The 72,089-nt window shown below is 36.6% G+C and overlaps 3 protein-coding genes and 1 long non-coding RNA gene across 6 annotated transcripts; 3 read left to right on the forward strand and 1 right to left on the reverse strand.

The window, feature by feature from the left end:
- Window positions 1–4,540: 4,540 nt before the first annotated feature.
- On the forward strand, window positions 4,541–9,859 carry LOC145568677 (uncharacterized). 2 transcript variants are annotated; one of them, XR_014095888.1, is made up of 4 exons: window positions 4,541–4,688; window positions 7,529–7,642; window positions 7,725–8,350; window positions 9,279–9,859. It is a non-coding gene; the product is annotated as an uncharacterized LOC145568677 (long non-coding RNA). The 2 variants fall into 2 exon arrangements; XR_014095887.1 differs by having other exon boundaries at window positions 7,534–7,642.
- A 1,868-nt stretch (window positions 9,860–11,727) lies between these two features.
- Window positions 11,728–12,756, reverse strand: LOC145566392 (protein FAR1-RELATED SEQUENCE 1-like). The gene is made up of 3 exons (XM_081625826.1): window positions 12,489–12,756; window positions 12,146–12,224; window positions 11,728–12,043 (listed from the first exon to the last, which is right to left on the reverse strand). The coding sequence occupies exons 1-3, from the start codon at window positions 12,754–12,756 to the stop codon at window positions 11,728–11,730; spliced, it is 663 nt and encodes a 220-aa protein (XP_081481952.1).
- Window positions 12,757–13,485: 729 nt separating this feature from the next.
- Window positions 13,486–39,161, forward strand: LOC145568678 (uncharacterized). Of its 2 annotated transcripts, none has more exons than XR_014095889.1 (3): window positions 13,486–13,750; window positions 38,581–38,756; window positions 38,859–39,161. XR_014095889.1 is itself a non-coding variant. In XM_081628102.1 (3 exons), the coding sequence occupies exons 1-3, from the start codon at window positions 37,261–37,263 to the stop codon at window positions 39,066–39,068; spliced, it is 450 nt and encodes a 149-aa protein (XP_081484228.1). In that variant the 5' UTR covers window positions 36,910–37,260; the 3' UTR covers window positions 39,069–39,161. The 2 variants fall into 2 exon arrangements, 1 of the variants encoding a protein (XP_081484228.1); XM_081628102.1 differs by lacking the exon at window positions 13,486–13,750 and adding an exon at window positions 36,910–37,324.
- Window positions 39,162–46,249: 7,088 nt separating this feature from the next.
- LOC145566393 (uncharacterized) lies at window positions 46,250–47,775 on the forward strand. The gene is made up of 2 exons (XM_081625827.1): window positions 46,250–46,541; window positions 46,616–47,775. Exons 1-2 carry the CDS (start codon window positions 46,250–46,252, stop codon window positions 47,773–47,775), a joined length of 1,452 nt encoding a protein of 483 aa, XP_081481953.1.
- The last annotated feature ends 24,314 nt before the right edge of the window (window positions 47,776–72,089 follow it).

A 72,089-nucleotide genomic window follows, 5' to 3' on the forward strand; every position in this document is an offset into this window, starting at 1 on the left:
TATCATGTATATTATTATGATGCTTCCTATTTCTTTCCTAATATCATGTTAGTGTCATGTTAGGGCTAATTGATCTTTGATGTTTAGTGACATGCTAGGGTTTGTTATTAATCTTTTTAGTATCATGCCTAGGATCTTGCTAATATTATTATGCTTTGAGATTGAGAATATTATTATGATGATTGTTATTATGCTGCTTGATATTATATTTATTTATTGTTATTGCTTGATCACGCCCTCTCTTGCAGGTTTAAAGGGAATTTGTACTTGTAATCACGCTTAATAAGATAATTAAAAATCTTGTTTAGGTTAATATGATTATAATTCAAGTGATCGCCAATAATAGATTTGTTTGTGCATTAATATTCAACCAACATAAATTAAACAGGTTTAGGGTAAATCTAATGATTGTATGTTAGTTAGAAAGCGCACATGAATACGAGAAGAATAAAGTAGAGGCCTATTATTAGGGCAGGTTCAATCTCTTTTAGGTTGGATTTGTACCTTCATCCCCGGACTTCCAGTCATGGTTCCAGACCTATTGGAGTTAAAGATCTCCTGGATCGTTAAGGGGTGTAACCTTCACCCTGTGAACGGTTTACAAGTTCCTAAAACTTGTTGGCGACTCTTTTACTCTAGCTTCCTTCCCTTTGGACGCCACCATGCTTAAGTGTATGATCACAGTGGGGCTCAAGTGTGGGATGCTTGAAATATTCCCTACAACACCCAACCATGCCGGAAACGACCAATTTCAGCAATTTCAACCCGCAACAACCCACCGTTGTCGTTACCCTCTTCAGTCCTCATCGCCACACACAACTGTCAACCCAAACTGCCCAATAGCCTGACACCCACCAAGAAGCCATCATAGCACCTCTCTTTACCGTAATAGAGCAGTCTGCAAATTGATACCGCAGCACCAGTTAAGCCCCAATTCGATTAAAATTTATACTGGACACTACCGGCAAGGGGAAGGGGAGGCGAGTTGTTTCCGGCAAGTGGGTGGGTGTCAAATTGGGGGAAGGGAGAGGATATGAGTGGTAGGGTGGGTGTCAGCTTGGGGAATGAAAGAAGATAGGGCTGGCGGTGGTTGGATGGGGTGGGTCGACCGGCGTAATTGAGGGTGTCTAGGGTGGCAGCCGACGGTGGGGAATTAGGAAGGGGTTGCGGCTGGGGTGGGGAGGGGTGGCTGGTGGATGTCAGAGGGGGGGGGGGGGAGGGGTAGCTGCCAAGTGTCAGAGGGGGTGGGTAGGGGAGGATTTTTTTTTTTTAAAATAGATTTGCTATAAGTTTTTTATTTAATTTATTTTATTAAAAAATCTAACCTTTATTTAATGGAATTCTTATGGTAGTTAATTAGTACAAACCACAGGTGTACCGTAGATAAATAAAAGTAGATTAAGTGTATCATTGAGCAAAGTCAAAAGCACAAGTGTATCAATGATAATTACCCTATAATTAATTAAATCAATGTATCAAAATCCAAATTTTGGAAATGTAATGTTTACCACCCATAACATTATAACAATAATTAAATCAATGTATCAAAATCCCAATTGAAAAAGAATAAAATATAAATTTGTATGGAAAACGAATATATAACCAATTTTAACAATTGAGTGTGTATTACATGGGATCACATTAATAACTTCATTTTAAAATAGTTAGGGGATGAAGAGATTGGGCCGGCCCATGCACAAATAACAGACCAAGTAAATTTGACATGGTGGTGGATTAATTGAACATAACCCACACTAGCTATACTTAACTAAAGGACTCAAAGTCGAACCGAGCCAAGAAAAACTATCCGTTTCGAACTATAATTGATCCAATTTGATCCGAAAAAGATAAGATCCAAACCCGATCTATAACTGAACTTTCTATGCTTTATATTTGTCACATCTAAAATTTGCTACAAATATTTTGAAGTACTTGAACATTAAAACCTCTTTTTTCAACTCGATAAATAAATGATACATGAATCACTTGATATTCAGTCAATAATATGGTAAAAACTCAATTATAGCCGTAGTTTAAAAATAACCTTATTTGGATATGAATTGGGTCAACTTGATTAAAATCCAGCCAACAAAATGGAATTGAATCAAAATCGACTAATTAATGAATCAAAGGATCAACTATCTTAATCAAATCGAACTTCAATGAACCAAAATCATTCGAACTGAAATCAACCCAACCTAAATTCATCCGACCAGAATTAACCCGGGTAAACCCGTTTTGAACCTGAGCCGAATTTATCCGAACCAAACATGAACCGATCCTAGTTTTTTTTTTAAAAAAATTGTGCCTAACATATCCGATCCAAATAGACTCAAACCGAATAGACTCGACCCAAATTCCATCCGATTATCCGAATTGACACCTCTACACTTGACTACAGAATCCTTGTAGAATATCAGGGGATTAATAATAATAGGCATGAACAGTGCTACACTGCTACATGTTGCTTCCCTGTCCCCCCTTAATAATTCCTACAATAATTTAGGAAGAGTAATAGAGCTCTAATTACATGTCGAAGGCAACCTCTCTGTTGTAAAATAGGATAACCTTCAAGCAATCTATATCCAAATCGGTTTACTTTTTATTTTATTAAAAATCCCAACAAAAATATTTACAAGTTCAAAGTACAAATTGACCCTTAAATTAAAATTAACCTCAAATATAACAACCACAACGACAAACTCCTCTGTCCTCCTTCTTGGTTAGACAGCTTATCACTTATTAGTCATTTATTCGAACACCAATGGGTCTTACAATAACATCCTAATATCACCGAGAGGTTTGTCACACCACGGCCCGAAGGTTAGGTTATAAGATCAACCAGCTAGGGGGTGTAATAGAATTTTCCTAATGATTGTTGTAGGTAAGTTTATAGATAAGAGAAGCTTTCTCGAGAGGCGAGTTCAACAATGGATTCAATCTAGCTGGCAGATTAATGGGAAAATTAAAGTAGAAAAAGTGGGATTAGTGTTCATGTTACATTGCTCTAACATTAAAGATAGGGATAACTTAGTTGATCAAGAGTCTGCCTCATTGTAAGGAGCCTTATTTGTTATGACACCGCGGTTCCTTCAGGCATCTGTATAGGCATTCAAGTTCAAAAGGGCTTGTTTACGGGTGCGAGTTGAGGGCCTTCCACTAACAGCAGCCAGTCCAGAGTTTGTGAAGCCCATCCTTAATGAAATTAGAAAAGTGTTGTATTTTGATGAAGAATCATTAGCACCGGGATTAAAGAATTTTTAAGGGTTAAGATGCGTGTGCCTTTAGAGCTATCACTAATACCAGTTTTTAATTTCAAAGAAATTGAAGGAGAATTTATTTGGGTGTACCTTCGATATGAACATGTATTCGTCTAGTGCTCGGTTTGTGGAAGGATTGGGCATACAAAGGATGGATGTAGGGTAAGTGTCGGCAACATGCAACATCTCTAGGCGAAGAATGGGAAATATGGCCAAAAAATAAGAAAATGTGAAGTATGAAGACAGTCAAACATTTATGTTCTCAGATAAGATAATTGGGCTTAAACAATCATTAATACACAAAAATTCTTCTATTAACTTGGTCAATTACAAGAGATTGAGACCGGAGAGAGTGATTAGGCATAAAAAGAACTCGGAGCAGAGCAGTGACTCTAGTTCGAGTTCAGAAGCCTATCCTGATACTATTGACATCGACAAACGTCGAAGGAAGAGAGAGGTAAAGGAACCTGACTGTGTTAAAATAGAGGGGCATATTTGGGAAAACATTGAGGAGGAGGATTGTCGTAGAAAGCATCAAAAGGTCAGTGTTCCTTTGGTGAGTCGTAGAGGATTGAAAAATCTTACATTAATTTGTCCCTAGAACTTGTCATGGGAAGATGTAGCTGATGGTTGGGCATATGACCTAATGGAGAAAGGTAAGAGTGTTGAGCTTGGGGGTCAAAGCGACGTCGGAATAATGGAAAATTCATCACCTTCTTTATAACATAAAGGCTAATACTCCTTGTGTTTTGTTTAGTTCCTCAAACTAATGTCTTAGTAAAAAGTGATGTATAATACGTTGTTTCTTTAACGTTGCAGTTATTAACATGTAAAAACATGTAATTGTTATGGATGAATGTGGTATTTATTGTCGTTGAAGGGGAGTTTATTGCTAGCGGTTAATCACTTTAATTATATATCTCAGTTGAAAAATAATATTGTGAAAGTATTTTTATCATTTACTTTCTATAATCAAATTAGTAAAATTATATTAAACAAAAAATATTCGAACGTCTAGAGGGGACATATTCAGTAACCCAGCCCGTAAAAAGAGTAGATACCATATTCAAATCCAAAATGAGGGGACCTTTTCTATAGCCCAACCCATAAAGAGTAGATACCATGTTCAAATCCAAAATTAGAAGCTATTTACTAAATGGCCCAGCACACAATTATCGGAAATGGTTCTATTACATTCAGAATCGGATCCAAAAGCACCGACTGCAATATCCTTAAACAAATTGTGGAAACAAATCACTGTACTTCACTTGAACCCGAAATTGGAAATAGTAATTTCTCTCCCTTCGCACACCATAAAAATCCCATAAAATATCACAAATTCGATCGATCTTTTCTTCCAGAAATCCAACGGTTTGACGATACTTTTTGTATTTTATTATCCCTGATATCATCAATCGCAACAATCAGGTGTGTTATATGTCATTTGTGTTGTATATGAAAACCTAGATGTAAGAGATATACTGATTTTTTGTTTGACCTTGTTCGATTTCAGTTGTGACTGTTGTAGTTCTATTTCTTTATCTTGGTATACATGGATATGTGTTTAATTAGCATACTTGCAAAATCAATTTTACTTGTCATTCACGGTGTTCAATATCTGTAGTTGTGACGATATCATTTTCGTCGGTTCGGATCTGTACTTGGTTGTTAGCTTGAAATGTTCTTGTCGTTCTTATGGTGTATATTATTTAAATGTCGTTGATGTCCTAATTGGGGTACTATATGTAAATGGTGATTATTTCTATCCCTTCGCAATCCTCAAAAATTGCAAAAAAATATTAGATTTAAAACTTATGAATTTCATATATTCAACTCCACATTAGTATTAGAGATACAGTTTAAAATGATTTAATTTGCTGATTTGAGGTGATGTTGTTTATTATGATTGCCCTTTTTAATTTATCTATCCTTAGACTGCTCTATGTCGCAACTACGGATAAGGTAACAATGAATGATAGATTCTCAGAAGAGGAGCTCCTTCGAAGTTGATGTATATCTTGAGCAATAAGCTATAGAAGAAAGAGAATATCATTCTAAATGGGAGAGGTAAGATTGTGTGAGACAGAAAGGAGAGACATAAAACTCAAAAAGATAAACAAATTAAGCATAATCAACAATGGTTAGTGAACTAAGCAATCAATCAATCAATCAATCAATCAAAGCCTTAATCCCAAAAGTGGGGTCGGCTAACATGAACCAAATTTGATTATTCCGTGTAGTCATCAACATAAATCTTTCTCCTCCATCCCTTACGATCCAAAACTTCATCCTCACGTAAATCCATGCACTTCATATCCTTCCTCACTCCTTCCAACCAAGTCATCTTTGGTCTCCCTCTTCCTCGTTTAATCCCTCCATGGTCCCACTCTTCCACTCTTCGCACCGGTGCACCCTCGGGTCTCCGTCTTACATGTCCAAACCAACGCAGACGATTTTCCCTTAATTTATCTACAATGCCCGCCACACCTACTTTCTTGCGAATAACCTCATTTCTGATTCTATCTCTTAAAGTGTTTCCACACATCCACCTTAACATGCGCATTTCCGTAACCTCCATCTTTTTAATATGCTCTTTCTTAGAAGCCCAACATTCTGTACCATAGAGCAACACTGGTCTTATGGCAGTCCTGTAGAATTTTCCCTTCAACTTTAAGGGAATGCTGCGGTCGCATAGCACTCCCGTGGCCGCTCTCCATTTAAGCCACCCTGACTTAATCCTGTGGGTCACGTCTTGATCAATGTCACCATTCTTCTGGATGATCGACCCTAGGTACTTAAAACATTCACTCATGGTCAAATCCTTTCCATCCAAACTCACCACTTCATTGCTTGTCCCCCTCTGAGTGCCAAAACGACATACCAAATATTCAGTCTTACTCCGACTTAGCTTAAACCCTCTAGATTCCAACCTTTGCCTCCATTGCTCCAACTTGACATTAACCCCATCCTTAGTCTCATCCACCAAAACGATATCATCTGCGAACAGCATACACCATGGAACCTCATCTTGAATTGGTCTAGTTAATTCGTCTAGAACCGTTGCAAAAAGAAAAGGGCTTAATGCTTTAAAGACTCCACCAATTTCGAGTAGAAATATACATTGGAGAGTAGAGAACATGAGGAAATTAGTGAAAGGAGGCATGAGCTATGTAGGGATTTAAAATGACACCTTTTGGGATTATAATTGGAATTCATGTAACTGTAGTTATTATATAAAAGGACTTGGATTTGGGCCAAATAAGTGTCCAATTTCCTATAACACCAAAACTTGTTGTTAAGGCCAATTCTGTCATATCAAATGAATGTGGTGTTCCCAAACAGACCATTAGGTTATTCATATGGTTTTATACAAGTGGTTCTGGATATGAAGTGAACAGGTTATCAACCTGACTGAATTAGTATTTCTAGTGTTTTATCTGCACCTGCATACTAGTAGGTTTTGAATTTGAGACAGCAATTTCAAGATGATATTATCAGTAGGGAGTTTTAATTATGATTAATGGGGTGCAAGGTTGTTAGTTCTATTTTTGTTTAATTTATACAATTATATAACTCCTACGCCATGTATCTCACACACTTTACAATTCATTCCCTTCTGAAAAAGGTGTATAGTATATTAATTTGACTACGCTATGCATTTGACAGCATCACATACCAGCATCACAAGTGTAGTTACTTGTGAGGTGAAATGTTATTCTATCCCAACAGTAACTATGCTTGTGGATCAGAGATGGAGCCATAGTAGTAATGAGATGGGGTGTCAGGACATGTGAACATGATCATAGCAATCTGACCAGAAAGTCTTGTAAAACTTGTTTAAAAAAATATTGAGGTCTTGCGTTATTAAATGATAGAGAATTAAGGTCATTTTTATTGTTGGTGTGTATGAAGAATGGTGTTTGGCAAGATTAAACACCATTCTTCATACACACCAACACTAAAATGACTTGTGTACAAAACAAAGTCATTTTATTCCGTGGTGAACTTATGGAAGTGGGTCTAAGTTTGAGTGCCTTATGGGAGAAGGTGTATAAAACAAAGTCAAAAAATTAAAAAAAATGTTAATTTCCTTTATCTTTCCTAGTGAACTTAGTTTTGAGTATCTTATATTTGTATTTCTGGTGCCTAATGTTGAATGACAACTTGGTCGCTTACTTCTGTACAACATAATTCCTTTAGAAGACTTGTGTACAACTTAATTTCTGCTTTTAATCTGACCTGTTCTTCGCGTTATCCACTTCTATAAGAACAGGAGGCCTGTGTATGACATAGGGTCGAAGGTTGTGAATGCTCTAAGGCAAATGTGGCATATTAGAACACGATGTGCGTTCACACTCGAACGTAGGAGGAAACATTATCTGGTTAGCATTCTAAACTAGTACATTGTTTGAATTTCGAAGACATAGTAAGTGCAAGCTTAATAAGTACGTGTGCTTATAACAGCCTATATAAAAGCGAATGGCTAAGGAGATGAAAGATCTTCTACAGAAGAAAGGCGGTGATGGCTTACTCCGCCTTCACCGAGCCACAGAAGATAAGGTCTATATAGTTCAAATGCATGAAGTGAGAATGAATGATGGGGTTGAAACACGCCTCAGCAAAGGGTGGAGTGAGTTTGTGAGGTCAAATAGCCTTGAAATTGGTGACTATATTCAGATTGATATGGAGGATTGGCAAGAGTGGTTATTTAGGGTTAGAATATGGCGGAATGACCACGAAGTAACAATAGTTGACCCGCATGTGATCATTGAGAATGACGGGACGATAAGTGATGTTGAAAGTACGAAATTCATCCCAATGGAAGCCCTTGGAGACGATTTCCCAGAGTTCAAAGCAACATTCACAAAACCCTACATCAGAGTTGGTTGGATGGAAAGTGTTTTATACAAAACATGTAATTTACGTGAATTAAGGATTTAGTTCATTGTCACTGAATGTTTTTGTTTTATTGCAGTATGTGCCAGTAGCATTTGCACGACTTCACTTCACCGAGCTTGATGCAACAACAACAGTTGAAGTTTGCACGAATAAAGTATGGACGGCTAAAATGCACATCTCATATGACAAAGGTGTGAAAATTATTTCGTGCGTTATTAAGGATGGAACTGACAAAATGATTCAGGGCGAAGGAATTCAACTAGGAGAAACAATTTTCGTTGCCTTGCTATGGAAAAAACCCCCAGAATTTAACTTAATTATTTTCCTAAGTATATATGATTGTTTTACATGCGTAGTAATTTTGTTAACAACCATGTAATTGTGTAAATCTCCACAGTTATGTGTAACAGTTGTGTTAGCTTGTGAAGCAAATAGTAAATGTTAGCTAGTAAGTTTAACACATCTAATAAAGAAATTACACAATCAAAATAAAAGTAAGTAGATTGTCAACACAACAAAAAACACACAACAAAATACTTTGTAGATTGTCCCGCTAGTAAATAAAAGTAAAAAACTAAAAATAAAAGTAGACTTAAACAACTTAACTATTACACTTAAAGTAGACTTAGTTGATGATTGTTGTTTTGCTAATCAATTCTTGCTGCCTTTGAAGGAGGAACTACTATTTTACCACTAGTTTGCTTACATTTACTCTACATTAACAGTAGGTATTATGAATAACTGTTAAACTAGCAAAAAATACAGGGCATAAGGATGGATAAGTAATTAAATGATACATTGAGTGGTCTTTCCATCTGTATTTGATAAAGGGACCAATTTAGTAATCAGTTTCACCTTTGGTACCACCTGCAAACTCAATAATGGAAAAAACGTTAGTGGGTTTCAAATATGGAAGGCATTAATTTAAAGGTAAACAATTGACCACTACCTTCATCTATTTAATGGGCTTTTTAAGATTGTTGTCGATCTTCATTGTCCCAACCATTCCTTTTTTGGTTTTGTTGCCTTTTACGATGTTTTTACCCTATCCAACCCTTATTTTTGCCGGTCGTTTTTTGTTGACATTGGTTACTTTGGTGTCACCTCCTTTGTTTGTAGGTTTTTTGGTGGTGCCTTTTGTTGACGCCTTTTCCGCTGATGATGAATTTTTCTTGCTCACCTTGGCATTGTCCTCTCCATTGTCCTTTCCACTGTCCCTGCTGACTACCGACATAATCCTTCTCCTCACCACCGGTTTCTTAAAACCCATTTCAGCTAATGTCTTGTGTCTTGAACCCTTCGGCCGGCCTCAAGGTTTCTTTGTTACCACTGGATCTTGTATGATTTTGTCAAATTCTGGAGGACAAGAATATGAGAGGTGCATATCAAATTCATTCACTTGATCGACTCCATTTTGTGTCTACTGAACTGTGGATATAGTATTTGCATCGTCAAGCACAGTTGCATCGTCTGGAAAAGATAGGATAGTACATTCATCTGCCTTTATTATCTTGCAATTTTCCACCTCAGCCCGTAAACTCGACAAAGCTTTACTTACCAAATCAACAGCTTCATCATTCACTATAGCAGCTTCATCACACAGTGTTTCAAACTCATTCATCAACCTACTGTATCTTTTCACAACATCACTCTTATTAAGGTCATGGTAAGAAACACGTACTTTAGTATGTTTTCTTAGGATATCCTTGCGCCACCGATTGACAACATATTTTTCTGGTATGTCAACCACAAAATTCTGATCAAGTATGCTCATCATATGCTTCCACATAATACCATGAGTAACAAAGCTCCTACAGTTACATGATACCTCGTTGGTTTCCATGTTAAAGGTTGCTGAATAATACCTCCTTCGACCAGTAAAAAATTCCTCACTTTGGCCTTCAGGCACAACCCAAACACGGTCTTCAACTGCATACTAAATTGTATTTTCATCCAACATCTTCTCCACGCTACAATAACAATACATCATTCGTGTAATACTCCATAGTTAAGCGTGCTTGGCTAGGAGTAGTCTTGGGAAAACTGTCCTCACAGACCAACACGAGTCCTTCCGGCGCATTTTGTCCTCACTCATGCGCACCCAGGGAAAACTTCCCAAGAGGTCACCCATCCCAAGACTAATCCCAACCGAGCATGCTTAACTATGGAAAATCTTAGCATATGGGCTCCCTAAAAGGAAGATGCACCTTGTTGATATGAGTAGTATATTAAATTCCTTTAAAGCAATCATGAGGGGTATTACATACACCCCCACTTGAGAAAGGTAACGCCCTCGTTGCGCCTAGAAGCCTGAGGACTCCAGTATTATGCCTAATGGCAACTGGGTAGCCAAAGTGTTACATCTAGTCTGGCTACGGCCATATGGCCCCAGAATTCTCCCCCGCTATACGACTGACATAGGATTAATTATCCACGATCGGCACGCGGTCGTAGGGTTGGTCTAATACCATTTGTAACACCCCGGCCCCAAACAAATTAGGGAGGGTCCTATTGTCACGAAATGTGCATCAAGGGCCAACAAATGTCCCCACAAACCAACACAAGTCCTTCTGGCGCATTTTGTTCTCACTCATGCGCACCTCGAGAAAACTTCCCAAGAGGTCACCCATCCCAAGACTACTCCCAACCGAGCACGTTTAACTATAGAGTATCTTAGCATATGAACTCCCTTAAAGGAAGATGAATCTTGTTGGTATGAGTAGTATATTAAACTTCTTTAAAGCAATGAAGAGGGGTATTACATAATACCCCTCATGATTGGTTTAAAGGAATTTGATATACTACTCATATCAACAAGGTGCATCTTCCTTTTAGGGAGCCCATATGCTAAGATTTTCCATAGTTAAGCGTGCTCGGCTAGGAGTAGTCTTGGGATGGGTGACCTCCTAAGAAGTTTTCTCGGGGTGCGCATACGTGAAGACAAAATGCGCCGGAAGGACTCGTGTCAGTCAGTGAGGATAATTGTTAGCCCTTGATGCGCATTTCGTGACAATAGGCCCCTCCCTAATTTGTTTGGGGTTGAGGTGTTACAAATGGTATTAGAGCAACCATGCGACCGCGTGCTGATCGTGAATAATTAATCCTATGTCAGTCGCCTAGCGGGGGAGAATTCTGGAGCTATTTGGCCATATCCAAACTGGATGTAACACTTTGGCTACCCAGTTTCCATTAGGCGTAATACTAGAGTCCCTAGCTTTCCAGGCACAACGAGGGCGTTGCCATTCTCAAGTAGGGGTGTATGTAATACCCTTCATGATTGCTTTAAAGGAGTATGATATACTACTTATATCATCAAGGTGCATCTTCCTTTTAGGGAGCCTATATGCTAAAATACTCCATAGTTAAGCGTGCTTGGATGGGAGTAGTCTTGGGATGGGTGACCTCTTGGGAAGTTTTCCCGAGGTGCGCATGAGTTAAGACAAAATGCGCCAGAAGGACTCGTGTTGGTCTGTGAGGACAGTTGTTGGCCCTCGATGCGCTTTTCGTTACAATAGGCCCATCCCTAATTTGTTTGGGGTCGGGGTGTTACAATTCGAGTACACTCTGTTTATACCTCTTGAAACTTGGTGTCGGTGTACAGTCTTTGAAAAAACTTTTCAACTGGGAAGCCAGTAACTTGTCTCCGAACATATTTACCGTAATTTGCGTCAGCAACAGTCTTATCACGAGTAGTCTTCATTCCTGCCCAGAAATAATCTCTCACATACACGAGGACCCACATTTGTCGCTTATACAACCCTTTCAACCAATCATTGGTTTCCAAATTAAAATCAATAAGTAGGTCATTCCACCTCCTCTCAAACTCCTCTTCATTCAAACTTATATACACGACTACCTTCAGCACTCCCTTAAAGTCTTTGTAACTGTACATAAAACCACTTGAAAGTAGTAAGTAAGTCAGAGTACACGTAACTATAGAAACTGTATAAAAGAATAATATATAGTTGAGAATGCTTACCCTTCACATTTCCCAAGAATAATAATTGTACATACGCGTTAAAGGCATGACATCCTCTATGGGCTTCCTCATAGCCGCAACCTGGTCTGCGAGAATAGTAGCGGGGGCTCAGTTATTCATACATGACAACCTTTCCTTAAATATCCATGCAAATGTGTCAGAATTTTCATGAAAAACAAATGCATAACCTAACAATATAGATTGGCCATGGTGGTTTACACCCACGAAATTCACAAATGGCAATTCATAATCATTTGTTAAATGTGTAGCATCAAAACATACAACATCGCAAAATTATTCATAAGCCGCACGACTACGCTCATCTACCCATAGTACATCTTTCAACCTACCCTGTTGGTCTAATCTTTGCGCATGATAAAAATGCTGGTTACCCTCTTGCATTTGTTTAAAACACGACATCATGGCTGCAGCATCGCCCCCGGCTATTTTCATCTTCCTAGCCTTGTAAACCACATGCGCCAAGTCTTTTACACTATATTCCAAGTCATCTTCCCCTTCAATTTTACTGGCCAAGCATCCATGAATTTGTGAGACATGTACACCTTTATCAAAAAATTTCATCAACTTCCTTCGAACAGTAGTTGTAAATTTCTTCATTTGATACTCTTTAACTATTTTGCGTCTCCAAGATTTGGGGTGTGATTCGAATGTTCCAACTCCACTGTCCTAATCACCCACTCCCCCTCACGATTCATGCGAGCATAAATCTTTGCCTTACACTCACATTTTTTTGACTTCCGCTTATGATTGCTCAGCTCGTCAGCACACACTATACCACCAACTACCCCGCCAGTACTAGGCCCACCTATAGCCTTAGACCTCTTCTTTGCTTCCCTCATTGCCCTCATGTCCGGTCTTCCCCAACATTCACACCACCAAGTAGTTGCAATCCAATCCCTTCCCTCCCCTTTAGAATACACACCTTGTGCCCTAGTGACACCAAACCCCTTTTGCTCGGCATATGTTTTGTAATAAGTCACAACCTCTTGCCAACTCTTAAAAACCATCCCAACCTCTTGCCAACATAAGATAGTAAAGTCACGTGATTACTAACAGCACCTGTCTCTGTTCTCTCGATTGTTTCAGTTGGGGTTAGATATTGTGCACAGTTTTGGTTATCAGACCCCTTTGGTGTGTTTAAACCATCACCGTCTTGGACCACCTCATCAATAAACATTCCAGAGGAGTCAGTGTCATGGTCACCTCCATACCCACCTTCAAAATCGTTATCCATAATCATGACCTCCCGTATATCATAACCAAACCTTACGTTGAACTCAATCAAAACTGCATCACATGTGTCACATTATTAAACCATCACGTGACATAGAAGAAATTTTTTTTACATAAGCAGCTATAACGAAGGAATTGAAAGCTGAAAAAAATTAAAAACATTAACATATTAACAGCACTCTTATCTCTATTCGACAAATTCTACGTCACGGAAATCGCCACACAGGCGGCGGCTACCGCCGCACCTACCAGCCATCACTCCACCGGCAGCTGCACCTACCATCCACCACCATCGCCCAAGAAAAACAGCATAGCCGTGCTCTACTCCAACAACCTTCTTGCCCTTCGACTCTTCTAGGTAAATTAATTGATTTTGGAGTTTTTAATTTCATATTATACACTAATAGTTCACATGCTAGGTTGATTTAGTGCGTAACTGAGTTGTTTATTTTATTAAATCTACTCAATTTAATGTATTTGTTCTTTGAAATTGTTGATTTGTTATTAAATTTATCAAATTGAGGAGTTAAGGTTTATGATTTTTTTAAGAATTGATAATTCCGAATTGCTGCTTATTTTTGCATTGAAATTGTTATTATAAATGTACAATGGCCTAGTAAGATTAATTATTTCATATTTAATCTATGAAATTAGGGGCTTTAAGAACTTAATGATTTTTTTTTATATATATTATATTATATATATATATATATATATATATATATATATATATATATATATATATATATATTTTTTTTTTTTTTTTTTTTTCTTTTTGTTGTTGTTGTTGTTTTTCTGTGGAATTGATTACTTTGGAATATTGCATTACTGATTATGTTTAGAGTGATTTTAGAAGTAGTCAATTGGATATAGTGATTAGTGCTTTTGAATAGTTGCCTTCAATTTGTATATGCTTAGTGCTAAGCTCACTATTAGTGTTAAAGCTACACTTTATTATCAATGTTATGGTGACACTTGGAGCCTTGTTGAAATCCCATAGGACATTGATTTATTGTACGCCTTTGAAAGAGCTAGATTTGGGAAAAAATAGAGAAAATGTAGAGTTCAAGAACGTGGAATACAAAGCTTTATTAGTAGACTTTCAACATGGGAATCTAAGGAATTGGGGATTTAATGGAAAAAAAACATAGGTTTAACAGCAATTGCCACGTAGGATGGATGCCTCCTACAATTGGTTACAATTGGCAAAGGACCAATATGAGAAGAGGTGTGGGAAAGTTACCAATTTTACTTTTAAATATATGTTGTAAGTCAAAATAAGATAGTAAGATTTACAGTTTTTAGTACAAATTAAGATAATTTGGGAAATACCTAAACATGGTTGGTTTTCTATAAAATGTGGGGTGATTTTAAGATATGGTACAACGGAATTCAATCGATTGTGTTCACATATAACCAGTTATTTTGTTTGTTTTATTATGGTATGTAAGGGTGTCATTTAATCGCATTTTCAATTATGCGTTTAGTCAACAATCACTTAATTTCATGCATTGCTAGTCAAACATTAATGTAAAATTTACGGCGGTTATTTCACCAAATGGCTCTGAGTTATTTTTTTATTCACCATATACCCATGAAAATTTTTAAATTCACCATATACACTTGAGTTACACAAAAATATCGCAAAATGCCCAAATGACTAACGGACGTTAACTGCGTTAGTCGTTAAGGGGTAAATTTGCCACGTGGCAACCTGTGATTGCCTAACATTTATATTCATTAAACTTTAATATAATTATTTTATTAATTATCAAAAAATAAATAAAATCAAAAATAAAAAAAAAAACCCACCCATCACAGCCGAGCACCGCCACCTCCTTGTCCCCACCAGTCCTCCACGCCCCACCGGCGCCGGCACTAGCCCGAACCTAACACCCCACCTGTCGATGCCCCGTTGCATCCCCTGAACCACCCACTCCCTAATCACCTCAACCTCTCTCACTCAAAAACCCCTCCCCTCCCCTCCCCACCGCCGGCATCTAAACTCCTATCCCCATTCTGGTGAGCCAAAACCGCCACTCCCCCTGCTATCCCTACCCCTGAACCACTACTCGAAGGCCCAAAATAAAAAAAAAAAAACCCCAAATTCGAAACCCTAGATTTTGATTTTAAGGGTTTCGAATTTGGGGTTTTACGATTTTAGGGTGGTGGTTTTTGGCTAAGTGGGCAGCGGCGACGTGGGGGAGGGTACTTGGACTACCGGCGAAGGGGTATTGTGATGGTTGCCTGACGTTCGACTTTGGTGGAAAGGTTAGGTGGGGTTTTTACGATTTAAGAGGAGGGATGGGTATGGTGGTTCAGGGAAATGGGCGGGCATTGGTTCAGGGTTGAGAGGAATGGCACCGCCGGAGCGGTGAGGAGGGAGTCTAGGCACCGACGACAGTAGGTGGCTGGGTGGTGGTTGTGGGGCAGTGGTAGCTAAGGTGGCTGGCTGGTGGGGGGTTAGTGGTTGTAAACACCCAAATGTGTCTGCCCAAAACCGAACTCAATGATGAATACCTTTCACGTCATTTGATTATCGAATGAAGTGAAAGTGTGGAAAGTCTAGTGATGTGGATGTTTTTATTAAAATATCTCTCTTTCTATTTTTGAAAACATTTCTTTTTTTACTCTATTTATGAAGATAGCCAGTCTAATTTAGTTTGGTCCATGATAAGGGTCCAATAATAGTGTATTTGGGTTGGGCTCGAAAAGAGCTTTCCAACTATATATTATAAGCCCAATTCTGATGAATAATGAGGAAGTTATGGTAAAAATATTAAATTGGGCCCGAAATAAATTTTATATGCGGCCCAATGATCTAGAGGAGGGCCTATTAATTATTATTCCTAAAGTTATTAGGATTGATTTTAATCTTCTAGAATATTTAGAAGGTTCTTTTTTAATTCTAATGGAATTTGGATTGATAATTATGTTTCAAAGAGTTTTATTTGGAATAAAATAAGTGTTTTATGATAAACCTGATTTTAATTTCATAAACACGGAATTTGCTGCTTAATCATATTAAGAAGAGGATTCCGCGTACAAACGCGTTTTATCTTTTAATTAGCGCCAAACGACAGAGTCTGTCGCCTGGCGCTAACGTTTGTCTGTAGGAGTTTATAGGTACTACGCAGCGGAAAAACATGAATCATATTCATACAGTACCTAATCCTAAGATCTAATGCATAACACATAAAGAACATATAATCGTACCTTTGAAGCGTGATTCCACGTGCGATCGAGCAAGAACAATGGGAGATAAAGAACCTCAAGCGTGATTCCTCTACTTGGTCCACGGGCACAGATTAAGACCTCCACTAATGTTAGTTAGTTGCAATTGAACCCTTCAATTGACCTTCTACGGAGAAGAGCGAGCAACGAACCACCATGAACCACCCCGAACCACCACACGTGCCACCAAGGGTGGCCGGCCGTATGGACGAGAAGAGGAGAGAGATAACCGTGAGTTAGAGAGAGGAATTAGGGTTTTTGGATTGGTCGCCTTGATGTCAAAATACATTGTGTGTGAATTATGACTTCTTGCTAGCAACCCTAGGCATGGATCTTATTTATAGATCTCATCTCTAAATAATAGCCCATGTCAAAAGTCCAAAACCTAATTCCACTCTAACTATGCTAGCCCAATCCATTTCATGATTAGTTAATTGCTCATGAGGCCCATAAATGGGCCTTTTACTTGCTTAACCCAATACACTTGTTGTGTGACCTCATAGGATCCATTATAATAGGCTTTGGACTATTTGACTAGCCCAAAGATCATTGATCATAGTCTAGCAACAGATAATGATGACCCAAAAGAACGAACTTATTATCTCCATAATAGTGATCCTTGATATATCTAGTAATTGCACTTATCGAAGACACAATTCCTTCAATCTCCCACTTGTCTGAGACAAGTCCGCAATATTCAAATTCCTTAAGTCAATGTGTGTCGATTTGATGATATGATTGCATTTCATGTCGTGATCATATTAATCTACAAATCTTTTCCTGAAAACTGAGTTAGAATTACAAAACAAATGATTACTATGTAATCCATTTGAGCACGGCCATGCATTTTCTGAATTCTCCCTCTTCAAGGGGCCAAGACACATTCCTAATTAAATAGGTAGACTCAATCCAATCTTGTGGCAACCAAGGCTCCCACTAAAATCATGAGGTAACCAGGAAACACCCTTTATAATCTCCAGTTACGGGAAGACGTTTGAATATACACAGTTACATCAATCATTGAATGAAATCAATGTTCCATTCATGTCAAAGGAATCCACTAATATATCCGGAATTTCTATACTTGAACTTCAAAGTAGGTTTATAGTTCGATCATGCATCATTCATGCATACCCATGTGATTGACCGAGCTTCACTATGCTCCTATAGCCCATGAAACTGCGCTATCCAATCAATCTTAACATGCTAGTCCATTTATTGAAATCATTTATGTCCAGTTTAATGATTTCGAACTAGGAACTTAAATAATATATGAATTTAGTTCACCTGTGGGGTTCCATTCAACAGGTCATCAACCTGATGAGCCCATCAATTCATAATTATTTTGGACATTTTATTTAATCTTGAAACCACGATTAAATAAGATTGAAACTTTTTTTCAATTGATAAACATAATTCTGCAAATGAATGTATTACATATGTAACTTGTTTTTCTCCAAAAACAAATACAACTTCTAATTACATCATTTGCCTCAATCCAGTTTCATTAGCATGTTTCTCATGCTTTGGAAATGGAAGGGGTTTACTAAGTAGAGTTCTTGAGACATTCTCATAAACATGAATTTTGCAATTTCTAAATCTTATAATCATTTTCATCTCCATACACTAAGAATTTTCCTTCGTCCTTTCACAAGGAACTTAGAAATTTCTAATTTGTATTCCAACGTTACATTGGATTTCGATTGAAATCTATCATCACTTGTTCTTAAAACACGTGAATCAAATAGATGAGTATAGTCCATGACATGCATGATGCATCCTTTGCATATTGCATGAGGATCATCACTCAAAACTTTAATTTCATCAACCTTTCTCAAAGCATTGAATCATTAAGCAACGTGTCATGTTACATGGGATTGAAACTCCTTTCAATATAATGTTGAACCTTATAAGAATCTTATCAATATAAGCTTCTTAACCAAACTCAAACATCCTTCAAAAATATCTCTTAGATCTTGAATCCCAAATGTACTCATCTTCTTCTTCAAGGTTTTCATACAAAATGTATTACCCACCACTTGACTATTCAAGCAATGAATAATTTCTCTTTATACTAGACTAAGAAGACTTTATAGCTCCCACTAAACATCTTGTATACACAAGACCTTTTCTTCATTTTATGAGAACATCAAACGATTTGATTAACTCACAAAATTAAGAGCAACAACTCCATGATGCTTACTTCCATCCATTAATGAATCTTTTATGCATCCTTAGGATTATTGGATTCTCTGATTATATCACATACAAATCTTCTTTCATGAACAATTTCAAGAAAGTGTTTTGAAATCCATCTACCAAATCTCATAGGGCAGTAATCACTAAAATATCTTTAATAGATCTTTGCAACATGACTAATATAAAGTTTTCATCGTAGTCATAGTCATACTATGAATTAGTTGAATCCTTTAATAAGTCTTTTCTTTAGTTAGAAAACATTTTTCTTTCTTGTCTGTTTTGCTTATAATGGGTCTCACCCAATTAGGCAAATTATTCAAGTGTCATACACTTGCTTACAGACTTAGAATCTATTTCAGATTTCCTGGTTTTCAAACCACTTGGAGTCATAACTTGTCAAATCATCTTTATTACTTGCATAATCATAATGTTCCAAAATGAATATTTTAGAACTCTTAGTCAATATGAAATCATATTTCTTTGGCTAAGTTTTACATACGCTAGTCATCATTGTGGGTTTTTATGCAACAATTGAAACTCATACAACAGCTTTGTTTAGTTTTCAATGAGAAACGACAGTAGAGGATGTGCACTTGGAATGTACTACCTTCAACACATGGTTATTATTCCCATTACACTTAATGAGACCACGCATTGTCGTTTGTAACATGAGGTGAATCATGCTCATATTATTGCTTTGATTCGATTATTTCTCAAATTTCTTCAAGTTTTTCGAAATCATTTTTCTTGAACTCTTTCAAGGCTCTCGAACTTTTCGAGATTCTTATACTCCCACTTGCCTTTTTGAGGAGGCACTTTTAGCATAGGGTGAACCAACTATGGTTTGAACCATGTTTGTTTGTTGCTTTTCTCGAACTCTTTTAAGATTTACACTACTCCCACTTGACCTTTTGGAACAATTCCATAAGGGCACCTACTTGTGCAACAAACATTTTGTGCTAAGTATGATTTGTGTAGTAGTACCCCGTGCTCTGTATAGGAATTGATCGTGCATTAAACGATTTAATACAACATTTATTCCTTGCTTTGTAGAAAGACTTAATAAGAACTTTCTTATCCATATCACATATGAAGCCTTTGCTACAATTTGATTTGACCTATGTAGTTTGTTTAGTTTTGTAGCTTATCTTAAAAGTATATCCCCTGAATAATGGTTGAAAGATAGATAATTTTATCCATTATCAAAATATATCTCATATAGATTGATAGCTCCCTTCATAAACACTTCACAAGGTTTTCTTTCGGAGTTTGTCGTAAAATGATTTCACAACTCTTGGATGTTCATCAAGGTCTTGGCTTAAATTTTCATTATTACGATCATATCGCAATATTTTGAATGTGTTTCCAAGTAAATTTCTTGACTCAAATTTTCACAATTACAATCATATTGTAATGCAATCATTATCTTGTCAAGTTGATACTAAACTTCATACTGAACATTTTGAATTTTTCAAAATTTTCACTCTTATGCTTCAACTAAGCACAAGTAGTGATCACATCACAAATGAAGTTTTATTGTGCGTCTCTAGTCTTTGAACCTTTGGTTTTCTTACATCGATATGTATTCGACCTCGAGTTCGCATCATAATTTCTCTAGATGGTGATTTTGTCAAATTTTCAAATTAGAATGATAATTACATATATCAATGGATTCATAATCCAATGATATTGAAAGTCCATCCCTTTGGATCTTCCGCATGCAATGTTCATTTTCATTCGAATTAATTGACATTTTAGAGACAATTTATATATATAGAAATGTTTTAATTATTTCTATCATATAAAACTTTGAACCTATTTAGCAATCTCAAAACACATTTTGACTCAATGAAGCATAGAATAACATTTATTCCACGTTTTTAAATCTTCGATGCTTAGTCATTACTAAGATTGAATGGTGTTTTGATAATGGCAAGAATAAATAACATTTATTTAATTCTAGCCAATAACAAGGTAAGGTAAAATATAGGTTCTACTTGTAAAGTTGCAACTTTTGCTTCCAGACTCGCAGACTCTACTTGTGAAGTAGCAACATTTGCTTCTAAACTTGTAGATTTATTTCTTCTTTAGCCATACTTCTTCATTTAGTTCAACCTCATTCTCAATGAGAGTGAACTAAACAAGACATCATATGTCCAAGAAGTAGCAATGTCCTAAATCAATTTCTATAATATACTTCTTAAATTGGAACATTTCCATTCTTTTACCTTCCAACTATATGAGGTAGTTTTTAATCAATTGGAATTGGTCCATTTAATTTGAAACATTTGCTATTCATAACAACTTTTAGCATGTAAGTAGTTCTAGGTTTCAGAAGTAGCAACTTGTTTGCATTTCTTGGCCTATAACTTCTTAATGCAATCCTCATATTTCTTAAACCTTTCCCATTTGAGCCACTTAGAACATTTCTCTTAGGTTCAAAATAATGCTTTGCTTAACTACTTTAAGCACATTTCACGATTTTGCTAAGTATATTCTATCATTATTCATATTAGAGTTTAATCAACTATTTAACTCTTATAAAATTGATGAAGAATAACGTCACTTGATCAACTTTTGATCATAGTGATTTCCAATCACTTTCTTAAGTTCAATCATATTGAAGATAAGAGATTTTATTAGACTTCTATACTTGTCTTTAGAGGGTTTGTACCTCCCATCTCATTATATCCCTTGAAACACTTTTCAAAATGAAGATGTGTTGGCATTTTACTCAAACATTTTGAATAAAACCAACCTTAGACATGTGACATGGGTTTCTAAAACTTGCCTTTTAGAACCATCTTAGCAAAATTGGAATATAGGTTTATGGATTATCTTTTAACCTTTTGAGAACGTTTCTCAACTTTATTTTCAATTGAGGAGATTATATATAATAATAAAATTAGAACGACATGTTACTTAAAAGTAAACGCAAAATTCAATTATGTTTAATAAAAAAATTTAAAGTGCCATAAGCAAATTAAATTGGCAACTTTAGCATTTATACAATTTTAATTGATCCCTATTGAATAAAATGATTCCAAGATCCTTTATTTGTGCAATAATTGACCGGACTTTGGCCCTACCATCAACCATTACATTTTCAAGGTGAGTAAACTCTTTACTGATTACAACTCTTTGTAATTCTTGGTTGAATAATTAACCATCACATGTTTAATTATTCCCCTTAGCTTCAAGGTTCTAAACTCTTTAGGTAACCTTGTTGAGTATAACCAATCAAAAGTGTAAAATTTGTTTTACCCCCACTCCCATAAGATATAATATGACACCCTGCTTTGGCATGACCCATCATAAATATCGAAGGTTTCATCGGGTTTTTGATTGGAAAAGCAACCTTAATATTACTGGGACCTAGATTTATTATGTTGTGATTAAATAGTGAACTCTAGTGCATCATCACAAAACATTAATAAAATCTAACATGCATAAAATACTGAATGCATAAACAAGACATAGCATGGCCCCTAATCCTAAGAAAAACTAATAAAGTAAATGCTCCCACTTGAATCATCATGGATCTCATACGCCTTGCTCCTTTGGGCCTTCACTTCATGGGCTTCTTGGAATAACTACAACCTGTAATTTTACTCTATTCTATATACTACTTAAATAAAATAAAATAAAATTACAAAAATACTTTATCGGTACGTAGACCGTACTAAGATTACAAAAATACATCACGATGCACAGATCGTATTTAGTAATCTACTGGGCCATACTAGTCATTATATAGCAATAAATAACATAATATATTATAAAATTGCCACATAATAAATCACTCATCATGCTTTCCTAAACTACAACATCGAATGTTCACAATTAAGGAAACATGTTATCCAAATATCTCATATTTTAATTAATGCAATTAGATAATATCATATATTATTCATGACCATCAATAAAATATCATATATTTTAAATTATTCATGAGATAGAATCAAATCTTATTTTAATCTTAAAAGATAAATCATATTTATCCTCAAATATCATCCTAACAAAGTTAGGAAATTCTATCCTAATTACTAGCCAATCACAAAATTTTAAATCAATTATATCCAATATTAATTATGGGATAATCACATTATTTAAACTAGTTATTATCCTTTTGGAATATGCTCAGAATATCCTAATCAATCTTATCCAAAATTAACCACTTTAATTATGGATAATTACCAATTTAAAAACTTTAAATATGGATAATATCAAATATAACAACTTTTGAAAGATTTGATTTTATCCTAAAATAAAAGATTTTATCCAAATAAAACCGAATTTATCTTTCAAAATAAAAGATCATATTTTTAAAATATTTTATCTCATCCAAAATAAATATCTTGATATATTTTTTTTAAAATATAATTTTTATTTTTATTTTTATTTTTTTTTGAAAACCGTGCACCAGCCACCGTGGTGTGGCCAACCAAAGCCAGCCACGGTGGCCGTACACAGTGAGGTGTATGCTGCTCTGCAGCGGTGCACAACAGCAGCAGTAGTGCCGCGCAACCCTTGCACGGTGCTGCTGTTGCTGCCTTTGCTGACCCGTCCTCCTGCCCCACCCCGCCCCTCCCTCCGGACCACCTGCAGCGGCAGCCGCCGTGGCTGCGCCACCCAGCCGCGGTTGCCGCTGCTAAAAACCCTTTTTTTTTTAATTTAAATAAAACAAAAAATATTTTGTAAAATTAAATTAATGTTAATGTGGTCTAATTAATTTCAAAATTAAATCACATTCAATCTTAAAATTAGGGTTCTTCATGAAATTAATTCCCAATTTAATTTAACTCTTAAATTAAATGATTTGATCATGAAAAATTCATAATTTATCATGAAATCAAATAGATTAAAATCATTAGTTACATAGTAAACGAATTAAATCAAAACCAAAACACCATAATTTAGGGTTAGGTTTACGAAATTTTCAAAAAAATAGGGTGGGGGGTTCAAAATTTTCGAGTGATTAGGGGCAAAATTCGGATCTTTTCATGGCTATTTTGAGCATTATTAAATCACATTTAATCAATTCCAAAAGTTTAATCACATTAAATATAACAATTGAACCATAATTAAATTAATCTATCTCCTAATTGAATTAAAATTGTGGATTATCAAAGAATTATAGTCAATATGCGTAAATGCAAGAGGCTAACTGATACCACTGTAGGAGTTTATAGGTACTACGCAGCGGAAAAACATTAATCATATTCATATAGTACCTAATCCAAAGATCTAATGCATAACACATAAAGAACATATAATCGTATAGACGAGGGGAGGAGAGAGATAGCCGTGAGTTAGAGAGAGGAATTAGGTTTTTGGGATTGGTTGCCTTGATGTCAAAATACACCGTGTGTGAATTATGACTGCTTGCTAGCAACCCTAGGCATGGATCTTATTTATAGATCTCATCTCTAAATAAGAGCCCATGTCAAAAGCCCAAAACCTAATTCCACTCTAACTATGCTAGCCCAATCCATTTCATGATTAGTTAATTGTTCATGAGGCCCATTAATGGGCCTCTTACTTGCTTAACCCAATACACTTTTTGTGTGACCTCACAGGATCCATTCTAGTAGGCTTTGGACTATTTGACTAGCCCAAAGATCATTGATCATAGTCTAGCAACAGATAATGACGACCCAAAAGAACGAACTTATTATCTCCATAATAGATGCCAGTTTTATTCCGATTAGAACCTTGATTTGTTCCCAGACTATTTTTCTATAAATAGGGGTCGTATCTCCCTGTTTTCCATCATCAAGAATTCACAATCAACAATTCACAATCATCTCTTTCTATTCTCTCTAAAAAGCTTGAAGCTTTCTCTCTCCCTCTTTTCTAAACCTTCCCTCTTACATAATTCCACATACATTAGTTCTAGACACACCTAGCCAAGTTCGAAGTTGCCTTCGCCCTAGACGTGAAAGGTTTATAATTTCTTAGGGTTTGGTCCCAAATTTCTATTTCAATTATTTAATCTAATTGTTTTATTTATTATTTTCCTTGAAGTTACTAACGTGCGTATTTTGTTATGAGAAAGAGATACGAGACATCGAAGTAAGTAATTGCTTTAATTGTTGTTATTTTGATATAGGAATCATGCTTGGATGATTTTGATTCCTAGTATCATGTTAGGATGCTTTTATTGATTTCTGATATCATGCATGTTTCTATGATACTTCCTATTCTTTCTAATATCATGTTAGTATCATGCTAGGAATAAAGCTTTGATCTTTACTGTTTAGTGACATGCTAGGATTTGTTATTAATCTTGTTAGTATCATGCCTAGGATCTTTCTATTATTATCATGCTTTGATGAGATTGAGAATATTATTAAGATGATTGTTATTATTATGTTGCTTGATATATATTATTGTTGTTATTGCTTGATCACGCCCTCTCTTGCAGGATTAAAGGGAATTTGTACTTGTAATCACGCTTCATAAGATAATTAATAATCTTGTTTAGGCTAATATGATTATAATTCAAGTGATCTCCAATAATAGTTTTGTTTGTGCATTAAATTCAACCAACATAAAATAAACAGGTTTAGGGTTAACCTATTGATTGTATGTTAGTCAGAAAGCGCACATGAATATGAGAAGAATAAAGTAGAGGCCTATTATTAAAGCAGGTTCAATCTCTTTTAGGTTGGATTTGTACCTTCATCCCCGAATATCCAGTCATGGTTCCAGACCTATGGAGGTATCGATCTCATAGATCGTGAAGGGGTGTAACCTTCATCCTGTGAACGGTTTACAAGTTCCTAAAACTTGTTGGCGACTCTTTTACTCTAGCTTCCTTCCCTTTGGACGCCACAATGCTTAAGTGTATGATGACAGTGGGACTCAAGTGTGGGATGCTTGAAATATTCCCTACAGTTTTTTGGCGACTCCATTGGGGAAGATTTTTATTTTAATTCCTAAAATTTATTTTGGTAATGATTTAGAATGAGTGGGTAAGACTCGAAAAGTTCTAAGTATTTCATGTGCGTAATTTTGATTAACATTATTGGCATAAGCATAAAAAATGTCCGCATACGAAAGACCATCCGTAACGCGTTAAAAACATAGGATCTTACACGTAGGAAATTAGGGAAATATCTTTCACAACTAGAATCGAAATAACGCTGCGAAAAACTGGAAAATTCAAGAACAGAAAGCTGCTGAGGCATGTAGGAATTAGTGCTGAGAAAACAGCGTCATCGCCAAGCGATGGCTCTATCGCCTGGCGACAGTAATTTTCGTCTGGCGAGAGTGCCATTGTCTGGCGACAGGCACTGTTTTCTCGCGCTGAATTCTTCTAATACCGAGCCAGAAATCTACCTTCTTGTTTCGACTAGTTTCTAGTAGTGTTTGCTCGATTTTACTTCCCGATTGAGTTTTTTCCTTTTTTCTGAAACCCAAATGTGTTCTACATATGGCCATAACCCTCTGGGGATTCAAGCTCCATCTGCCCAATCGAACGCTCCTGGCAACGAAGGGTGCATCCGAGTTTGTTGAACTCACCAAACCGTGGAAGCGAGTTTAACTCGCGGGGTCCCATCCACTCGCGCCAACCCTTCCAAAGGTAAGGCTTCTGCGCGGTGCATCCGGACTCATAACCATGGACCCTCTTTGACTAACCCATATCCTGAACTTTAGAGAACTAGAGCCATGGTTAGGTTGCAAACTCATTGCATCATATTGTGACTATTTGACTACTTGTGCATTATTTGTTTGTGCATAACCTATATGTGTTTCCACTAACCGTTTCTTTGACTTGTGAATGAGTTTAAATAAACTAATTAATGACTAAAGGACTTTGCTAAATGAATGAATTAATTAATAAATAATTAAAGTCTAAATAAATTGATCAAACTTGACTTAGTACGACTTTAGGCTTGTCCCTTAGAGTAAAAATACTGGAAACAGTCCCAGACCAATGTTCCAGCAATGGCACAGAGGTTTGGACTGTAGCGCCACGCGCTAGTAATTAGCGCCAGGCGACAATGTTGTCGTCTGGCGCTGGTACTAAGCGTTTGGCGACAGTCTTGTTGCTCCGGCGACAGTCCATGTTTTTGCTCGAGTCCTCACGAGTCATGTTTTTAATTGAGTCTAGGCACATAGTCCCATGGTCTTACACAAGAGTCAAAGCATGTCACTCACAATCACTATTAAAGCACACACCTAATATATATGTCACACCCTGACCATGTCTAGAGAGTCTTGTAGGCGCGTGTTTTCCGTCATTTTTTAGGGGGGTAAGTCGGATATTAATCCTCCAATTAAACCATACTTATATTAATCCTCCAATTAAACCATACTTGTTTGAACCCTGACTTGATTCCCAAAATATACAACTTATTTTTGCTTTTTTTTTTTTTACTTTTTAAAAATAAAACTAATAAAGTCAAAGTCAATTTGAGTCAAGTCATTAAAACAAATAAATGGTTTAATTTATAGCGCTTTGTCAAGAAAGGAAGGGAGATTAATCAAGGACAACACCTTTGTTCAAATACTACTTTTTGATAAACCAGTTAGTCGGAAAAGAAAAGCTAAGAAGATAATGACGTCTCAGGAAGAAGTTAACGAACTTAGGAAGGACGTGGCCAACTTAACTGAATTGATAAAGACCATGGCTCTTCAAATCAATAACCCCGTGAAACAACAACAAATGGAGCTCATGCAAGAAAGCTTGGGAAAACTCTCCAATGACTATAGATTCTAGGGCATTAGCTCACAAGGGGTCCTAGTGGACAAGGAGCTTCTTCCGCAGAAGTTCAATGCCAATGAAATCCCTAGGTTCAAAGCAACATACAATCCTTATTTCCACCTAAGGGCTTTCGAGACCATAATGAATATCAAGGGGATTGATAGGAAAGTCTTTCATTCATTGTTTTCTCTATCTCTTGAAACCGTTTGTCAACAATGGTTTTTTTCCCTTGACAAAGAGAAAACCTTTACTTGGGATGCTATTGTAAACGCTTTTATTGATAGATATAAATGTAATATTCAAGTTGAAACTGGTCATAGGGAACTTGAGATACTTAAGCAAAAAGAGAATGAAGGTTTTACTTCTTTCTTTAATAAGTGGAAGGAAACTTCCGCTAAGATGATTGAAGTGCCTACTAAAAACGAGTCTGTGAGGTTATTCATAAATAATCTCAAGGAAAAATATTCCAAACATCTCAAGTACCAAAGCAACTTGAATACTTTCAAGGTCGTTTATGACACTGGAGTTAATATTGAAGATGACCTTGTAAAGCAAAAAGCTGCTAACACTAACTCCAACAGTGGTTGGAAAGGAAAGAAGAACAACAATCCTTCTTCTTCCAAAACCACCCACTCAAATAATGTTAGAACCTTTAATCTGAATGAAGTCCTCATTATGAACAATCAAGGACAAAAGAAACCATTTAGGAGAAACTTTACTCCTATTGGTATGAGTTATGACACCGCATTTGACCGTCTTCATGCAAAAGGTCTTATAACTCCTATTGGACCATTTGGGGATCCACCAGTCGAAAGGAGAACGGCTAATTGGAATCCCAATGCACACTGAAAATACCATCAAGGTAGGTGCCATCTTACTGAGAATTGCTGGAAGATAAAGAAAGCTATCCAAGACTTGATTGATAGCAATAAACTCTCAGTGCCTTCTGCAAGCAAGAAGCCAAGTATTAACAGTGCACCACTTTCTGACTCCTTGGCTATTTCTGATGAGGAAAATTGTGTTGACCCCTTATCTTTAATCAAACCAGTCGAAGAAACTCATGCCCTTGAAGAAGAAGAGGAAATCTTTTTCGATGCCATGAGTGATTGGGCCCCAATTCAATAACCGGCCAATAAAGAAGACGTTTTACTTTTCACATATACAATGGGGAAAATAATAATGTGTAGAAAAGTTCTTGAACGCACAAAATTGGAGCAAAGTAAACATGTCAATAAAGAGGTGACACCTATAAAGACTACTAAGAGGAAGCCATTTTCTCTCCAAGTAGTCGAAACACCTAAAAAGAGCAATAAGTCATACACTCCAATTGGGACCACATATGCAAATATGTTCAAAATGCACTCCGAGAGTGGCAAGATCAAACCTCTCGAACCGAGACCATTTGAATCACTAAAGAGGATAGACAGATTCTATTGTCCATATCATCAATCAGGGGGACACACTATAGAACATTATTTTAAGTTCAAAGATTTAATTCAAAAACTGATTGATAATAAAAAGTTAATCAAAATTCCTCAAGCGAAAGATGCTACCATTAATGGAGTTTGGGACAGTGATGATGAGGACGTCTACCTCAAGGATATGGAGGAAACCCCACTCTCTACAATATATCCAGGGGACGATATTTGGGATGAAGAAGATTCACCCATAGACGTTCTCACAAGATCCGGGAGAATTCAACCTCCCATTACCACACAGCAACCTATTCCTACTACTCAGCAAGTTCCCATACCCATCATAGAAGAAAATGATATTGTCAAACAACTAAAGAAAACTAAGGTCGAGATGAATGTATGGAAACTTTTAGCTACATCCCATCAACATAGGGTGGCAGTGATAAATGCTTTAGATAAAATAGGAATAGATTCTAAAACCACTCCTGAGGGGTTGGCTAACTTTCTCACGAGTGATCTTCCCAGTCCTATCAACTTGATCACCTTTTCTGACAAGGATTTACCCCTAGAAGGTGACAAACACAACAAAGCCTTAAATCTCAATGTAATCTGCAAGAGAATGAATGTCCCAATGACTCTTGTAGATAATAGATCAGCAACGAATGTCTGTCCACTCCGAACTGCGAGAATGTTGGGAATAAGGGATGAAGACTTGTCCCCATCTACATAGGGAATAAGAGCCTATGACAACACTCGTCGCCAAGCTCTTTGAACCATCACCATGAATGTAATGGCAGGAGTCATTGAACATGCTACTACTTTTCAAGTGGTAGACATTAAAGCATCCTTCAACTTATTGTTGGGACGCCCTTGGCTTCATGACCTAAAGGCCGTCCCTTCATCCCTTCATCAACAAGTGAAGGCTATAGTAGGAGGGATCCCTATTACAATCGATGCTTCACAAATGAGAATCAAAGCCGTCGAGAATCCGATCGTAAATGTGGAGCACGATGAAGATGATGAAGATTTATGGGGCTTTAAAGAAGAGGTCTCCTTAATCGAGGAAGATGAAAGGACCACTCTTCACTATGAACTCCACTCCAATATGACAGTAAATGCTATCTTCATAAAACAGGGACACTTTCTTGGAATGACTCTTGGAAAGAAGAAAGGGATAGCGAAACAAATGGGACTACCTGACCTCCCTAAATTGGACACTTTTGGACTTGGTTTTGAACCGACTCTAAAAGACCTTAAGCGAGCCCGGGAAAAAGAAAATGCATGTAGGAACGCTCTTACCCAAAAGAAAGCAATCCCAATGGATCATTATCCTCTCACCCTAAATGGACAATTCATGAGAGAAGGAGAGGATTATCCATGCTATGAATTTCCTAAACCCTTTATCAAGAATGGAATAAGACAACCTAGGTTCGAAATCTTCTTGGATTGCAACTTTCTGGATGATATCCCAACTCCTATCCATAAGGAGAAAGCACCTCCATGCTTTGACTTTAATGTCATGGGACTTCTCTTTGGGTATGAGAAGAATGAGCCAACATACATTGAAGATAACTCCTTGCTCATTCGAACGGTATTACAAAGTGATAATTTTGATCCTTCTAAGCTTATCACTCCAACAGAAGGGCTAGTTCAAGGATGGCGAAAGACCGTGAAGGTGACTACTCCAAGTGGAAGGAAGATCTCCATAACGACAGGACAAGGACCAATGTTCGAAGAATCGTCTGAGTCAGATTCCGAGTCAAAGTCTTCCCCTATTGAGTCTTCTAAATCTCTAGCTATAGCACCTTCCCCCAATTCTTCTGTTTTAGCACCCTCTCCTAGAATAGTTAGTAGTCAAGTCCCATCAGACATATCTTTATTTGATGTAACGGTTTCCGAGTTTAATAATATGTCTTCATTTGCTTACTCCTCGTGTCACTCTTTAACCTAAGATGACGAGCATTGCCTAAATAACAATGAAAATGACAAAGAAATAATTAAAGCAATGGAAACACTTGAAAATAAAACACCGATAATTGAAGATACTGAAACGGTTAATATCTCAAAAGATCCAACCATTAAAAGAGAAGTTAAAATCGGACTAACACTTAGTAAAGATGAAAGAACCGATTTAATTAATCTACTAAAAGTGTTTATCGAAGTATTCGCTTGGTCATATGAAGATATGCCAGGAATAAATAGAGAAATAGCTTAACACACAATACCATTAATTCCAGGAATGAAACCTGTAAAACAAAAGTTACGTCGAATGAAACCTGACGTAGCCCTTAAAATAAAAGAAGAAGTACAAAAACAGATAATTGCAGGTTTTATCAGGGTATCCAAATACCCCGAATGGGTCGCAAATGTGGTCCTAGTTCCAAAAAAGGATGGAAGGGTAAGAATGTTTGTCGACTATCGGGATCTAAATAAGGCAAGTCCAAAGGACGACTTCCCTTTACCACACATTGATATTCTAGTAGATAATACAGCGAACCACACACTTATCTCATTTATGGGTGGATACGCGGGGTATAACCAGATTCTCATGGAAGAAGAAGACATGGAGAAAACGACATTCATAACACTTTGGGGCACTTACTGTTACACGGTGTTGCCATTCGGATTGAAAAATGCGGGTGCCACTTACTAACGAGCAGCGACTGCCTTACTCCATGACATGATGCACAAGAAAGTTGAAGTCTATGTAGATGACATGATTGTAAAATCAAAGGATCACCCAGGACATTTGGTAGCCTTAAGAAAATTCTTTGAAAGGCTAAGAAAATACCACATGAGGTTGAACCCATCTAAGTATGCTTTTGGAGTCACCTCAGGAAAACTCTGGAGATAGACCCAACCAAGATCAAGGCAATCATGTCAATGCCACCGCCTAAAACAGAAAAACAAATTCGAGGATTCATTGGCCGGTTGCAATACATAAGTAGGTTCATATCCAAATTAACAACGATATGTGAACCAATATTTAAGAAGTTTAAGAAGAATGTGCCAATAATATGGGACGACGAGTGCCAAAAAGCCTTTGAAAAGATAAAAGCTTATCTCGCTAATCCTCCTGTATTAGCACCAGCACTCCCAGGAATCCCTCTTAGGTTGTACTTAACGGTCACCAAGGAGACAATGGGGGCTATGCTCGCACAAGAAGTAGAAGGAAAAGAGAATGACATCTACTATCTGAGTAAAAAGATGATCGAGTATGAAATACGCTATACACAACTTGAGAAATTGTGCCTTGCATTAGTGTGGGCCACAACCAAGTTAAGACATTACGTGGTCGTTCACACAATCTTCGTAGTATCTCGGATGGACCCACTTAAGTATCTTTTCGTGAAATCTACACTAAATGGGTGAATATCAAGATGGATAGTCAACTTAGCCCAATTTGATGTAAGATTCATGCCTCAAAAGGCTATTAAAGGATCCGTGGTCTCGGACTTCTTAGCAGACTTCCCAATAGAAGATTCGACACCAATACATGAGAATGACTTTCCAGACGAAGACTTGATGGTCACAAAAGACGACACTTGGATTCTATACTTCGACGGAGCCTCAAACCAAAAGGGATGTGGCGTAGGGGTGTTATTGGCATCACCTAAAGAAGAACATATTCCCATCTCCATAAAGCTAGATTTCGACGTTACCAACAACGCTGCAGAATATGAAGCATGCGTGGTAGGCCTTGAAACAACATTAGCATTAGGAGTAAAGAAACTTCGAATATTCGGAGATTCTTCATTGATCATCAACCAAATTTCCAAGAGATGGAAGGTAAGGAGTGAAAGCTTGGTCCCTTACCAAACATACTTGGAAACTCTCACGAACCAACTAGAAAAGGTAGAGTACACAAATCTACCTAGAGAAGAAAGTCAATTTGCTGATGCTTTGGCAAGACTAGCTTCAATGGTTAGGATTCCTACAGAAATCGAGAAAATTCCTTTAACGATAGAAAAAAGGCATAAATTGGCTTATATTCAAGCTATAGAGGATGATGAAGTGATCCAAGAAGAAGAAGAAGAAGAACCTTGGTATACAGACATCCTCAACTACGTCACAAAAGGAGAATATCCCCTCCATGCTGACAAAAGAGCAAAACGAGCCTTAAGACTTTTGGCTTCCCAATATGTGCTCATAAACGACGAGTTACACAAAAGGGTACCTAAGGGTCGAGCTCTGCTATGTGTAGGAAAAAAGGAAGCCCAAAAGGCTATGAGAATAGTCCATGAAGGAGTATGTGGAACACACGTAAATGGCAAAATTCTATTCCAAAAGATAATGCACGAAGGATATTATTGGACTACCATGAATAGGGACTATCATCAATATGTCAAAAGATGCCCTAAATGCCATATATACACTAACTTACATGGCTACGAACTATCCCACTGTGAATCCCACGCCGAACACGCTTCGAGATATGGAACTTCAGCACAAAGTACAGAGTGCGCTCGTCCCACTCTAGGAACTCCCCTAGAGAAGAAGAGGTCCCTACGCCGGCATAAACGGGATCGTCCTCCTGATGAGCCTCCCTAGAACGAGAGTCAGAGCCGCGTCGTCTAGTCATGCTATATTATGCAAAACAGCAGAACAGAGTACGTAGTATGGTTCACCAAAACAGAGTACGTAGTACTAAAACAAAGCACAATTTCAATACATGCAGAAATAACATTTTTTTTAGCGATCCAACAATTTCTTGCAATACTATGACAAATATTGTGACAAATTGGACAAGAATAGCTAGCAAAAATGCGAAGAACAAGTCGCATTGTTCTCACGAACTCAAGAGGCTCAACAATGGCAATTTGCTCAAGAGACATTAGCGCTTGGCGACAGAGTTGAACCCTGGCGATAAAGCGTATCAGCGTGCGTTGGTGTGGCGATAGGATGTATGGCCCCCATAAATAATTGTGCGGACCTTATACAGCAAATTTCGGGTTCCTTGGTACGCCAGTTGGCCCCTATAAGCAATTTGACATGATTTATTAGCCGGCTCGATTACGATCGCAGTAAATGATCGACCTAACAAATGATCGTCTCACTTGGCTTAAAGCGCCTAAGTATTGGCATCGCAAGCACCGAAATAATGGTTCAAAAATAAGCACAAGCGCCGAGGTACCGGCTCATTCACAGAATGCGCCGAGGTACTGGCACAGCAGCAAAATCAGCATCTATAAAGCAAAGCACTAAGGATCAACAAGCGGGGGTCTTCGATAACTTTCCTGGGAAGGTTATCATCATAAAACTGAAGATGGCTACAAGCAGCGGTCTTCGACAATGTCCCGAAGTAGAGTGGAGATTGTCTATAGCGGCGAGGCACAGCAGTGGCGAGGTATTGCCACAACCCTGAAGATGGCGAGAACTGCCACAACCCTGAAGATGGCGAGGCACAGTCACCTACGACGATTTTCCCGAGCACTGTGGAAGATTGTCACAAACAAATGAAGATAGCAAGGCACTGTTACCTTTAGATGGCGTTCACGAGGCACTGTGGAGGTCGTCACCAACAAAAGCAACGAAGTCGATTACTCTAGAGACGTGTGCTCGAAGGTGCAAGATACGCATTTCTTAACTCTTTTATCTATTTAACTAACGCTAGTTCGTAGGTATCGGCATTACAAGAATGATTTAGGATCGCAGAGCGTTCTGAATCATTCTCTGTCCCTATTGCTACTTTGACATTCGTTTTCGAAACATGCGTTTCTCCAAACTCAGTCAAAGTGGGGGCTTCTGTAGACACCCAAATGTGTCTCCCCAAAACCAAACTCAGTGATGAATACCTTTCACGTTATCGAACGAAGTGAAAGTGTGGAAAGTCTAGTGATGTGGATGTTTTTATTAAAATATCTCTCTTTCTATTTTTGAAAACAATTTTTTTTTACTCTATTTATGAAGATAGCCAGTCCAATTTAGTTTGGTCCATGATAAGGGTCCAATAATAGTGTATTTGGGTTGGGCTCGGAAAGAGCTTTCCAGCGATATATTATAAGCCCAATTCCGATGAATAATGAGGAAGTTATGGTCAAAATATTAAATTGGGCCCGAAATGAATTTTATATGCGGCCCAATGATCTAGATAATGGCCTATTAATTATTATTCCTAAAGTTATTAGGATTGATTTTAATCTTCTAGAATACTTAGAAGGTTCTTTTTTAATTCTAATGGAATTAGGATTGATAATTATGTTTCAAAGAGTTTTATTTGGAATAAAATAAGTGTTTTATGATAAACCTGATTTTAATTTCATAAACACGGAATTTGCTGCTTAATCATATTAAGAAGAGGATTCCGCGTATAAACACGTTTTATCTTTTAATTAGCGCCAAACGACAGAGTCTGTCGCCTGGCGCTAATCCTGTCGCCTGGCGCTGATGTCTGTCGCCTGGTGACAAATGCCAGTTTTATTCCGATTAGGACTTGATTTGTTTCTAGACTATTTTTCTATAAATAGGGGTCGTATCTCCCCGTTTTCCATCATCAAGAATTCACAATCATCTCTTTCTGTTCTCTCTAAAAAGCTAGATGCTTTCTCTCTCCCTCTTTCTAAACCTTCCCTCTTATAAAATTCCACATACATTAGTTTTAGACACACCTAGCCAAGTTCAAAGTTGCCTTCGCCCTAGACGTGAAAGGTTTATAATTTTTGAGGGTTTGGTCCTAAATTTCTATTTCAATTATTTAATTTAATTGTTTGATTTATTATTTTCCTTGAAGTTTGACAAGGGAATAATCGCGTCGTCAAACGACTACACCTAGATCAAATACAATTTATACAACCTAAACAAACCTAATACGAGTATAAGGCAAGCATAGGGGTCGAACCACAGAGAACGGATAAACACCACCAAATGTTATCGACAATTAAGCTAGTCCGGAATAGGAGATAAATAAACTAAAGTCTAAAAATGTTAAAACAAAAAATAAAACATTAAGGGAAATGGTTTAGGTATAACATTCACTTGAACATAAACAAAGGCATAGAAATTGAATTAATTATGAACTAAACATGCTCAAATATCGAAATAAAGGATCCAATATAGCCGCCTTCCGGGGTCAATTGGCTTCTCCTAACATAGCCTCTATGTTTCCACATTAGAACCATATACTAGGAGGTACTATTAAATAACAATCGATACTAATGAACCTTAACTAAGTCAACTTCCGTTCCTTGTTAGCAAAGATTCACCTTTAATCAACCAACAATGTGCACTTGCAAGGAGATTAAAAAATATCAAGCATATAAAGACTTTAATCACAAATAAATCAACTCTAAACCTAGAACATGCTCAAGATCCAACTACACCACAACCATCCCCTCAATGGGGAAATTACTCACTAATCATGATAACAACAAGATTAATCAACAAATAATCAAGAATCAACATGATTAACAAGCAATACCAACAACAAAAACAATAGTCAAGAGAAAGCAAATAAAATAGAGGAGAGAGAGTTAGAGATTCTCATTGATTGAAGATGAAAGTCTACAAACAAGATGATCAATCTTCTTCTTCAAAATCCTAGCTCAACAATGGTGAAACCCTCACTTTCTCTCTCTAAACTACTCTAATCCTAAGCTAAACCTAGAGAGAGAATCTCTCCTAAAACAAGGGAAAAAAATCTAAAAGAATGAAGTTCTCCCCGTACAAAACAAGCCCCGCAATATATAAAGAATCGCGCAAAAACGCTGAACAGGACCCGCTGTGCGCCCGCGCAAGGATTTGTGCGCCCGCGCGTGCGCCCCCGCAGCGGTCTGTGCGCCCTCTCAGCGGCCTGTGCGCCCGCGCAATGTAGCTGCGCGCCCGCGCATTTGTGGGTTGCGCGGCTTGTGCTTGGGTGTGCGCGCCCATGCTGCTGGATGCGCGCCCGCGCACCGTAGCTGCGCGCCCGCGCGGTGTGGGTGTGCGCCCGCACACATATCGCGCACAGGCCGCGCAAAACTTTCTGCCTCGATTCTGCAATTTCGCCAATTTTGCGCGGGTTCTCACAGGGCTGCGCGCCCGCACATTATTCGCGCCCTTGCACCTTGCTTTCTTCGATTCTTCTCTCATGCTTTCTTGGCTTCTTCTTTGCAATCCAAGACTTCAAATACCTAAGCACAAACACCATGGGAAGCAATAAGGTATAGGGAACGGTGCAAACACGCAATGAAGGCAAGCATTCAACAATATACGCGATTTCATTAAAAATACATCGAGACATGTTGCACGCATTATTTGAACAAAACAACTGCAGAACACCCTAAGACAAGCTAAAACAAGGCATAAACACTATCCTAGGAGTGACATAAAATGTCACTCATCAAAGTTACTAACGTGTGTATTTTGTTATTAGAAAGAGATACGAGGCATCGAAGTAAGTAATTGCTTTAATTGTTGTTATTTTGATATAGGAATCATGCTTGGATTATTTTGATTCCTAGTATCATGTTAGGATCCTTTTATTGATTTATGATACCATGCATGTTTCTATGATACTTCCTACTCTTTCTAATATCATGTTAGTATCATGCTAGGAATAAAGCTTTGATCTTTAATGTTTAGTGACATGCTAGGATTTGTTATTAATCTTGTTAGTATTATGCCTAGGATCTTGCTATTATTATCATGCTTTGATGAGATTGAGAATATTATTAAGATGATTGTTATTATTATGTTGCTTGATATATATTATTGTTGTTATTGCTTGATCACGCCCTCTCATGCAGGATTAAAGGGAATTTGTACTTGTAATCACGCTTAATAAGATAATTAATAATCTTATTTAGGCTAATATGATTATAATTCAAGTGATCACCAATAGTAGTTTTGTTTGTGCATTAAATTCAACCAACATAGATTAAACAGGTTTAGGGTTAACCTATTGATTGTATGTTAGTCCAAAAGCGCACATGAATACGAGAAGAAAAGTAGAGGCCTATTATTAGGGCAGGTTCAATCTCTTTAAGGTTGAATTTGTACCTTCATCCCCGAATATCTAGTCATGGTTCCAGACCTATGGAGTTAGCGATCTCATGGATCGTGAAGGGGTGTAACCTTCACCCTGTGAACGGTTTACAAGTTCCTAAAACTTGTTAGCGACTCTTTTACTCTAGCTTCCTTCCCTTTGGACGCCACCATGCTTAAGTGCATGATCACAGTGGGGCTCAAGTGTGGGATGCTTGAAATATTCCCTACAGTGGTGGTGTTTTATTTTTAAAAAAAAAATTAAACATTTTTTATAAGACTTAATTAATTAATTTAAAGAATAACCAATAACATACTGCCACGTGTCATAATTAACCCTAATGACAAACGGAATTAATTGTCGTTAGTCATTAAGGGCATTTGGTGACATTTTAGTGAAACTCAAGTGTATATGGTGAATTTGAGAATTTTCATGGGTATATGGTGAATAAAAAAATAACTCAGGGACATTTGGAGAAAAATCCTTAAAATTTATGACGTCTAACTTTTTTTTTTTTTTTTTGAAACCAATGACCTCTAACTTTATGTTATAGGTTTAGAGTTTAATATTCTGTATATATAAGCTAATGTATATTTATTCAACAATACAGTTTCCTTTAAAAAAACTAAATTTAATATTACAGTGTTTGTTTTCTGTGTTTTTAGTTATTTTCATAAGGATGCCGAGAACAAGTACTGTTTGCAATTCAAGGCGTGGGCGTAAGCCTTTAATACAAGGATCTTCACCGATGATGATTGAGGCAAATGCTATGTCAGCAAGATGTGAAGGACCAATTTTCCATTCTGTTTTTTCTGATTCGTATCATTCACAGGGAATTATTGTATGTCTCGTTTGCATATCTAAAAATAAATGTAGATTGTTTATGCTATGTGACTGTCAATCCTATTGTTTTGTTGTGTTAATAACTTGTTTTTTTATGCAGAATGTTCCCGTAGATTTTGCTAGGAAACATTTACACAGGCTCGGGAAAACAACTAATGTTGCGCTTCAACTATATGATACTGAGTTCAAAGCTCAACTCAAGATTAAGACTACTGACAATAAGATTATCCAGTGTGTTATTAAGAATGGAGTTGATAGATTAATTGATTATTATGAAGTCCAGGTTAATGAAGGTGCTTTACTAAAATAATCGGCTAGGGAATCGTATTGTTTTTTATGTTAAATTACAATTAAGTACTTAAGATTGATGTGGTATATAATCGAATCAGTAACTGTTTAAGTTCTTTGGTTGCTTTGATGGGTTTGTTGGTATCTTTAGATGATTTAGATTAATAAAAATGAGTTACATATGATGGTTCTAGTATTTTCGGTCTGTTTAAAGAGAAAACAGTGTTTGCATTGTGATTTTGTGCAATTTTTGCTACTGTTATTTTATTAATAATCATGTTAAAAAGTGTTTGAACTATTACTTGTTAGCTTTTTCTCCTTAATTACTTAAGTTTTAGTTTTTCCCCTTAGTTTCTGAGTTTTTTTTTTTTTTTTTTTATTTTATTTTTTTTAAGTTTTTGAGGTTGGTCCTAAGCCTCTAAAACAAAAACGACGATTCGAATGAAGTCCAGCGTACACTTACTATGTGTATCAATGTTGGTTTTCCTATTTGTAAGTGATTTCAAGGTTTAATTTTAGGATTCTTGTACAAACTCAGCAAAATAATTTGATAGTATTGTATTTTATCCCTGATACTAAAAATTGAATTTATGTACTACATTGAATACATATCATATCATCTAAACACACAGGATGCAGAACTAAACACAATTATCAACCATTAAGAAATGTTTAAATTCAAATTCAATACACTGATGTTAGAGGACATAATACAAATATATATCAGACACTAATATAAACCAAGCATGATACAGGCTAGTTTGCTAGAAGTTTTTGTTTCACAGCACTAACCTTAGAAACACCTTCAAATCTGATCCGAGTTGGTCACAAGCATCTTCTCCACATCATAAGTTTCATATTCGAAGTTGTACTCCCTCTAACTTCAAACTTGATGCTCAAAATACTTCAAACTTGATCCTTTGAAGACTCTAAACCACCAACTACCAAAATTAAATTCCCTGCTAAACTTAAAAAATTCTTTTTCTAGCAACTTGAACAAACAAACATAGTAACGCCATCTGCATACACTATTTGCCGACGTTATAATATCGCTTGCCTATGTGGTCGTTTCCGCTTGCCTACATGTCTAATTCCAAACCTGACTCATCCGGCTGTAAGCACAAATGCTGAGTTGTCGACCAAGATTGACAAACTTCTGCAATCAAAGAGGTAAACTGGGCAACCCCCATCAAGAATCGAGTCTAAGTCTGTCAAGAAAGTAGTGGCTTTTGTGAGCTTAGAGATCACTAATTGGCTGTCAGATTCAATCAACACTTTCTCCAGACCATACCTTTTAGCAAGTCTAATTCCAAAGAGTATGGCCTTGCACTCTGCTACCTTAGGAGCCTAGTACCCCCTGGTGTGTCGAGTGCTAGCAAACAGCACTTCTCCTTCAGCATCTCTGGCCACAGCTCCAAGGCCCATCTAACCTTCATTCTTCAAGCTAGCATCACAGTTTATTTTAATGAAGTCTGGGTGTGGAGGCAACCATGTTTTGGCACTCTTGTTTTTGTCTTTTTTGACACCCGAGCCATACACCATAGAGCAATACTTACCACAGTCCTCAACAAGTCTATGAACTCTATCACGAATTATTGAATGCGAGGTTTCCTTGTTGTTAAATACTTTATCATTCCTGCGATTCCAAATGTACCATAATAGTGTTACCCCCAACAGAGCTCTTCTTTGCATTCAAGTTTAGCCACCTAACCACCATCTCTTTAAAGTCTTCATGCGGGTCTGAGGGAACAAGGGAAGTGCAGTCACATTCCTTCCATAAATCTGAAACAGCAGGGCAGGAGAAAAACGTATGGTGAAGACTTTCTGTTTCCTTCTCATACCACGAACAGTAGCTGGAATCAAGCATATGCCTATAGTACAGCAGCTCACGAGTAGGCAATGAGCTTGTACACACACGCCAAAGGAAGTGTTTGACCTTTGGTGTAGTATCACAACTCCATATGTTCACCTAAGCCTTATGGAAGGCATCCAAATCATAAGATTTACCAAGCATGTAAGTAGTTTTAACATTGTATACTCCATTCATAGAAAAAGCCCAAGTCAGCCTATCCTCCGAGGTCCGGATGCTCAAGGGAATGGTCAAAATGCAGCGTGTGTCATTGTACACTCCATTCATAGAAGAAACCCAAGTCATCCTATCCTCCGGGGTCCGGATGCTCAAGGGAATGGTCAAAATGCAGCGTGTGTCTCGCTCATTGAAGTTAGAGGAGATTAAGCTGTAATTCCAGTCCTTTGTCTCAAGATCAATTAGGTCGCATACATAGGAGAGACCATCAATGCTCTGAGATTGAACAAATCTGCCATATTTATCAGAGAGCCAAGGATCGACATAAATGTGTTATTTTCGTACCATCTCCAACACTCCAAATTAAACCTTCCATTACCAAAGCCTTCGATCCCCATATGCTCTTCCAAGAGTAACTCCCATTAAGCCCCAAAGAAGCATCAAAAAAATCAGTTTTGGGGTAATACTTTGCCTTCATGACACGACCAAGCAAAGAATCCGGGGAAGTAATGAGCCTCCAAGCTTGTTTGCCAAGCAAAGCCTCATTGAAAACCTCCATGTATCTAAAACCAAGACCTCCCAAACACTTGGGTTTACACATAGAGTCCTAACTCAACCAGTGAACCTTTCTTCTTTAGCCCAAGTGACCCCACCAAAATTTTGTCGTCATAGATCGGATCTCATCAATAAAACTTCCTGGCAGCTTATAGACCCCTATCAAATACGTCAGAATTGCTTGAATTACTGACTTGACGAGAACTTCCTTTTCGGCCCCCGAGAGAAGCTTTTCTTTCCACCCTTGGAGCTTTTTTCAAAATCTATCTTTCAGAGCTGCAAACACCATTTTCTTCGATCTCCCAATAATTTTCGGAATGCTAAGGTATTTCTCATGAACATCGACAAGCCGCATATGCATTACATTTCTCATCTCTTCTTGTTTTTCCCGGCTCACCCCTTTGCTAAAAGACACCTCCGATTTCTCATAGTTAATTGAGGGTTGCATTCCAATCATTAATGTCAAGTTTAGAAAACAAGAGGTAGTATTGTGATTTGTGAAGTAGAAATACTAATGTTTTATACTCCCTCCATGCCTTATTTTTTGCCCCATAGGTCATAGCAAATATATAGATCAAACTTTTAATATTTTGACCATGAATTTTTGTTAATCTATAAATTATTATAATATATTCACGTGGGATGTTATTAGAATCGTCTCATCTCTAATATTATATTTTATTAATATCAAATTTTTATAATTTTTAACGGATATAAATATAGAGATATAATAGTTTGAATACGCATCTTGGATACCGTAAAAAGTCAAATGAGCCAAAAAATAAAGGATGAATGGAGTACTGGATAATGGGATGTTAACTCATAAGTTTTTTTTTTTTTTGACAAAGAGAACTTACAAAGAAACACACATAAACTAAAACTTATAACACAGTAAAAAACAACGCCGAGCAGAAACAACCAAGCAATGAGCATACTCAACCACCAAGCGAGAAACCTTCTGAATGTGGCATATATACATGTAACAGTGCCACGAGATCACGAATTTCCTGTTGGATCCATGAAATAGAAACATCAACCTTGGCTTGACCATTATGAACACCTAGAACTAAACTGCAATCAGTAAGAATTCTGATCCTTGAGCCACGGTGCGTAGCGTGACGTAAAGCATGTAAACAAGCCTGTAACTATGACTGAAAAGTAGAATTTGAGATACACTCCTAAGCACCTCCACCAATTCGAACCCTAGACGAAGCCTCAGAAAAGAACCATCCTGCACCTACCGAATGATCCCCGGGATCCCAAGCACCATCAAATACTATAATAACATCACATACATTAGAAGCAGACCCCTGAAGAACAACAGAAGGTGAGTGACTCGAAAACGTAGGGGGACAAGCTATAAAAGTGATGGAAATGAGATAACAAGCAGCTGCTCTCCTATCCTTCCAAGAAAAGGCAAGGTCAAGGATTAACCAAGGGGCATAAACTTCTGACCAAAAGTGGAGATTATTCTGCGCTAGCCAAATACCCCATAAAAGGCCAAAAAGACAATCCAGCTTAGACCAGTCCTTAGAATCAAAATAGTGCAAAATGGCCTGTTGTAACCAAGTTTTAAAAGGAAGATCAAAGCGAAGAGAAACCATCATATCCGGAGGATGAGACTTCCATAAATTCCTGGTAAAGGGACATTCCCAAAACAAATGTGAGGAAGTCTCTAGTAGATGATGAAAAAAACCACAGTGAGGATCAGTGGGAATGCTTTTCAAGGAAAGAGTGTATGCCATCGGTAAAGCACAGTGCATAACCTTCCAAGTGAATAATTTCCATTTTGGAAGAATTCTAGAGGCCCACAAACGTTTCCACCAATTATCCGTAGTCAAAGTTAGAGACAAGTTGACCTAATAAATAAGCGTACGATATTTTCATAGAAAAAGATCCATCACGAGTGAATTTCCAGTAAATAAAGTCGTCCATTTGTCGCATAGGGCACTCAAGCCCCAAGATAGATAAGGAAGTATCAAGCGGGAAGAGCTTATGAACCAAACCCGTATCCCAAGAACCAGTACAACTATCAATCAGACTAGCAATAGTAGAAGGCAGGCCTTTGCCTTCTAGAGAGTCCTTAAATTGAACTTTGACCCTCGGCACCCAGCAGTCAGCCAAAATATCGATTTTCACTCCCGAGCCCACCTTCCATGCGATCCCTGCACATAGAACAGTTGTGCCTTCCAAAATGCTTTGACACCCCCAAGAAGGCCAACGGATAGAAGAACGATCACGAAAATCCAATCACAATGTATGGGTACTTAGCTTTGTAAACTCTAGACACCAGAAGTTGAGAGTTATGGATAAGACGCCAAGTGTGCTTGGCTAATAAGGCAACATTGAAGCAACTTAATTTTCGTACGCCTAAGCCACCCAAACCTCTAGGTAAATGGAGTGAAGCAGAAGACGCCAAAGAAATCCCTCTTGAGGATGTTGTAGATTTCCACCATGCAAAAGATTATCCACTCGGTCACAAATACTAGATGGAAGCTTAAAGACCGAAAGGTCATGATTGAAGGAAGCCAGGAAAATCGGGTTTATGATTACTAACTTTGCTGCAGTCGAAAGATGCAAGAGGAAAAAGCAGAAAGCCTAAGAACAAACTTGTAAGAGCTTAACAAAGCACGAGCTTCCATACGTAAAGTAAAAGCTAGATAATCCTTGTAGTCATCAGGAGTATTCGAACTAAATTTAACAAATGACTTCTGCAGATTCACCATCTTACCCGAGATAGAGCAAAACTCAGAGATTATCGCCAAAATATTATCGCAATCAGAGGGACAGACTTCGAAAAACAAAAGGGCATCATCAGCAAAAAAAAATAGGTGGGAAATAAGAGGAGCTAACCTAGGTACTCGGATGCCATTAACCAGACAAGAAAACTCCGCTCGGCAAATCATCAAAGAAAAAATCTCCATGTAGAGAACAAACAACCTCGTCTATTGCTTACTCCAAATTAAATTAATCAAACTAAATATAAAGAGTCAAGTGTTTGGAATTGGTTAGTAAGTATGTTAAGTCAATTGCATTGTTTAAGTGTGGAGTCTAGATTAATGAATTCGTTTTGTATGTTTATTTACTTTAATTAATTGAGCATGTTAGGTTTTGTGCGTTGTAGCTTGTATGTACTCAGCTTTGCTGATTGCGTGCTTTTGTGTGTGTTTTCTTTTGGTCATGGCCTTCGCCTTTCAATGACCCAGTGATGATCTAATTATTACACTTGTATTATTGGGGAGCAGTATTGCACTGGTTAGCTTGATGATGTGAAGTTCGGGGATTTGACATACGCATTGTCAAGGGATTGGTGTGATTAAGAGTATTCGTTCTTTGTGTTGAACTTATCTATGTTTTACTATTTCAATTATGTTTTGGGATTTTGAATATTAGTTTGGTTTAATAAGAGCCTTTATGGTTCCAATTTGTAAGCTTTGACTTATTGGTTTTCTAAATTACATTATTTTAAGATTTAAGTTGGATTTCCGCTGCAATACTTTGATAAAGCCTTAACGTTTTAACATGTGGCGGTAATATGCCAATGGTTCTCCTCTATTTTTATTTAAATTAATTGGTTTGGAAACGGGAGAATTATTGGGGTGTTACAAAGTGGTATCTGGGAGCTTTGGTTAGATTTTTATTACCACTAAAGCCAATTTTAAAGTTTTAGGCGCCTAACGTTTTAAATCTAATCAGTTTGATTTAACTACATTATTTCAAGTTTAATTTAAATTTTTGAAAAAAAGAAAAAAGTATTTTATTTGTTTTATTTATTTTCGAATTACTAAGTTATTTTGAAATAAAATGAATTTAATTATTTATTTTATTTTCTTAACTTCTTTGCTTGTTTTATTTATCGGTGAGATTTGGGTAACTTTTGAAAGGGCGTATAGGATAGATTATTTCTTTCTATATACATTGTAATTAATTCTTTTGTGTTTTTATTATTGTATGAAATAATTATGCAAATTATTTAATTGTTTATGTTTTACCTAACGGTGCTACTTGATTGTGATCACCTAGTATCATGTTTAAGGTTTAAAGCATGTAATATGGAATTATATGTGATGATTTGTGCTATGTGACATGTGTAAATAATTATTATGTGAAGCATGTAGTTATGTGACTTATAATATATGTTTATTATATGTTTATTTAATTATATTGTTTATTTAATGCTTGAATTTTGGAGGGGATTGAATCAAGGGAATTATTTTTCTTGTGCGTAGGAATGATTAATATTTAATAATCATTTTCTTTAAAAGTGAATTATTAGGGGCAATCGTGTGGCCTTTCCCACCTTTCTACCTTAATATATTTTATGAATGTGAGGTGTTATGCAAGTAGAATTCATTTGTGTCAATGTTGGCCTAGAAGAGCGTTATACTTCCAGGCAGAGAAGGAGGATGGCTAACAACGATGCTTTAGCTGATGCTATTAGGCTTCTAGCTGAGAACTTGAACCAAAACCGCAATGATAATCCTAATCCTGCGGGTGAGATGTTTAAGAAGCTTGCTCAGGTCAAACCACCATACTTTAAGGGAGGTGGAGACCCAACTTTTCTGGAGAATTGGATTAGGGAGTTTGATTAGATCTTTGCTGCTTTGAATTGTCCTGTGAATATGAGAGTGGATCAAGCTGCCATGTATTTGAAGGAAGAGGCAGATATTTGGTGGAGGGATAATGGAAATGTACTTTGTGCTGAGGCTAATTTTGGTTGGGAGACTTTCAAAACCAAACTTAGGGAGAAGTTTTATCCACCATTCTTACGGAAGCAAAAGGCTCAAGAGTTCATCAATCTGCAAATGAACAATATGTCGATTACTGAATACTATAACAAGTTTATGAACTTGTCGAGGTTTGCTCCTGAAGTAGTGCCTACTGAGGAGTTGAAGGCTCAAAGATTTGAGCAAGGTTTGACTAAACAGTTTCAGAAGGACTTCGTTGGAAAGACCTTTAGACTCTTGATAAGGTTTATGGGAGAGCAGCGCACCTGTACAGTCTGAATGTCAGGAGTACACCTGAGAGTGGAAGTGGAAGTGTCGGAGAAAAACGTAAGGATTTTGGAAATTTGAGTAACCAAGGTAACTTTAAGAAGCCAAGGAATGAGAATTTCCAGAATACGAATGTTCAAAACAATGGAGGATCTTCTAGACCTAATGGCCAAGCTGAAAGGCATTACAACTGCAAGAGATGTGGCAAGGATCATCCTGGAAAGGATTGTGATGGGAACTTGGTTGTGTGTAGGTTTTGTAACAAGAAGGGCCATAGGGAGTTTGACTGTTTCTCCAAACTAAAGCAACAAGGGAATGGGAACAAGTTTACTCCAACAAGCAATCAAGGAGGGAATTCGAATGGTCAAATTGGGAATACAAAGAACGGAAATGTTAGCAACAACAACTCCGGGAATCAAGGAAAGAATGTCACTCCAAGTCGTTTGTCTGTGATGAGGAAGAAGGAAGCTGAAAGGTCTTCTAATGTTGTCACTGGTAACTTTTCTATTCATTCTATTTTAATTAAAGCTTTATTTGATTCTGGAGCCATCTACTCTTTTATTTCTAGTTCTGTTGTGAAACAATTAGGACTAGTTGAACCGAATCCGATTAACTTGCCTATTAGTTCACCTACTGGAGAAGTCGTGAGGTGCACCAAGATGCATAAGGGTTTACCTTTGAGGATTGGAGATACTGATTTTCCATCAGATCCTATAGAATTTAAGTTAAGTGACCTTGATGTTATTTTGGGAATTGATTGGTTGGCCACTTATAAAGCTAAGATTGATTGTGAGATACAGAAGATTCATTTAAGGAGTCCTTTGGGAAAGACTGTGTCTTACAGACGTTATGGGAAACCAAAAGGTATTGGAATTATTTCTGCAATGAAGTTGTCAAAACTTGTGAGTAAAGGGTATCCTTTATTCTTTTGTTGTGTGCAAGACTTGGAAAAGAGTAATAAGGTGAATGTGGAAGATGTGCCAATTGTGAATGAGTTTTTGGATGTATTTCCTGAAGAGATTTCTGGAATTCCACCAAAGAGGGAATTGGAGTTTACAATAGATTTGGTTCCTAGGACGGCACTAATTTCTAAGGCACCATATAGAATGGCACCTGCTGAGATGGGAGAGTTGAAAGTGCAACTACAAGAATAGTTGGATAAAGGGTATATAAGGCCAAGTGCATCTCCTTAGGGAGCATCTGTTTTATTTGTGAAGAAGAAAGATGGGAGCATGAGGTTGTGCATTGATTATAGGGAGTTGAATAATGTAACAATAAAGAATAAGTACCTACTGCCCAGGATCGATGATTTGTTTGATCAATTGAAGGGAGCTAGTGTGTTTTCCAAGATTGATTTACGTTCGGGGTACCATCAACTAAGAGTTGCTGATAAGGATATTCCTAAGACTGCTTTTAGGACTAGATATGGGCACTATGAGTTTACAGTTATGCCTTTTGGGTTGACCAATGCACCTGCAATCTTTATGGATTTGATGAATCGAGTATTCCATGAGTATTTGGATAAGTTTGTGGTTGTTTTTATTGATGATATTTTGGTATACTCGGAAAGTGAGGAAGAACATAAGGAGCATTTGAGGACCGTGTTGAGAACTCTTAGAGACAATAAGTTGTATGCTAAGTTTTCAAAGTGCGAGTTTTGGTTAGAGAAGGTTGCATTTTTGGGACATTATGTGTCTAAAGAAGGTGTTTCTGTGGATCCAAAAAAGGTTCAAGTAGTGAGTGAATGGCCTACGCCTAAGAATGTGTCTGACATAAGGAGTTTCTTAGGACTAGCTGGCTACTATAGAAGGTTTGTGAAGGATTTCTCGAAGATTGCTAGACCCTTAACTACCTTGATGAAGAAGGAAAGTAAGTTTGAATGGGATGAAAAGTGTGAACAAGCATTTCAAACTCTTAAAGAGCGTTTAACCACTGCACCTGTTTTAACCTTACCTGATGGAAGTGATGGATTTGAAGTATATAATGATGCTTCAAAGAATGGATTAGGGTGCGTGTTGCAAAAAAATGGGAAGGTGATAGCTTATGCTTCTCACCAACTCAAATCTCATGAAATCAATTACCCTACACATGATCTTGAACTTGCGGCTGTAGTGTTTGCATTGAAGATTTGGAGACATTATTTGTTTGGAGTAAAGTGTAAGATCTTTACGGATCACAAAAGTCTCAAGTATATCTTCACTCAGACGAATCTCAATATGAGACAGAGGCGTTGGTTGAAATTGTTCAATGACTATAACGTGAACATAGAATACCATGAAGGGAAAGCAAATGTTGTTGCGGATGCCTTGAGTAGGAAATCAAGTCATGGTGTGAATTCTTTAATCGTGTCTGACGAGTTATGTGAAGATATGAAGCGTTTGAATTTAGAGGTTGTGAGCTATGGTGAAGTAGAAGCAAGGTTAAGTGCTCTTTCACTTGGGAGTTCATTGTTGGATGAAATTAAAGAGAGTCACAAAGGTGATGAAGGAATCCAATTGATTAAGGAGAAAATGAGCCAAGGGAAGAATGTAGATTTCAAGATCCATGATGATGGAAGTTTGAGTTACAAAGAAAGATGGTGCATACCAGAAAAGTGTGAGGATTTAAAGAGAAAAATCATGGAAGAAAGCCACAATACTCCATATTATGTACACCCGGGAGGAGACAAGTTGTACAAGGACTTGAAAGAGTTGTATTGGTGGCCAAATATGAAAAGAGAAGTAGCTGAGTTTGTGACTAAATGCTTGACTTGTCAAAAGGTCAAGATTGATCACAAGAGACCTATAGGCAAGGTTCAACCATTGGAGATTCCATGTTGGAAATAGGATTCGATATCCATGGATTTTGTCACAGGATTGCCTAGAACCAAAAGTGGCAATGACACTATTTGGGTGATTGTAGATCGACTTACAAAGTCTGCGATATTTATTCCAATAAAGGAAACTTGGAAGAAGAAACAATTGGCAAAGGTCTATGTGAAGAATGTAGTTCGATTACACGGAGTGCCTAAGGACATCATCTCTGATTGATATTCAAGGTTCTTGTCCAAATTTTGGCAAAAGGTTCAAGCCAACTTGGGAACAACACTGAAAATGAGTACTGCGTTCCACCCAGCAATGGATGGACAGACTGAAAGGACCAATCAAACCATGGAGGATATGCTAAGGGCGTGTGCCTTGGATTTTCAAGGTACTTGGGAGGATCAATTGGATTTGATTGAGTTTTCTTATAATAATAGCTACCATGCTAGCATTGGCATGGCACCTTTCGAAGCATTATATGGTCGAAAGTGTAGAAGTCCTGTATGTTGGAATGACTATAGTGAGAATCTTGTTTTAGGAACAGAGTATATTGAGGAAATGGTGAACAAAGTGAAGTTGATTCTTTTAAAAACCCAGGCTGCACAAGATAGGCAGAAAAGTAATGTCGATTTGAAAAGGCGAGATGATGAGTTCAATGTGGGTGTTAAAGTCTTTTTGAAAGTCTCACCTACAAAAGGAGTGATGAGATTTGGAAAGAAGGGCAAATTGAGTGCCAAGTACGTAGGTCCTTATGAAATTTTAGAACGTGTAGGCAAAGTTGCTTACAAATTGGCATTACCTATGGAATTTGAGAAAATACATGATGTGTTTCATATCTCTCAATTGAAAAAGTATGTTCCTGATTCTAAGCACGTGCTACAACCTGAATCGATTCAATTGGATGAGACTTTAACTTATGAGGAAAAGCCTGTGAAAATTTTGGATCATAAGGTGCGTGGTACGCGCAATAAGGATGTGAAAATTGTAAAAGTTCTTTGGTCAAACCAAGAGTATGAGGAGGCTACTTGGGAGGCTGAGGATGATATGAGAAAGAGATATCCTGAGTTATTTAATGAGGTGAGTTACGAGGGCGTAACTCTTGTTCTTTAAGGGGGGTAGAATGCGTATAATTTCGTGCTTTTTGCCTTATTTTATGCTATTTTGTGGTGTTTTTATGCTTTTCATAGCTATTTTATTGTTTACGTATCAAGTGAAGTGCGTAAATTGGGATGGTGATAAGATATTAGTGTCAATATTTTGACACAACTGGAATTCTAGCAAGATAATTTTGAAAATTTTAAAATGGCTTTATGCAAAAGTTTTACAATTTAAGAGATTTTTTGCTAAGTTTCGGGACGAAACTTCTTTTAAGAGGGGTAGATTTTAATCCCCTGTATTTTTAAATATTTTATAAATGAAAATTTATTTTATTTATAATATTTATTTATATTTTTCCGGATTTTATTTTAAAAAAGTTTCAAATTATTAATTTGGGTCGAAAATTATTTTAGTTACAAACTATTTTATGAGCTTTCATTCTACAATTTATGCCATACAAACAAAGCCTAGTCCATTTCATTTACCTAATTGGCCCATTAATTTTATGAGGCCCAATACTCCTACTTACCCTACAACTCTCTCCCCTATAAATACCCCATACATCTCCAAAATTTTTTCCACACAAAAGGTTAGTCTAATTTTCTTTCTCCTTTATTTTATTTCTTTTATTTTTTTTATTTTTTTTTTCTTTTCCTTTTCTTTTTCTTTTCTTTTTTTTTTCCTTTTCTTTCTTTCTTTTTTTTTCCTCCTTTCCTACGTGAGAATTTTCTCACTTCCACCTACTGCTACTGTTCACCGCCAGCCACCACCGCCAGTCGTCGGCCGCCGCCGCCCCTGATCGCCGGCGTGCCACCAGCAGCCACGTGGCTGCTGTCCTTCCTCTCCTCCTTCCTCCTTTGTTTCATTATTTTGCTTAATGTTAATTTAATTGATTTGGGGTTTGATTTTAGTATAAAAATTATATTTTTAGTATCAAATTATATTTTGATGGTATAAAGAATATAAATTTCAGATTATATTTATATTATAAATTTTAAGATTTTATGAATTATAAACCTAGGATTTTAATTTATTTAATTTGGGATTTTAGGGTTCTAATAATCAAATTAATTTGGGGCTTTTGTTCCTATTCGATTTCTAATGATTAATTAAGCATTAAAACATGTTTTAAAGGAAGTTTTAAGGAGTTTTAATTAAAGTTATATTGCTGGAAATTAGTTTGGGTATTAATTTGTGATTTTTGATTGTTTTCTAGGAGGTGATTATTCCCTAGGAGACTTTTGAGTGATTAAAAGTGGCATAAAGGATTGTTTATACGAGGTATGTACATGTCTACTTTGTTGTAAGTAGTATCATGTTTAGGTACCAAAAAGAAAGAACTTAGCTTCATGTTTAGAGAACACTTGGATGGAAATTGTTTGGTTATACATTTAATAAATTCATGTGCTTCTGTTTATGAGACATGTTTTGGTGAATTGATTATGTTTGTATGGAATTATGGATGCAAGCATGTTGAATTATATTGGATTAATTGTTTGTATGGAATATTGATACAAGCATATTTTTATTGGATTGGTTTATTAACCACATTTGGATTATTGAAGGATTGGAATTGAATGGTTTAAGTGGAATGAATTTATTAATTATTCCACAAGGTTATTATTATTTTATTTATTACTCAAGCATGACTCGTTAGTATGTTAAGTAAAAGTGGATTAAGCCGAAATGGCTAGGTGGGTTGACTATGTTCAACAATTTTGGATAATTTGGAAGTTTAAAGGAATTAAAGGTCAAATTGTGATGTGATCACCATTGTCCTAAATAAGATTAAAAGTGAATTGATGATGTATGATTGTTATGTATGGTCTACTTAAATGAGTCGGCTATTAATTAAAATTGTAATCACGTAAAGTGAAACAAGGATGAGCAATAAAACTCTGGAAAGTGTGCACTTCTAGAGTATTGACAATTATAGGTTGGGGTACACGGTGGTAGCCCGTGGCTTTTCGAGGCTTGTTTGATCAACATGTCCTCTTCTCTTTTGGTATTTACATTTTTATTTTATAATGAAAGTTAGATCGGATCCTAAACTAACTTTGTGAGAATGGAGTCGTGCCCATTCTTGCATTGCGCTAAAATTTTAATTTAAATGGTCATTTGGGACCAAAATGATTTGGTGGGTTGGACAACCTCATCTATTGCTTACTCCAAATTAAATTAATCAAACTAAATATAAAGAGTCAAGTGTTTGGAATTGGTTAGTAAGTCTGTTGAGTCGATTGAATTGTTTAAGTGTGGAGTCTTGATTAATGAATTCATTTTGTATGTTTATTTACTTTAATTAATTGAGCATATTAGGTTTTGTACGTTATACCTTATATGTACTCAGCTTTGCTGATTGTGTGCTTTTGTGTGTGTTTTCTTTTGGTCATGGCCTTCGCCTTTCAATGACCCTGTGATGATCCAATTATTACACTTGTATTATTGGGGAGCAGTATTGCACAAGTTAGCTTGATGATGTGAAGTTCGGGGATTTGACATACGCATTGTCAAAGGATTGGTGTGATTGAGAGTATTCGTTCTTTGTGTTGAACTTTTTTATGTTTTACTATTTCAATTATGTTTTGGGATTTTGAATATTAGTTTGGTTTAATAAGAGCCTTTATGGTTTCAATTTGTAAGCTTTGACTTATTGGTTTTCTAAATTATATTATTTTAAGATTTAAGTTGGATTTCCGCTGCAATACTTTGATAAAGCCTTAACGTTTTAACACGTGGCGGTAATATGTCAATGATTCTCCTCTATTTTTATTTAAATTAAGTGGTTTGGAAAAGGGAGAATTATTGGGGTGTTGCATAGGAAACAGTGGAAACACACTGTTAATGATATGAACCCAATACAGAGGGAAACCAAAAGCGCACAACACCTTCTAGAGAAAATCCCACTACACCCTATCATAAGCTTTATTCATATCCAATTTTAAGGCGGCTGAGCAAAATTTACTCGACGAAGAGTTCATATAAGTAAGAATCTCATGCAAGTGGACTATTATCTGCCATTAGGCGACCTGGCACAAAGGTAGTCTGAAAATCCGAAATAAGCAGGGGTAAATACTGCCGAAGTCGGTTTGTTAAGCATTTGGCAATACATTTGTATATGATATTACGTAAGCCAATAGGACGGAATTGAGAAGGATTATCTGGCTGATTAACCTTTGGGATTAACACTAAGAAAGTGCAATTCCTTTGTTTAAGAAGATACCCATTAGCAAAGAAGAACTGAATAGCAGAAATCACTGAGGGTCCAATCGTGGACCAATGAGTCTTAAAAAAAGCCGAAGTAAAACCATCAGGACCAGGAAATTTATCGTCACCGATATGAAAAATGCCCTCCTTAATTTTAGAATTCAAAAACGGTTGCATAAGACGTCGATAAGCCACATCAGGTAGAACCGAAATATGTAGGTCATCCCAGTCGCAATCTACAGGGGAAGGCAAAGAAACATCACATTTATATAGAAATGAGAAATAATCCACTAAGATTTGAGTAACCCTTGTGGCACCCGATACCTATTCGCCTAACACATTCTTAAGACTAAAAAATCTTATTTCGTTGTTTACGCTCTTGGACTGAAGCAAATAAGACATGAGTCGGCGTGTCCCCCAGAGCATCCCATTTAATCTTAGAGCGTTGTTTCTAATACAAAAAGTCAAGATGGGCCTAATTCATAATTTATTTTCTGTTGTAAAGATACTGATGTGTGGAAGCTTCAAAATCCAAATTATCTGAGAGACGAGATAGCTTTTTGAGTACCCATCCAATCTATACCCCATAATTTTTTATGATGGACACACCAGGCCAAGAGTTGTCGTTGGAAATTATCTAGTTTTCGAGAAAGGGAAAACATTTTGGAACCCGGCAAACTGGTATGCTGATGGGAACTAACTAAGTGGAACACCTCACGGAAAAGATAACATCAATTTTCAATTTTGTAAGGATCTTTCGAAAAATAGCTATTACAAGATTCCCGAAAAATAATTGCCGCATGATCAGAAAACACAATCGTTTGGTGAAGAACACTAGCATTTGCGTGATCATCCATCCAAGTGCTTGTGGCATAAGCTTTATCTAACCTTTTTAGAAGGGGGTTTGCTAATAGTCCATTAGTCCAAGTGAAAGTGGGTCCCGAGAAAGGAACATCCACTAAATCAGCATTTGATTTCCAGTCAATAAAATCAATCTGTAGACACCCAAATGTGTCTCCCCAAAATCAAACCCAGTGATGAATACCTTTTGCGTCGAATGATTATCGAATGAGGTGAAAGTGTGAAATGTCAAGTGTTGCGATTGGTTTTTATTAAAATTCTTTCTTTCTGTTTTCGAAAACAACTCTATTTTATGAAAACAGCCAATCCAGTTTAGTTTGGTCCACGAAAAGGGTCCAATAATAGTGTAGTTGGATGGGGCTTGCAAAGAGCTTTCCAACGATATATTATAAGCCTAATTCCAATGAATAATGAGGAAGTTATGACCAAAACACTAAACTGGGCCCGATTGATCTTTACATGCGGCCCAATGATCTAGGGGAGGCCCCAATGTTAATTATTATTCCTAAAGTTATTAGAATTGATTATAGTCTTCTAGAATTCTCTAGAAGGTTCTCTTTGATCCTAATAAGATTAGAATTAATAATTATATTTTGATAAGTTTTATTTGGAATAAAATATTATTTTATGAAAAATACGATTTCGAGTTTCATACAGACTTTACAAATTGATTTTGATTCATATGTGAACTCCGTGTTGAAAGCGTGTAGAAATCCAGGCTTTCGCCACGCGAAAGACCCTGTCACCTGGCGACAAGGTCGGTTTTGCAGCGACAGCGTGGAGTTTTATTCCTTATCAAATTCTACCTATTTCGGACTGTTTTTTTATAAATAGGATCCTGAACCTCCGTTTTCAATCACTCAATTCTCATCATCTTCAATCAACAATCAATTATCTACAACAATCATTATCTCTCTCTCTCTAAAACTAGAAGCTTTCTCACTCTTTTTCTAAACCTTCCCTCTAACAAAATTTCGCATTCACGAGATCTAGATACACCTAGCCAAGTTCATTGTTGCCTTCGCCCTAGACGTGAAAGGTTATAATTTCTGAGGGTTTGGTCCCAAATCTCTATTTCAATTATTTAATTTGATTGTTTTGATTTATATTTTCCTTGAAATTACTAACGCGTGTATTTTGTTATTAAAAAGAGGTACGAGGCATCCAACTATGTAATCTTATTGCTCTATTCTTGTAGAAAGCATGTTTAAATTTGTTTAGTTCCTAGTATCATGTTAGGATGTTATTATTTCTTTCTAGTATCATGTTTAAATTCTTATTATGATTCTTTCGATTCTTCCTATTCTCTTTTCTAATATCATGTTAGTATCATGCTAGGGATAAAGCTTTGATCTTTATTGTTTAGTGACATGCTATGATTTGTTATTAATCTTGTTAATATCATGCCTAGGATCTTGCTATTATTATGCTTTATTTTTAATATGGTTATGATGATTATTATGTTGCTTGATATATTTATATTGTTATTGCTTGATCACGCCTTTTATGCAGGTTTAAAGGGAATTTGTACTTGTAATCACGCTTAATAAGATAATTAATAATCTTGTTTAAGGCTAATTTGATTATAATTCAAGTGATCACCAATAATAGTTTTGCTTCTGCATTAAGTTCAACCAACATAGATAAACAGGTTTAGGGTTAATCTGTTGATTGCATGCTAGTCAGAAAGCGCACATGAATACGAGAAGAATAAAGTAGAGGCCTATTTTCAGGGCAGGTTCAATCTCTTTTAGGTTGGATTTGTACCTTCATCCCCGAACCCTATTTGGTTCAAGACCTTTTGGAGTTGACGATCTCCTGGATCGTTAAGGGGTGTAACCTTCACCCTGTGAACGGTTTACAAGTTCCTAAAACTTGTTGGCGACTCTTTTCGCTATAGCTTTCTTCCCTTTGGACGCCACCATGCTTAAGTGTATGATCACAGTGGGGTTCATGTTTGGGGTAATGCTTGAAATATTCCCTACAGTTTTTGGCGACTCCATTGGGGAGGATTTCTATTTTAATTCCTGAAAATTATTTTGGCAATTATTTAGAATGAGCGGATGAGACTCGAAAAGTTCTAAGTATTTCATGTGCGTAATTTTGATTAGCATTATGTCATATGCATAAAAAAGGTCCTCATTGGATAGATCATCCGAAATGAGTCAAAAACATAGGATTTTTACACATAGGAAATTTGAGAAATATCTTTCACAACTAGAATTGAAATAATGCTTCGAAATCTGGAAAATTCTAAGAACGTAGATACCTGTTGAGGCATGTAGGAACTAGCGCCTAGAAAACAGGGCTTATCGCCTGTAAAGTGCTTCTGTCGCCTGGAGACAATTCTGTCGCTTGGCGACAGAGGTACTTTTGCGGCGACAGTCCCTGTAGTCTGGCGCAAGTTCCTCCAATACCGAGCCAGAACTCTGCCTTCTTGTTTTGACCATTTCTAGCACTGTTGGCTCGATTCTACTTCCTGATTAAATTTTTCTCACTTTTCTGAAACCCATATGTTCTACATATGGACATAACCCTCTGGGGGTTCACGCTCCATCTACCCAATCGAACGCTCCTGGTAACGACAGGTACATCCGAGTTCGTGAATGTACCAAACCATGGAAGCAAGTTTTTTTAACTTGTGGGGTCCCATCCACTCGCGCCAACCCTTCCAAAGGTAAGGCTTCCACGCGGTGCATCCGGACTCATAATCATGGACCCTCTTTGACTAACCCATATCCCGAACTTTAGAGAACTAGAGCCATGGTTAGGTTGCAAACTCATTGCATCATATTGTGACTATTTGTGCATTCTTTGCTTGTGCATACCTTATATGTGCTAACCGTTTGTTTGACTTGTGTTTAAGTCTAAATAAACCAATTAATGACTAAAAAAGACTTTGTCTAATTAATGAATTAATTAATTAATTTGACTAATTAAAGACTAATAAAGTAATTAATCTGACTTAGTACGACTTTAGGCATGTCCCCTTAGAGTAGAATTACTGGAAACAGTCCCAGATTAATGTTCCAGCAATGGCGCAGAAGTTTGGGCTGTGGCGCCGCAGTTTATTGTTTGTCGCCTGGCGACAAGTTTGTCGCTTGGCGACAAGCTTTAAACTGTGGCGACAGTTCTGTTGTTCCGGCGATAGTCCAGATTCTTACTCGAGTCATCACGACGAGTCTAATTAAACAGTTTGCTAATTAGTTTAACCAATTTGTTGATGGCTTTAGCCATGTCTAAGTCCTTAATTGAGTCTAGGCACCTAGTCCCATGGTCATACACAAGAGTCAAAGCATGTCACCTACACTCACTAGTGTTAGCACACACTTTATATAGTCGCCATGACCATGTCTTAGGTTCATGCATGAGTCGGTTTTTTCCGTCATTTGAGTTGGGGGTACATTCTATTCCTAATTTTTTCATATCTCTCCATCTACATCATCTTTCCTTTCTCTACATGCTTTCCCCATATCACAATATTCATTCTTCCTACCTTTTTCCATCTATTGCATGTTGAATAGAGTTAAGTCGAATAATTAACAACGAATATCCCTTAATTTCCCTTTCCACAGTACTTGGTCAAGGAGAGAAGGACGATTAATCAAAGACAACACCTTTATTAAAATTCAACTTTTTGATAAGCCAATCGGTCGAAAAAGGAAAGCTAAGAAGATAATGGCAAGTCAGGAAGAAGTCAACGAACTCAAGGGACAAGTGGCTAACATTGCTGAAATGTTGAAGAATCTGACTCTCCAAATCAATGACCCTGTGAGACAACATCAAATGGAGCTCATCCAGGAAAATTTGGGCAAATTTTCCAATGACTATAGATTGCAAGGCATTAGCTCACAAGGGGTCTCGGTGGACAAGGATCTTCTTCCTCAGAAGTTCAATGCCAACGACATCCCGAAATTCAAGGCAATGGATAACCCTTATTTTCATTTAAGAGCTTTTGAAACTGTAATGAATATTAAGGGAATAGACAAGAAAGCTTTTCATTCTGTGTTTTCCCTATCTTTAGAAACCGTTTGTCAGCAATGGTACTTTTCTCTTGATAAGGAGAAAACCTCTACTTGGGATGCTATTGTAAACGCTTTTATTGATAGATACAAATGTAATATTCAAGTCGAAACTGATTATAGACAACTTGAGATGCTGAGACAAGAAGAGAATGAAGGCTTTAATTCTTTCCTTAATAAGTGGAGGGAAACTTCTACAAAGATGGTTGAGGTGCCTAATGAGAAAGAGTCCGTGAGGATGTTCATCAAAAATTTGCAAGAAAAGTATTCAAAGCACTTAAAATATCAACACAACTTGAATACTTTCAAGGCCGTCTATGACATAGGCATCGAGATCGAAGATGACCTCGCAAAACAAAAAGCTGCTAACAATAGTAACCACAGTGGCCGGAAAGGAAAGAAGAACGACAATCTTTCTTCTTCCGAAAACGCCCACTCTAGTAACAATGTTAGTACCTTTGATCTCAGTGAAGTCTTAGCCATGGATAACCAAGGATCTAAGAAACAACTAAGGAAAGACTTCACCCCCATTGGAATGAGCTATGATACTGCCTTCGATCGACTCCATGCCAAGGGACTCATTACTCCCATTGGACCTATTCAAGATCCCGCGCCCGAAAAAAGATTGCCTAGTTGGAACCCCAATTCACATTGCAAGTACCATCAAGGTAGGGGTCATACTACTGAGATTTGTTGGAAGCTTAAAGAGGCCATCCAATACTTGATTGATAATAACAAGCTTCCCATACCTCCAGCCAGCAAGAAGAGCGAATGATGATAAAGCGAACGATACAAGACAAGAGGCGAACGTCAACGACAAGATTTCATGACCTCTTTTTCTATTTCTTTTTCATTTTTTCCTTTCCCTAAAAATAAGTCTAGCATAGGCACCTTTCTTAGATTTATTTTGTAGGTTTTTTTTCTTTTTTCCCTATAATAAAATAAGCATTTATTTTCTTGCATATGATCATTTCATTACATCGCATTGTAAAAAAAATAAATGAATAAATAAATCCATGTCAAACTAAGCACAAGATATACCAATGATTTGAGGCACCCCTTGTAGCCACATCATATCACCTTTCACCCTTCAAATATGCAATCCTTTTTTGATAAACCACTTTGAGCCTCGTCTAACGATAGACCTTTCATTTTTCAACCCACATCTACCTAACCTCGGGATGGGATGGCGTGCAACTTATGCAATTTTCAAAGAACGAAAGCTTGAGTGATTTTACATAAAACTCAAAAATTCAAAAAAAGCAAAAATGATAAAAGTGTACAAAAGGGAAAGTGTTCCAATGTCTTTGATATGAAAATGTCTTTGATATGAACACGTCTCAGATTGCGTTTCTTATCGAGTGCTCGGTACCGTGCCTGAGAAACATGAATGCCAAGTGAGTGATAGACCGCATGATCGGGATTGCCCACGCTTATAAAAAAGAGATTTGAATTTGAAAAAAAAATGATAAAGCAAAAAAGAGAGAGCAAAATATAAATAGTTAAAACACTCAAGCATAAAAATACAAAGATTCAAAAGCAAGGTTGCACACCTTGGGGGCTAATCTAGGGTCTTGAGCCTTTATCCCTTTCTTCTTCAACCAAAGCCTAACCATGTTACAACCCTCAAAAGACCTCTTTGAGGTATACACACACTTGTGCGAGGTTTGGCTAGAGCTACGTTCGGCCTGATTCCTAACGGATACGTAGGCAACCTCATATTGGGGTGCGACCGTAATAAACATGCATTCATATTGATCTCCAATGCTCATCCCTATTCATTTAGAGCTAGACTTGGGGGCTTGATCCTTGCATTATTAGCTTACCCAGCCTAAGAGTCACCACCATTGGACTCTTTTCAATATTTTTCCACGCACTTAGCCCTTGCGGCCTAACTTTAGTGTCACTTTCACACACTACACAGATACATGACCAAATAGCCTTTCCCTTTAGGAACCCTTCGTCATAAAATCTTAACACAACACTGAAGCATGCATTGTCATGTCAAAATCACTCATCATTCATTATTGCATCACAAAGTATGAAGTACTTAGCCTCCGTGCCTAAGTTACCCAAATACTTTCATCATTGAGCCAACAATTGAGATAGCCTAGGATGAGTTAATCCTTGCACCTTGAGAGATAGTATCAAACAACGTTTGACTAAGCTCATTCAACATGCACCTTCAAAAACTTCACTCCGATTCTTTTTCGCGTCTTTCTTTTTCGGGAGAAAGTCGGTACCCTCCACAAAAATGACGGAAATTTTTATTTTTCATTTTTCTGCATTTTGAGTCATGTACATATCAAGCTTCATGAGTCAACACTATGCACACACGGGTCATGAGTCACACGTGTCATTTCACTTCGAGTCGAGTCAACCTCGAGTCAATCACAACAAGTCAAGTTTATACCTTGAGTCGTGTCAAGTCAATGAGTCAAACAACACTAAGTCTTAGGTCAACCCTAAAGAAAGATAAGCAAAGTCCTACAGTCAAATATAAATGCAGGAGCATCCCAGCAAGCAAGAACATTCCCGGATTTTTTCGAAAAACCGCGAATATGACACATGAGATTCTTCCAAGATGAGAGGAGTTACATAGATCAGTAAATTAGAGATGAGGAGCTTTAATTTACAAAAGATTTGAGAAGATAGCACGAGATGGGCGGTCTTCGACAGCGTTCGCTAAGATTGTGGAGGTTGTCACCAAGATTTGAGAAGATAGCACGATATGGGCGGTTTTCGACAGCGTTCGCTAAGATTGTGGAGGTTGTCACCAAAATTTGAGAAGATAGCACGAGATGGGCGGTCTTCGACAGCGTTTGCTAAGATTGTGGAGGTTGTCACCAAGATTTGAGAAGATAGCACGAGATGGGCGGTCTTCAACAGCGTTCGCTAAGATTGTGGAGGTTGTCACCAAGATTTGAGAAGATAGCACGAGATGGGCGGTCTTCAACAGCATTCGCTAAGATTGTGGAGGTTGTTACCAAGATTTGAGAAGAGTGGTTCGTGATGAAGCGGTCTTCAACGGCTTTTGCTATGATTGGGAAGGTTGTCAATATGATTCAAGAAAAAAGCTTGAGATGTAGCAGCAATGATGGACGACGTTCCCTAGGATGTGGAAGATGGTCACAAGCGGAGGAGAATGACTACAAGCAGAGTTATCTTCGATCGTGTTCCCTAGGATGTGGAAGATGGTCACAAGCGGAGGAGAATGACTACAAGCAGAGTCATCTTCGATGAAATAGGAGGCAGCTACAAGCAGAGCGGTCTTCAACAAATGCAACAAACCGGTTACTTCAGAGACGTGTGCTCGACGGTGCAAGATACGCGTTTCTTAACTCTTTTATCTGTTTTAACTAACGCTAGTTTGCAGGTATCGGTGTTACAAGAATTATTTAGGATCGCATAACGTTCTGAATCATTCTCTGTCCCTATCGCTACTTTGACTTTCGTTTTCGAAACTTGCGTTTCTCCAAAATCAGTCAAAGTGGGGGCTTCTGTAGACACCCAAATGTGTCTCCCCAAAAACAAACCCAGTGATGAATACCTTTTGCGTCGAATGATTATCGAATGAGGTGAAAGTGTGAAAAGTCAAGTGTTGCGGTTGGTTTTTATTAAAATTCTTTCTTTCTGTTTTCGAAAACAACTCTATTTTATGAAAACAGCCAATCCAGTTTAGTTTGGTCCAGGAAAAGGTTCCAATAATAGTGTAGTTGGATGGGGCTTGCAAAGAGCTTTCCAACGATATATTATAAGCCTAATTCCGATGAATAATGAGGAAGTTATGGCTAAAACACTAAACTGGGCCCAGTTGATCTTTACATGCGGCCCAATGATCTAGGGGAGGGCCCAATATTAATTATTATTCCTAAAGTTATTAGAATTGATTATAGTCTTCTAGAATTCTCTAGAAGGTTCTCTTTGATCCTAATAAGATTAGAATTAATAATTATATTTTGATAAGTTTTATTTGGAATAAAATATTATTTTATGAAAAATACGATTTCGAGTTTCATACGGACTTTACAAATTGATTTTGATTCATATGTGAACTCCGTGTTGAAAGCGTGTAGAAATCTAGGTTGTCGCCACGCGAAAGACCCTGTCGCTTGGCGACAAGGTCGGTTTTGCAGCGACAGCGTGGAGTTTTATTCCTTATCAAATTCTACCTATTTCCAAACTGTTTTCTTATAAATAGGATCCTGAACCTCCGTTTTCAATCAATCAATTCTCATCATCTTCAATCTACAATCAATTATCTACAACAATCATTATCTCTCTCTCTCTCTAAAGGTAGAAGCTTTCTCACTCTTTTTCTAAACCTTCTCTCTTACAAAATTCCGCATTCACGAGATCTAGATACACCTAGCCAAGTTCGAAGTTGCCGTCACCCTAGACGTGAAAGGTTATAATTTCTGAGGGTTTGGTCCCAAATCTCTATTTTAATTATTTAATTTGATTGTTTTGATTTATATTTTCCTTGAAATTACTAACGCGTGTATTTTGTTATTAGAAAGAGGTACGAGGCATCCAAGTATGTAATCTTATTGCTCTATTCTTGTAGAAAGCATGTTTAAATTTGTTTAATTCCAAGTAACATGTTAGGATGTTATTATTGCTTTCTAGTATCATGTTTAGGGAAAAGGTTATAATATCAAATATGCTTATTATGATTCCTGCGATGCTTCCTATTCTCTTTTCTAATATCATGTTAGTATCATGCTAGGGATAAAGCTTTGATATTTATTGTTTAGTGACATGCTAGGATTTGTTATTAATCTTGTTAATATCATGCCTAGGATCTTGCTATTATTATGCTTTATTTTTAATATGATTATGATGATTATTATGTTGCTTGATATATTTATATTGTTATTGCTTGATCACGCCTTTTATGCAGGTTTAAAGGGAATTTGTACTTGTAATCACGCTTTGTAAGATAATTAATAATCTTGTTTAAGGCTAATTTGATTATAATTCAAGTGATCACCAATAATAGTTTTGCTTATGCATTAAGTTCAACCAACATAGATAAACAAGTTTAGGGTTAATCTGTTGATTGCATGCTAGTCAGAAAGCGCACATGAATACGAGAAGAATAAAGTAGAGGCCTATTTTCAGGGCAGGTTCAATCTCTTTTAGGTTGGATTTGTACCTTCATCCCCGAACCCTATTTGGTTCAAGACCTTTTGGAGTTGACGATCTCCTGGATCGTTAAGGGGTGTAACCTTCACCCTGTGAACGGTTTACAAGTTCCTAAAACTTGTTGGCGACTCTTTTCGCTCTAGCTTTCTTCCCTTTGGACGCCACCATGCTTAAGTGTATGATCACAGTGGGGTTCAAGTTTGGGGTAATGCTTGAAATAATCCCTACACAATCCGACCCAAATATTATTTGTTCCTCCAATTTTATCAACCATATACTCAACTTCATTAAAATCACCGAGCTAATAAAAAAAACATTATCTAACTCCCGGAGCAAAGAAGAGATTTCATGCCAAACAGAATTGCGTAAAGAAACATAAGGTGATCCATACACAAATGTACAATGTCTTATTTCTTGACCAGGAACTTGAAGTTCACAACATATTACATGAGGGGATACATAAACTAGGACTACTTTGAAAGGTGCAAACCAAAAAACAACTAAACCTCCACTCAAACCTACTACATCACTCCCACAAAAACCATTAAAGCCTAAAAGAGACAACTTTTTGATTGCTACATTTATAGAGCGTAAAGTTTCTACAAGGAACATAATATCTACTTTAAAGGAGCGGACTAGAGACAAAATTTATGGAACCTTGGGGGAGTCCTCCATGCCAAGCCCCCTACAGTTCCAAGATGACATATTCATGGGCCTGTTGGTGACTTAGAACGGGCAGTCACCAGATCCTCAACCACCTTGTCTTCACTAACATCGGAACCCAGAACTTGATTTTCTTTGCGCTTCTTAAAAGGTTTAATGCAAGAAGGGCATGCATCCAGGTTATCTTCACCTAACATTATCTGCTGACAAACATGTTCCTGAGAAGCTGAAACTCTCTTTTTAGGACAAATGTCTTTTACTTAGTTCCACATTTTATCCCCCTTCCTGGACAAATTTAAGTGTAGAGGTTTTTTCTCTTTATGCTGACCTGTAACAGAGATACCCGATTCAGCCATCGAAATCGTAGTTGAAGTTGTGAAGTCACTAGGATTATATTACTTTGAGTTATCAACTACTCACTCGGTCACTCCTACTTAGTTCTCGTAGTAATCTGTATGAATCATGCAAATATTGGTATACGTAGTACGGAGTACTCCATATATTTTATAATCCTTCAATCCCTTTAATTTTGCGGTAAAGTTTTCTTAGTCTAGTGGTAAGGTTTGCATCTTACAACCAACGTTGTAGGATCAAAACCCACTAGAGACAGTTTAGGGTGGGAATTCCTTTAATTGGTCTACGTTGCACCCTTGTGAAGCTATTCTACATGCAACATCGGCCCAATAAAGAAGCCCAGTTGCAAAACTCGCCCAAAATGAAAACGCGACCCAACCCAAACCCTCACTTCCTTAATGCGACCCACTCCCAACTGCCATATTCTGGTTTTCAATTAAAAAAAAAAAGTGTTTTACTTCTCATTAATTTTTCAAAAGCAAAAAAAAAAAAAAACACTTGGTCATTTCAAACATTTCTACAATTAATTTCTACTGTGATTTTCTCTATAACAAAGTTCATTCTCTCTCCTTTACATGATTTTACTTCACTAAAAACTGAAAAATTAACAATGGATATCAGAGAAGAATGAAAAATCAAAAGGATTCTCCCAATAAAAGATAAATTTTATGAATATCACTGACTTTCGTCGTTAATTTTGTCCGAATTTTTCGATACTTTGTTCGATTTTTTGATTCATAATCATATTAGGAAACTAATGCTTATGTTCATATTTTGAATGGTTATGTTCACTTTCTGAAATGCATATGTTCATATTTTTTATGCCTATTTCACAATCTGAAAAGCTAATGTTCACATTTAAGGGAACCTATGCATATGTTCATATTTTGCATGATTATGTTCATTTTCTGGAATTCATATATTCACATTTTTTTTTTTGAATATGTTTATATTTTTAATACTTATATTGCATATTTTTCATAATCACATTATTTTTTATTTCTTCAATTTTTATGTTCATAATTAAATGCCTTATATTCATAATAATATTTTATATATTCATTGATAATTTCAAATATTCATAATGTAAATATTTGTTGTTGATGAAATATTCTCATTAAGTCTGTTTATGCATATGTTCTCTTTCTTAATTGCATATGTTTATATTTTTTACGCATATGTTCACCTTTTAAATGTTTATATTCACTTTAAGGAAACCAACGCTTATGTTCATATTTTGAATTGTTATGTTCACTTTCTGAAATGCATATGTTCATTTTTTTATGCCTATGTTCACTTTCTGAAAAACTAATGTTCACATTTAAGGAGACATATGCATATGTTCATATTGTGTATGATTATGTTCATTGATAAAAAAAAATGCAGAAAATCAGATAAAATTCAATTCATTAGAATTAAGAAAATCATATATAACCTAATCAATTAAAATTAATCAGAAAGTCACTACATAAGAAATCAAAAATTACACGTAGATCAAATTGATCGAACATAACCAAAAATCAAATAAAATTCAATTCATATAAATTAAACAAAATACATAAGAATTGAATCGAAATTCATACACAAAATTATTCATATGAATTCAAAAATTCAGATAAAACTTAATCAATCGAAATTAAGCACAAATTCACCATATAATAAATCAAATTCATACATAAACACAAAATTCATACTTAATAACTACTTTCATGTTGTAAGAAACAAATTCAATCAAAAAAGTGTAAAAAGGGGGAAAATTAATAATAATAATAATAATAATAATATTAATATTAATAATAATAATAATAAATAATAATAATAATAAAAATAATAATACACAAGGAGAAAAAAGTGATATTTAAAATTTTGATCGAAATTCTGATGAAAATTAGGAAATAAAAGAGAAGAGAGAGAATTGGGAAGGAGGAAACCAAAAATCGCGGGAAGAACGTTAGAGCTGGGCTACTTTCATGCCATTAGTCATGCGTTTCATGTTGTTGCAGCTATCCTACATGCATGAGGATGCATGTAAGAATATGCGGATTTCCTCACCCTCCCCCACCCTACACTCTCAAAGTGTCTAGCCCGCTAAACCGGGCCGAGGGAAACCTATGAGAGGTTTCGGCCCGATAGGGCCCTTCTCTTAACCAACCAAAAAAAAAATAAAGATACTCGTATGTATAAAACACGTCTCAAAGACCGTAAAAAGTCAAATGGGCCAAAAAAATAAATAAATAAGAACATATGGAGTAATAATGGACATTTTTTCTTACCAAAAAAAAAAATTGACATTTTTTTCCCGATCTTTTACAATCAACATCTTTAATTATAAGTTACTAAAAATAATATAAAGTTGATATATCAATGATATACATTAAAATATATCCAACTTAAGGTTCGTTTGGTATAGGTTTTCTGTTTTATGGTTTTTTGTTTTTGAGAATCATATGACATATGTCACATAATGAATCAATAATTAATTAAACTTATTGAAATCATAATAATTTTAATTTGAAAACTGGCAATAGATTAGTAGAGACACATTTTTCTTGTTTTCTATTTTTTGAATTTTTTTTTTTTTTTTTTGCTACGGGCTACTGCATACGAATTTAAATTTTTTTTTTTTAAAAAAAAGGTGAAATGAACATATAGGTGTTTTGTAAAGAACATATACTTGTTTTGTAAAGAACACCCAGCTTTACGTTTTTATTTATATCCTAAGAACATCCGTAATATAATGTAATGAACGTTATTTTTAATCAACCACCATAATCTAAAAACAAAATTCAAAAAACATTTCAAAATAAACATAAACATTATGTCACAAATAAAAGTACTTTATACTGACAACCAAAGAACATGGAGATAAAGAACATTATTTAACAGTATGTTCTTTTCACTCTAGGTATATGTTCATTACATTTTAATAGTTTGTACTTTTCACTCTAAGTATATGTTCATTATATATTAATAGTATGTTCTTTTCACTGTAATTATATGTTTATCACATTTCTATAATATGTTCATTCCGCTTTTTTTTTTAATGTAACATATGCACCAAGTATCGTGCCTACGCCTCTGAACCACGGTCTGTCTATTTTTGGTTTTTTGTTTTTAGAAAACTAAAAACTGAAAACAAAAACAATATCAAACAAGTTCTTATTGTACTCCCTTTGTTTCATATTAAATGCAACACTAGAGTGTTCACAAAATTAAAGAAAATTTATAGGATAGGTCCCAAACAGGGATTTTTTATAATATAAAGTATTATTGGTAAGAAAGATAAATAATAATAATAATAATAATAATAATAATAATAATAATAATAATAATAATAATAATAATAATAATAAAATAGTATTAGTAAGGTTGGTAGTAAAGAGAAATCTATTACATACTCCCTCTCTGTCCCTATGTTTTTTGCCCCATTGCAAATAATGGGGTCAAACTTCAAAAGCTTAGACTATAAATTCTAATCAATTAATAAGAGGTAAAATAGTCATGTGGGATTTTGTTTGATTCGTCTCTTTGTATATTTTATTAATATCAAGTTTTTATAATTTTTACGTATATAGAAATAAAGTTATTTACGTTACAAGACACATCTTGGAGACCGTGCAAAGTCTAATGGGGCAAAAAAATAGCAGGGACATACTAAAAGCAAAACTAAAAATGACACTTGGCAATGTATATTAAAATTTTCCCTCCAAATTTACTTGCTTAAAAAAAATCATTGTTATAGAAAAAAAAAGGGTTTGTATCTAATTTATGACATTCAAAGTAAACTTCCTAAAATTAAAATGAAAAAATAAAAAATAAAAAGTATGTTGAAACCATTTCATTATTATTATTATTATTATTATTATTATTATTATTATTATTTTATTTTTTAACCTTTTTTTTTAGGAAAATAGAGCAATTCATTAATTAATATCAAGTTCCGCCAAAGTCAATAGGCTTTGGGGAAAAGAACTCATACAAACTCGATCTCTCCGACCATTCACTCGTATCCCATCTTGCAATAGAGTAGGATACTGAGTTACAAGCTCTGTTAACTTGTTAAGATAAGAAAACTTACAAGCATCAAATGACTTTGCTAAGTTGTGAACTTCATCATAGACAAGCCAAATTGGAGATCAGTCACACACACTACTATTCAAGGTGTTAATACTGTCAAAGCATCCCCTTCAATCCAAACCCGATCATAACCCAGCCTCTTAGCAACCTGGCATCCAAACTTTACCGCAGCCACCTCTGCAAGCTCAACATCCCAGCCTTTCGATATTCTCCTTAATGTTGCACATATAACGTCTCCATTCTCATCCCTAGCAACAGCACCCACACCACCCCACATATTATATATGAGTGAGTATCCACGTTGATCTTTATAATACTCGTAGGAGGCCTGCACCAGTTTGCACTCTGAGCCTGTGCGGTTTGTGGGTTAGCATTGAATATCCTGGCTGCACACTTCTTGTAATCATGAGTGAGGTTTGCAAATGAACAAGCTGTAGCACAAATAATCAAAGATGCGTTTGTTTGCAAACCACCATACAGACCAAGCAATTGTCAAGATCATACATAAATCATCCCCACCCACCTTGCTTGCAAACCACAGTACTCTCTCGGCAAAAGTCATGTGAGTTGGGGTATTCTGGATTAATTACACATAATTGCTAGACTCCCAGACATGTTTCACACCCACGCAATCAAATAGGATATGTGAAATCGATTCTATAGCAGAGTTACAAACACCACAGACCTCATTATTAGCAATGTGCGTGTTGTCTAAAGAGTTCTTGCTTCACACCAAGACTCCCTTTTCTAGCCCTCTAAGCAAAGTGGCAGAGCTTAGGAGGACCTTTCAATCCCCACACTAATTTCCACACTTTCTTCTCATCCTCATGCTGACCATTGCTGCCCATATGATCCCATCCCATCTTCCCCGGCAAATAAGCCGACCTAACAGTAAATTCGCCATTCTTTGATAGCCACCAGTAGTGCACATCTGAAGTGTGAGTAGTAGCTAGAGGGATTTGACAAATAAAAGAACATACCTGGTCATCAAAATAATGGCTTAGAGCTTCAATATTCCAAGCATTACACGAGATGTCAATCAATGAAGCAACACAAAGCTCCGAGTCAAAATGCATTGTGTGAGTTGGAGCTGTTGTATGGGGTGCCCCTGGTAGCCACGAATAGGTCCATACTCTTATCTCTGACCCTGATCCCACTCTTCATTTTAGGCCTTCAAGTAGCAGCGCTTTAGACCCCCACATATTTCGCCAGGTGTAGCTTGGGTCATGCCCTTTATAAGCTTCCATAATCGAGCTATTTTTGAAGCATGTCACTTTAAAGATATAGGAAAGTTCCCTTAAGAAAGAGATGAGACTGCTAAGGAAAGACTACTGACCCAGGATGTGGCTAAGAATTTCACTAATTTATTCTTAGTTACGTGGGAAAGAAAGAAGCTTGTTCTATTTACGGAGCTAACGAACTTACAAGAGAGGGGTACGGTTACTATACAATCACCATATTTGCTTAGCCAGTAATGCTTGATTGAACACTTTAAGGTCCCAAAAGCCTAGACCACCCATAGACTTCGACTTATAGAGAGAATCCCAACTATGCTATTGCATCTTTCGACTCGTACCATTCAACCCCCACCAAAAGCGAGCCAAGAGCGAATGATTCTCATCAATTAAGCTTTTTTGAATTAAAAATGCTCATCATGTAAGTCGGTATAGCTTGGGCAACGACCTTTATCAAAATTTCCTTCCAGAGTCCCGATAGTAATTTTCACACCAACATTGAATTCTTTGCCATATTTCCTCCTTAATGCTAGCAAAGATTACCTTTATTTATTTGCCAATGATTGTCGGCAATCCCAAGTATTTCTCATGCTTCTCAACTTCCTTTCCCCCCTAAGTATCCACGATCCCTTGTCGACGATTTGCAGCAACCTTTTTACTTAATACCACATCTGATCTGTTTTATCAAGATTGACACGCTGCCCAGATGCTCTTTCATATTTGTTGATAATGTCAGCTATCATTGAGCAATACGAATGTTATCCTCTGGAAAAAAAAAAAAAAAAAAAAAAAAAAAAAAAAAAGTGAAAAATTCGAGGGGCTCCCCGACGTATTTTTGCACCATGTATCAGTTTGGCATTTGCCGCCTTTGTTAATAAAGTTGAGAAAGATCTGCATCAATGAGAAATACGAAGTAAATAAGGAGAGATCAAGTCTCCTTGTCTCAGACCTCTTGTCGAAATAACTAATCCAGAATCTGCCCATTTATTTTGAAAGAAAACATGACACTCGACAGACAACCTACAATCCTTCTCACCCAGCTATCATAGAAACCCATTTTATACATCACCCTCTCAAGAAAACACCACTCCACCTTGTCGTACGTCTTACTCATATCAAGCTTCAGAGAAATCGTACCATGTCTTCCTTCTCCCCCTCTTTTCATGGCATGAAATATCTCAAAAGTTACTAGAGCATTGTCTTGAATTAATCTCTTTGGAATAAAAGCACTCTAGTGCACAAAAAGTCAGAAATAATGTCATCCAAAAAAGATTTCATTTTGTTTGCAAGCATTTTTGAGATAATTATGTAGATTACATTGCATCAGCTTATGGGTCGGAATTCCTTCATGTATTTAAGGTCTTTATATTTAGGAATTAAAACCACGCATGTTTTATTCACCACATTCTAATTTTCAGAACCATTCCACCAAGTCTTCACCAAACGAACAACATCATCATTTCTGACAATATGCCAAAAAAGTTTTAAATAATAAAGCATGTATATCGTCGGGTCCTAGAGCTTTGTTCGGATGCATCTGGAACAAGGCACTTTCTATTTCTTCTTCTGTCAGCTCAGTTTTAATTTTAACAATTTTAATATTATATACTACCTCCGCTTTTTTTAGTTGACACGTTTTGACTTTAGCACTATTCACACACCTCTCTTTGATCGTGTTTTGTGATTTATACGTAATGAAAAATATAATTATGTGGAGTCTTGTTAGATTAGTCGCGGGATATATTTTCAAAATATCAACTTTCTACAATTTTTGCTTTTCGGTAATTAAAAATATTAAGGATTGAAGTTGTGCATTGGCAAACGTGTCAACTAAAAAGAAACGGAGGAAGTATTTTATTTTTATTTATTCTTTTTAATACTTGGGAGTCAATTTAATACAAGTATATTTTATACCTTTCTTTGTAAAGTTATTTTCATTATAATTATTTAACAATCGTTCATTGCGCGGGACTTAGGGACTGTTCTGTTCAACTTAATTTCA

Source organism: Chenopodium album, chromosome 11, assembly GCF_948465745.1.
Source record: "Chenopodium album chromosome 11, dcCheAlbu1.1, whole genome shotgun sequence".
NCBI classification, from domain to species: domain Eukaryota; kingdom Viridiplantae; phylum Streptophyta; class Magnoliopsida; order Caryophyllales; family Amaranthaceae; genus Chenopodium; species Chenopodium album.

Excerpts from the sequence above, each read along its gene's own strand:
- LOC145566392 (XM_081625826.1), bottom strand. The coding sequence starts at position 12,756 with ATGAAGAAATTTACAACTACTGTTCGAAGGAAGTTGATGAAATTTTTT. Across the intron at positions 12,225-12,488 it reads GCAAAGATTAGACCAACAGG|ACCAGGTTGCGGCTATGAGG; the intron begins GTAGGTTGAAAG and ends CTATTCTCGCAG. Across the intron at positions 12,044-12,145 it reads AATTATTATTCTTGGGAAAT|TTACAAAGACTTTAAGGGAG; the intron begins GTGAAGGGTAAG and ends TTTTATGTACAG.
- LOC145568678 (XM_081628102.1), top strand. The coding sequence starts at position 37,261 with ATGTCACTCATCAAAGTTACTAACGTGTGTATTTTGTTATTAGAAAGA. Across the intron at positions 37,325-38,580 it reads AAGAGATACGAGGCATCGAA|TTATTTTCATAAGGATGCCG; the intron begins GTAAGTAATTGC and ends CTGTGTTTTTAG. Across the intron at positions 38,757-38,858 it reads ATCATTCACAGGGAATTATT|AATGTTCCCGTAGATTTTGC; the intron begins GTATGTCTCGTT and ends TTTTTTATGCAG.
- LOC145566393 (XM_081625827.1), top strand. The coding sequence starts at position 46,250 with ATGAGAGTGGATCAAGCTGCCATGTATTTGAAGGAAGAGGCAGATATT. Across the intron at positions 46,542-46,615 it reads GGCTCAAAGATTTGAGCAAG|CGCACCTGTACAGTCTGAAT; the intron begins GTTTGACTAAAC and ends ATGGGAGAGCAG.